The sequence below is a fragment of the Lepus europaeus genome, chromosome 18, assembly GCF_033115175.1.
Source record: "Lepus europaeus isolate LE1 chromosome 18, mLepTim1.pri, whole genome shotgun sequence".
Classification (NCBI taxonomy): domain Eukaryota; kingdom Metazoa; phylum Chordata; class Mammalia; order Lagomorpha; family Leporidae; genus Lepus; species Lepus europaeus.
Window position 1 is genome coordinate 32,319,530 of NC_084844.1, and position 70,106 is coordinate 32,389,635.

The 70,106-nt window shown below is 50.3% G+C and overlaps 1 protein-coding gene across 3 annotated transcripts; it reads left to right on the forward strand.

The window, feature by feature from the left end:
• Window positions 1–3,026: 3,026 nt before the first annotated feature.
• On the forward strand, window positions 3,027–59,911 carry AKAP1 (A-kinase anchoring protein 1). 3 transcript variants are annotated; one of them, XM_062175385.1, is made up of 12 exons: window positions 3,027–3,119; window positions 20,293–21,952; window positions 24,447–24,580; window positions 26,044–26,170; window positions 26,985–27,112; window positions 29,719–29,896; window positions 31,450–31,600; window positions 32,022–32,089; window positions 34,111–34,184; window positions 34,350–34,412; window positions 59,676–59,747; window positions 59,850–59,911. In XM_062175385.1, exons 2-11 carry the CDS (start codon window positions 20,317–20,319, stop codon window positions 59,712–59,714), a joined length of 2,598 nt encoding a protein of 865 aa, XP_062031369.1. In that variant the 5' UTR covers window positions 3,027–3,119; window positions 20,293–20,316; the 3' UTR covers window positions 59,715–59,747; window positions 59,850–59,911. The 3 variants fall into 3 exon arrangements, with proteins under 3 accessions (XP_062031369.1, XP_062031367.1, XP_062031368.1); XM_062175384.1 differs by lacking the exons at window positions 59,676–59,747; window positions 59,850–59,911 and adding exons at window positions 4,975–5,100; window positions 34,910–36,033 and having other exon boundaries at window positions 3,062–3,119; XM_062175383.1 differs by lacking the exons at window positions 59,676–59,747; window positions 59,850–59,911 and adding an exon at window positions 34,910–36,033.
• The last annotated feature ends 10,195 nt before the right edge of the window (window positions 59,912–70,106 follow it).

Genomic DNA, 70,106 nt, shown 5'->3' on the forward strand with positions numbered 1-70,106 from the left:
CGTTCAAAGGCAGAAAAAAGAAATAAAGAGGAGAACCAAGGTGCTTCAAACAAAGGTACTGGGCATCCTTAACAATTTCAGTGGCAGTGTGGATAAACATGATTGGTTGGTTTCCAAATATTCCACTTTCATTAGAGGCAAAAAACGGTATTGGCCTTAGTTAACTGGAATAATTGATATGTGTATTGTAAATGCATTTATTATTCACAAATTTGTGAACAAAGGCAAGAAAGAGCTCATACATTTGTTGGATTTCAAAAGAGACATCTGCTTGGTTTACCTAAAATGATGCAATGAAAAACCATCAAGAGAAGAAAACATGAATACTCCTGGACCCATGACTGTCCAAGGTGATAGCAGATCTGACACGAGAGGCCACAGTATTCGCAAACGCTAAGAACAATGTCAAAACAAGTTACGCCACGCTAAACCAACAATGTATTGTCAAACCTTTTGTTCAAAGTGTTCTGCCCCTTTCCATCAAAAATAACTGCTGAACAAGTAATGAAAATTACTTCGTTGTACATATTGTGTATGTGCACTATTCCCCCATGTCCTATTTATAGGACAGTTTATCTATGTTAAAAATCCTATATTGTGCCAGTGTCCTATTTATAGGACAATCTGTATTTTCATTCTTAATAATATAAAAGCTCTAGAATATGATTTCCAACTTATTTTTAATGTACCTGTGTCAACGTCATTGAAATATTCACAGAATTAAAAACTTGTGACATAATGGGTTAATGGCTTCCCATTCATTCACTAAACACATTTTTACAGAGCATCCTCTTATGTGCCAGACCCTCAATATCCCTGCCCTCATAAAATAAATTAAGTATAAAAGAGATAATGATATTGCCTATGAAGACAAAGAAAGGGTGAGGGCTGGAGTGTGTGTGTGTGCGCGCGCGTGTGTGTGGTTATAATTTTAGAAAATTCAGGGAAGGCTTCCCTGAGACTTAAAAACACGAGGGAGTGGGGCCGGCACCGTGGCACAGTAGGTTAATCCTCCACCTGTGGCGTCAGCAGCCCATATGGGTGCCGGTTCTAGTCCCAGCTGCTCCTCTTCCGATCCAGCTCTCTGCTATGGCCTGGGAAGGCAGTAGAAGATGGCCCAAGTCCTTGGGCCCCTGAACCCATGTAAGAGACCGGAAGAAGCTCTTGGTTCCTGGCTCCAGATCCAGATCAGTGCAGCTCTGGCCATTGTGGCCATTTGGGAAGTGAACCATTGGACAGAAGACCTTTCTCTCTGTCTCTCTCTCACTGTCTGTAACTCTACCTCTCAAATAAATAAATAAAATCTTTAAAAAAAAAAAAGAAGAAGAAAACATGAGGGAGTAAGCTCTGTGGACTGTTCCAGCAAGTGTGAAGGCCCTGAGGTGGAATCATGACTGGCTTTGGAGGCAGAGGGCAGACATTAGAATCCAAGCCCTCCTAGGCCGGCGCCGCGGCTCACTAGGCTAATCCTCCGCCTTGCGGCGCCGGCACACCGGGTTCTAGTCCCGGTCGGGGCACCGGTCCTGTCCCGGTTGCCCCTCTTCCAGGCCAGCTCTCTGCTGTGGCCAGGGAGTGCAGTGGAGGATGGCCCAAGTCCTTGGGCCCTGCACCCCATGGGAGACCAGGAGAAGCACCTGGCTCCTGCCATCGGATCAGCGCGGTGCGCCGGCCGCAGTGCGCTACTGCGGCGGCCATTGGAGGGTGAACCAACGGCAAAAGGAAGACCTTTCTCTCTGTCTCTCTCTCACTGTCCACTCTGCCTGTCAAAAAAAAAAAAAAAAAAGAATCCAAGCCCTCCTATGGTTTATAAGGTGGACCAGGCTCCACCTACTACATAAAAAGAAATCCAAAAATGAAAGAAAACCAAACCACTACAAAAACAACACTGTGTCTGTAATCCTCTTTCCTGGCACGAACCCCTCGCTGTAACCCATCCACACTGATCTTCCAGTTCACCAGGAGCTGTTTCTTGCATTTGCCTGTGCTGTGCCTGTCAGCAACAGTCCCTCAACTCTATCCACCGTCTTCTGTGAGTACACCAAGCAACTGGCATTCATACATCTGAATTCATATTAACACTCCAGAGGTGTTATGCTACTTCTAGAGATACCATTGAGGCTGTCATTTCAATTTGCATTTGCTCACTACGGAAGAGCAGCATCTCCCCAAGGAACGGTTAGCTCTTAGCAAGATCTCTTTTCTAAATGTCGCCCAACGGAAGGCTCACTTAAAGTCCCTTTGTCCTAAAGACAAGAGCCCTGCTGGTCAGGCAGGACTCCGCCCTATTCCCTGGTCTGAGGCGAATTCTTTGCCCAATTTCCCGGTGGGGCCAGTGACTCATGGTGGCTATCTCGTGGTAGGAATCTTTCCAAAACCCAAATCCATTTGGAGGAAAGTATTTCACTTCGACATCGTCAAATTGCGAAAATCGGCAAGAAAGTTGCATTAGAGTGGTACCCTGAAGCAGTTATTATTGAGCAATTACGAATAGCTACCTAATCACGCATTACCGAAGCAAAGGGAGCCCGGGCCCCCTCCGTCTTCCCGGTGAGGGGAGGTCTCCGTGCCCCAAGGCTGGAGGCGGCCTAGCCCACCCCTCGAAAGAGAGCGAGCCGGAGCGCGACGAGCCACCCTGCGGTAAAGCAGCACCGCCTCGAGCTTCCGCGGGTTCTAAGCGCCCCAGAACCGGCCCCTCTTCGCGTTCCGCCGGGATTACGGCTCCTCTCGCGAGAGCACCAGCGAGAACCAGCTCCGGGCGGCGGCGGGAGGTTCGCCGAGCGCGCCAGACCGCGCCCCCTCTGGCGCAGCTGGGAGACGCGCGGAGAGGCCCGGGCGCGAGCGGCCGGCGGCGCGCACGCGCAGGTGAGCGAGCGGGCCTGGCGGGAGCGAGGGCGCGGGGGCACGAGGGCGAGGGGCGGGGCTTGCGTCGCGCCGCGGGCACGTCGCTGCGCGTCCTCAGTATTTAATGTCTCTGTGTTCCACCGGCCTGGGCGAGCACGTGGGGGAGCGGCCCGAGCGGAGCGCTGAGGGGCTGCGCCGCGGGGGCGAGACGGGGGAGGGGGGGCCTCAGGGCAGCGGCGGTGCGAGGACTCTGCACCCCGACGGTGACCGAGGGACTGGTAAGTTAGGGCCGCCTGAGGCTGCCGGCCCGGGGCCCCCCCTGCCACAGTGCTGAAGGGGACGCCGTCGGGGTGAAGGGGGAGCCCGGCGTCAGGTGCAGGGTGCCACGCGCGCTCCGGACGCCACCTGCGGTCAGGCAGGCCCTTCTTCCCCTCGCCCGCCACCCGCGCGGGGCTGCCTGCCCGCGGGCTCCTGCTGACAGATGGCGTGTGCACGGCTCGGGGCGGCGCTCTGGGCCGCTCGGTCTGTCCTGCGCGCGTCCCCGACCTCGCGGGCAGGGGCCCGAGCAGGCGACGTCCGAGGCGCCCCTCTGCGCCCTAACTTTCCCCGAGCGTGCACAGCCGGCGGTGAGGCAGAGGCGGGCGCGTCCCACCCAAGGTCGCCCGGCCCCACACGCGTTTACTTTTCAAAGGTCGTGTGTACCCAGTCCGAGAGCTGCGGGAGGCGGCGGCGGGGCGGGCCGTGGGCAGGGCCTCGGAAGGGCGGGCTGGTCCCCGAGCCCCGCGGGGACCCCGTGCCCGCCCTGGGGGACAGGACTGAAATGGGTCGCTTCTGGAGCCTCGCCCGGCCCGTGCGCCACCCCCGGCCGCCTCTGAGTGGGCGCCCCCGCAGGCCGGGCGGTGGCGGCTGCGGCGAGCCAGGTCCCCAGGGCAAGTGCTGACCCGGCGGCGGGACGGCTGTGATCGGAGCCGAGTTCCGGGCTGAGGGGCCGCCAGAACCGAGGGCCCGGGTGTCCCTCGAAGGGGGCTGGCACTTGCGGCCCCTTTGAGCGTGTCCAGAGAGGTGGAGGCTGCCCGGCCCCGAGTGCCGGCCGACTTGGCGCCCGCGTCACCCGTCCCGCCCCGCGCGCCGGCTCAGCGCTCGGGACCGGCCATGCACTCTTCAGGGGCCGTGGGCTAAGATGTGCGTGGGGAGGCCGTGGGCCGGACGCCTGTTTTTCGGGCGGGCTTTCGGGTGTTGAACTGTTCTGTGCCCTAGGTGACGGTACTTGCGAAGGGACCCAGGGCCGGGTGGTGGGCGGTGCAGGCCCGGCCCTGGGCCACAGGTGGGCGATCCGGGATCTTGCTCTCCCGGGGGGATGCCCAGGGCGGCAGGCGCCTTCTTGCCCCTCGGCCACCGTTAACGCAAACCCGGTGGACTTCGCTCCAGGTGCGCGCAGAGGCCTCTTAGGCCGGGTAGGGCGTATGCCAGGGCAATTAGTGAGGAGAAACTGGCTGCCTCCCCCCTCCTGAAGTGCGGGCTGCTTGGCGTTTAAATTGATCTCCTGCAGTGAAACCTCGGCCGCTGGACCTGGGGCCACTCTGTTATGTGTTAGTTGGTTTGCTGCCTCGCCTCCCCCATCTCGCAAACCGCACAATTACTGAGCAAGGAACTCCCTTCACAGAAAGCTATTAATTCTGGCAACGAATAATCTTACGTGCTCGTGTAACTGCTGAATCCTTCCCAAATTAGTGCCTTTAAAAAAAAGACACTTCGACTTTATTTAGAAGGCAAAGCTTGGACTCTGAACACCGCCCATGCGCTTTGCTCTTAAAGGTATAGAGAGCACCTTTTAAATGGAGGGGGAAGCCTGGCTTGATCGTTTATCGGATTCCTCTGTTCTTGATGTTCTGGTAGGTCACCTGCTGACTATTTAAGACCCTGAAGTGGTTATGTTTTGGGAGCTTTTTGATTAGAGTTGAACATTTCCTCTCTCATTTTTAACTAGTTCTGTGGGTTCAGGATGATAGTTCCTGGTGTCTTGTCAGGAAATAGAGCTAGGTTGGAGAAGGTCCTTGGGATCCTATGGGTTTGCAACCCACTGAAGCTTCAGTCGCTGGGTGGAATAGCCTCTGTTATCATGTGTCTTGTCAGGTGCTGGCAACGAATCCGGGCCAGGGAGCCAGGTCTGATGGATTTATGACTAAGTGAAGGCCCTTGTAGGAATAGCCCTCCCATCCATGAGGCTGTTTCTAGGCACTTGGTCACTGCAGGGTGGAGGTGAGTGTCTTGTGAATGTCCTACCTGATGACCCAAATTCTTGGACTTTGGGTCTATGCTGGGTCATAGCCATGTTTGTGGGGGAAGGCTAGTTTTAGCCTCCACAGGCTCCCTTTCCTTGTTCTCAAGACTAAATAATTGAGTTCATATTTGTGAGGCTTGAGACTGCCTGATACTTGATAGGTGCTTAAGCATTGTCCCCTTCCCTCACTCCTCAAAGGAGTCCTGAGACTGATTTCAAGTTTCACTTGAATAACTTGAGTGCCTTGATTTTTTTTTTTTTTTAAGTCTTATTTATTTGAAAGACAGGGCAACAAAGAAAGGGAAAGAGATCTCCATCTGTTGGTTCACTCCCCAAATGGTCCCAACAGCCAAGGCTGAGCTGTGCCATAGTAGGAGCCAGGAACTCCATTTGGGTCTCTCAATGTGAGAGACCCAGGAGTATTGGCAGGAAGCTGGAGTGGAAGTGGAGCAGCCGGATCTCAAGCTACCTCTCCCATATGGGGGTGGGGGTATACTCTGGAATGAGTTGCCAGCGTTGTAAGCAGTGGCTTAATCTGCTTGCACTGCAAGTGTCAGCCCCTGGATTTTAGTAAAAGTGCCCCTATCCCCCTTAGCCTCTGACCCAGAAAATTTGTTGGAAGAAAAAGGGAGAAATTGGTTTTACAGCACTGTGCCATTTAGCCCCCTGGCTCTGGCCTGCGGCAACATGACTTGGTAGTGAGGGTATTTCAGGGCTTTGAAGAAGCAGCGTATAGCCCCTGTACCTGGAGAGCTGGCCTGTCTTCCTCCCACTCAGCTCCTTCCTAATCTTCCCTTGGAGTCTAGAGTGATTTGGCTTCTCTACTGATCTGTTTGCCTGTTGTAGGGAGGTCTACAGTTCCTAGTATGAGTTAATATCTTTGGCTTGTTCTGAGTGTTCCTCTGCTGTTGGGGAGGTGGTAGAGCCCCCTTGTCTCACTGAAATCATTTCATCCACTTTGAGAGTTGCTAATCTCTATAGTGGACTGTGTTTTAGGCCTAAGCCTTGCTTCCTAGAGCAAGTTCTGTTTCTCCCACATTCCTTCCTGGGGTAATAGCTCACACTGGTTTCATTTCCGTGAACGTTTAACCTCAAATACCCACTGTGTATGGCACCTTACTGAGTGAACCTGCTAGCCTTGGTGCCTAATCTTAAACCTGAGCCACATAGAAGCATGGTCAGTGAGCAGATCTGGAGTAGGACACTGCCTGACTGGAGAAGTAGCTGGTGAAGGCTGAAGTTTAGAGGATGTGTCTTCCCTGACTGTTAACCGTGTGTGCTAGGGTGAGTTACAAGCAAACACCTTGTTAATCCTTTAATCCTCGTACCTCTGAGTACAACTGAGGGTGAAACTGTAGGTCACCACGGATTGTTTCAGGCACACTAATTGAGAGGTAGAGAATCTAACAAGTATGGGTTTGAACTTAACCTAGCTCCTCTGCAGGGTTTTTGTAAGAACGATTAAGGACTATTAGATCCTCAGGCTTTTCCCCTAATCTTTCTGCTGCCTCCTAAGCAGCAGAAGGGTGTGTGTGTTTTCATTCAGCATATTGAGGACTTACTCTTCAGTCATAGGCAGCTTTCAAGGTGTCTTTAACTCTGCTTTCCTCCTACCGAGTGGTGGCGCACCATCTTCATCCTGTCTGGGTCCTGGCCATCTGGACATTCGCAGGGCTTGATTTGATGGTTCGCAGCTGTCAGTAGTAAACATTTTGCTGCTCATCCTTTAGAGCTGGCTGACTGTGTTCACTTAGCAGCATGTCACTGAGGCCCATTTGCACTTGGGAACAAAGCAGGGCCCTCAGGGGAAGTCTGAAAGGAAAGGTATGTGCAGCTCAGGCTGGCAAGGCTTGTGTTACCATCCAGCTGAGGTGGCAAGAGCCCTGGACTCCGCAGCTCTCAAGGCTGTGATTTCAAGCAGATCCCTTGGCCTTGCTTCAACTGTCTCTGGTTGGTGGGTGAGGAAACTGAGACCCTGGGTGGGTAAGAAGATTGCAAGACACAGTGAGGCTGACCTAGCTGTGGACCTGGATCCCTCTCACCCCTAACACTTCCCCCTGTGCTTAGAGAGTTTTATTTACTGCCCCGTTATCACTCCATCCCCATCCACGAAAGTCAACTGGGTTTATGCAAAATTAAGACCATTTATCCCACACACTGAATCTGTTAAGAGTTTTGAGTTGTTTTGGCTTCATGGCAACCCTGTAAGGGAGGGATGTTTGTCCCATTTTAGAGGACATTTTCATTTTACAGGGAACTGCAGTTCATGTTCCTGTTCTTTAACTCTTCTGCTTTCCAGAGGTGTATTTTATCATCAGATTAGGTGCACTTTTGAAATGCACAAGTGACAGCCCACAGCAGATTAAAAGCCTCACAGACTAGGGAGCTTGACAGTGCCTTGAGGCCTGAGAAATTGCCCTGGAGACTGAACTGGTTGAAAAGACAAACTTGAAGTCACTCATTCCCCAGCTAATAATAACATGGCCTGTCAGACCTCACAAGCAGGTCACGAGGCCATCTCTGTCCCTCAACAGGCTGTCACCCAAGACTAGTTCAGTCCCTGTTGGAGGAAGCAGCATGATCTGTTCACGTACAGTCCCTGCCCTTTCTTCTCCAGCCTTGGCCTGGCTATGCCTTTGTGAGGTCCAGGCAGCAACAGATATAAAGAGCAAATCAGTCTCCTTGTGCCTGCTTCCTGTCCTTCCAGAGAGAAGGGATCAGGAGTCAGCCTCACCTCCATGAGCTGCCTTGGAAGAAAACCAGTGCTTGGATGAGCCTTGTGCTGTCTCTGGAGAAGGTGGTGCTGAGAATAACCTCCCTGCTTTGTCCTTTGCCTTTGCTGCAGCTCAGAGGCCAAGCATGTGCTCGTGCTATTTTTAGCAGATGGCAGCCTTCAGGAGGGCCAAGTGCATGTGGCTGCCATGTATGGGACGGGCCCTGGTGCCTGCTGAAGCTACTGCTGCCTCCTCAGGGAAGGAGGAGGATAAAGCCACCTCAGAGACTGTCATGGTGTGTGGAAGGAGAAGCTGGGGCTGCCGTTTGTATTCTGGATCTGTGGTAGGGGCCAATCCCTGCCTCCTAGGCCAGGTGGGCACATGACAGAGGTAGCCCAGTGGGCTGGGAAACTAAGGGTCAGGGCTGCTGCCCCAGGGAGTGGAATGAGGACCCCTTTTGGGCCAGCAGCCAATTTCTCAGGAAACCACGTAACCCCATGTTTCATGTGAAGTTGCCCAACATAAAGGCTGACCGCTGAATGGACACCAAGAACTCAAGCTATGGGTTGACTGGCAGTCTGATTACTGACGTCCTCTGGCTTAAACTGAGATACAAACACAAGAGGAGGCAAAACCACAGCTGCATGTTGGAATTCTTTGCCAGGAAGCCATTGAGGCTGAAGAAGGCTGAGAAAGTTTGATGAACAAGTTTGCCTGATGTCGGCTCTGTCCTTTCCTTCTCTGCCGACAGAACTTGGAACTGCCAACTCCAGCCCATCTATCTGTTTCTGATTAAGAAAGCTTCAAGCCATATAAGGCCCTCTGTTGCCTATGGTGTATGTTGGCTGGAGAGCAAGGTTGTTTTCGCAAAGTCTGATTCAAAGAATTGGCAAGAGCATGCGTGAGTGTGTGTGTGTGTGTGTGTGTGTCCCTGCCTCCTGGGCTGGACTGCCTTGCTGGAAAAGACTCATTTAAGGATGAGGGGGTGAGGGTAGGTCCAGCAATGGCTGCCAAGTGTGAATGTAAACAAACCTGTGGAGTATACTGTCATATTCCCAGCCTCCCAGGCTTTCTGCTTCTGGAATAGACTAGGGAAGCAGCTTCTGTTTGAAGTAGAAACCAAGCCCCTTAACTCTTTGGGCAGTGGGACTCCCCTCTGGAGGACGTCCGGTGAACCTAGTTCTCCCTGGGTTTTTGCAATCCTGATCTACCGTGAGCACTGCTTCTGCCTGTGATGCCATGAGTCTGCTGCAGTGCTCCGACCTCATTTTGGCCTCCCCTTCTTGCTGTCTCTTGAGTCGGCCAAGCATGGTCCTGCCGTAAGACTTTGGCACATGTGTTCTACACTCCCCCCTAGACCTGGAGCTTTCTCCTCCTCCCCTCCAGATCATGGCACAGCTCCTCACTGCCTGGCTCTGGTGCCATCTCTTCTGAGAGCATTCCCTCACCATCCTATCTCAGGCTTCCTTCCCAAACACTCTGCCCAGCCTTTCTCATCTCAGCACACACAGAAAAGGCCTGTTTCTCAGCCCTCGTTACTCTACTTCTGCATGCACAGGAGCACACTTAATTCATCACAGGCAGGTGACACCTTAGGACTTGTCTCCCAAATAGTTGAGAAGTTGCAGGTCAATTTCATTAAGTTGCTGGATCTTTGCAGTCTCTTATCTGCAGTTTGACTCCTTGCCCTCCACCATTGCTTCCCACAGTACATGGTTGTTTTTTTTGTTTGTTTGTTTTGTTTTTTTTTTTACAAGATTTTTTTTTGGACAGGCAGAGTGGACAGTGAGAGAGACAGAAAGGTCTTCCTTTTGCCGTTGGTTCACCCTCCAATGGCCGCTGCAGCCGGCGTGCTGCGGCCGGCGCACCGCGCTGATCCCAAGGCAGGAGCCAGGTGCTTCCCCTGGTCTCCCATGGGGTGCAGGGCCCAAGCACTTGGGCCATCCTCCACTACACTCCCGAGCCATAGCAGAGAGCTGGCCTGGAAGAGGGGCAACCGGGACAGAATCCGGTGCCCCGACCGGGACTAGAACCCGGTGTGCCGGCGCCGCAAGGCGGAGGATTAGCCTATTGAGCCACGGCGCCGGCTCAGTACATGGTTTTTAAAATCTTTATTCAGTGACCAGCTGGAGGGTCGTGCTACCTGACACTGTCTTGCTCTCTGTAAGATGAGGAGACCATGGTCTTGGTTTCCAAAGGGTCTATCAATATACATATTGTTTTTGGTGATTGCTATTGCATCAGCAGCACAGTTGGGAGTATCTGATGTAAAGTTGTCTTTGATTATTAAGGGAAAATAAAGCACTATCAGTTTTTAAATAGATAAACTGATACTAATGCATATTATTATGTTGGTTAACAAAAAACACACAAAACTGGATGGGAATAGAGCATCAATTGCTACTTGGTATTGCTTAAGAATTAATTTTCAAAGATTTATTTATTTGAAAGAGGGAGAGACGGAGCTCTTCCATCTCCTGGTTCACTCCCTCAGATGGCTGCAATAATCAGAACTGAGCCAAACCAAAGCCAGGAGCTTCATGCAGGTCTCTCATGTGGGTGGCAGGGCCCCAACACTTGGGCCATCTTCCTCTGCTTTTCCCAGGCCACTAGCCTGGAGCTGGATCAGAAGTAGAGCAGCCAGGACAAGAACCAGCACCCATATGGAATGCCAGCATCCCAGGCTGTAGCTTTAACTTTTACGCCACAATGCTGGCCCCCTACATTGTCGTCGTCTTCGTCGTCTTCTTTTTTTGTTAAATATTTTATTTATTTGAGAGGTAGAGTTACAGAGAGAGGAAGAGACAAAGGTCTTGCATCCACTGGTTTACTCCCCAAATGACCACAGATGCTGGAGCTGAGCTGATCTGAAGCCAGGAGCTGGAGCCTCTTTTAGGCTTCCCTCGTGGGTGCAGGGGCCCAAGGACTTGGGCCATCTTCTGCTTTCCCAGGCCATGGCAGAGCTTGATTGGAAGAGGAGCAGCCACAACTTGAATGTAAGGGTTGCTGCTGCTGCACATGGAGGCTTAGCAGTGTTGGCCCTCTACTTCTGATTTTGGGCAAGGTTTGAGAGGAGAGACTTCAGCCCTGAGTACACTGCTTTCCCCATACTGTTCCTTTCAGCCACGGCTGTCCTCAGTCCTTCTAGCTGCTCTCCCTGCCACTCACATCTGTTTCTAAATAGTCTGCTTTATCTTTAAAATAATATTAGGGGCTGCCATTGTGGTGTAGTAGATAAAGCCACCACCTGCGATGCTTGCATTCCATGTAGGCACCAGTTCAAGTCCCAGCTGCTTCACTCCTGATCCAGCTCCCAGCAAATGGCCTAGGAAAGCAATGGAGGATGACTGAGTCATTGTTCTCTGTCACCCAAGTGGGAGACCTGGAAGAAGTTCCTGGCTTTGGCCTGGCCCAGTTCTGGCTGTTGTGGTCATTTGGGCATTTGAGGAGTGAACCAATGAATAGAAGATCTCTCTCCTTTTCTCTCTCTAACTCTGCCTTTCAAATAAATGAATAAATCTTTTTTTAAGATTTTTTTTTTTTAAATTTATTTGAAAGAGTTAGAAAAGGAGAGACGAGAGGTCTTCCACCTGTTGGTTCACTCTCCAGATGGCCGCAAATGGCCGGAGCTGCACTGATCTGGAGCCAGGAGCTTCCTCCGGGTCTCTCACACAGGTGCAGGGGCCCAAGGACCTGGGCCATCTTCCACTGTTATCCCAGGCCACTGCAGAGAGCTGGATCGGAAGAGGAGCAGCCAGTCTAGAACCGGCGCCCATTTGGGATGCCGGGCTTCAGGCCAGAGCATTAACCCTCTGTGTCGAAGCACCGGCCCCATCAAATAAATAAATAAATCTTAAAAAGAAATATTAGCTGATCTGTTTTCCTACTAAGGGAACTGGAGACTTTGCTCATTCCTATACTTTTTCCTTTCTTCATCTTCCCAGGGTAGAGGTAATATGAATTTTGGTCAAGTTGTTATTTAGAGTTTGAGAGCACATTATTATAATATAAGCATTGCTTATGCCTGCAAAGTTCTTAGTTTTCCATGTTTCTTTTCATGTCTTTTTTTTTTTTTGACAGGCTGAGTTAGACAGTGAGAGAGACACATTTGGTTCACCCCCCAAATGGCCGCTTCAGCCAGTGCTGCGCCAATCCGAAGCCAGGAGCCAGGTGCCTCCTCCTGGTCTCCCATGTGGGTGCAGGGCCCAAGCACCTGGGCCATCCTCCACTGCCTTCCCGGGCCACAGCAGAGTTGGACAGGAAGAGGAGCAACCGGGACAGAATCCGGTGCCCCAACCGGGACTAGAATCTGGGGTGCCGGTGCCGCAGGCGGAGGATTAGCCTAGTGAGCCATGGCGCCGGCCAGAGCTCCTGGTTCTGGTCTCTGTTTTCCATCTTGGGTAGAGAAGGCCTCACTGAGTAGGTCTTCCCCACATACATTGGGTTAAGCCTCCGCTTGCCTTAGGTAAAGTGGACTGAGAAAGTGTCATGACTTTTTGATAGCTGCTCTACCTGGAAGGGTTGGAGCTCCACCAGGGCCTTGCTGGCTGCCCACTGTAGCTCACCTACTACTCTGTGAGGCTCTCACAATGGAGGGTGTGGAGAGGTCTTGGGTAGGACCTCACAGTCCTACTGTGAGCTAATATGGAATCTTCAGGATGCCCTCTTGAGTCACCACTCAGGCCCCCAACACCAGGGCTGGGCTGAGGACAACATACCTGAAGCATGGCTCCAGCGCTCTGATTCCTGGCTCCAGCCATGCTGCTGAGGGCAAGTGGCCCAAGCTTACCATCGCCCTCCACCCTCAGTGGCCAGGCTGAGCACTGCCCAGCAAGGTAGGCATTGGTCATGGCACCATTTATCTAATCCTCATATTGCTGGGGTCTTCTAGGCAGACCCTCTGGAAATGCCTGATACTGTTCAATAGGGAGCTGCCAACTGTGGATAGTGATTTAGATTTAGATTAACAGTGAAGTTAGAAGTTGAGTTCCTTCATCACACTTTTCACATTTTGCTGCTCAGTGACTTACCCCCCGTGACTGTGACTAAGTGACTGCCAATATTGGACAGTAGTTACCTCTTAGGAATCCCCAGGCCTTTGCCTCTGGTGACCTGTTCTACTATAGCCATGTCGCAAGATTCCCATTGACTTGGCTGGAGAGGTTAAACTTCTTTTGTATGGGTCCTTACTGGCTCACTGGCTCTACTCTGCCTCTCCTTTTCTTTCCCAACAGCACTAGAACCTTAATTTGAGCCATTTCCACTCCCCACCATTTGTACCCTGTGGAAACTCTGGCCCTCTTGAAAGGAGCCTTTCTGGCCTCTCTGCCTGCTTCTCAGCTTGGCTTCTTGTGATGCAGAAGTGAGTGTGAATGAGTGAGACTAGTTCTTCCTCAGGACGGTGAGCTTCCAGTAGCAACTTACACTTGTTTGAATTCAAGTGTGAGTACGGATAAGGAATATCGCAGACAAATCATATGCAAACCAAGAGGCACTCTTGAGGTGTGATCTTCTCCTCCAGATGCCTGTGAGGGAGTCACCTTGGCCTGGCCTGCAGCCAGAGTCCCTGCTTTTGGGGATTCCCTGCAAGGGGAAGAGTCCCTTGGCAAAAACTTGCTGTGCGGAGCACTGGGGAGGTGGAGCATCCCGGACAGGTGTCTTCTGGTTAGTGAACCCCAGGGATGATTTTTGGCAGTGTAGACACTGGCATATTGGAAGAAATATTCAAATTCCAATTTGGAGAATGTGTAAATGTCCATTCAGAACACACTGTGAATGTGGCTGCACTATCCAGACCCAAGTCCAGAGTGGACTTGTTGGACTCTTGGCTCAAAGCTGGTTTGTGTTTTTTTTCAATTGATTTTCCCGTCACTTATGCAGCTTTTTTCGTACTGCTGCCAAATGGGCTTAGTCAACACTGTGCTGTTCCCAGAGATGTTTTCTTGTTCAGAAGGCTGTAGACCACAGTCACAGCTTCATCAGCTCTGATGGGAATGGGGCCCCTGCTTCTCAAAGGGCTGTGCAAGAAGCTACAGACATGCTTCCAGAGGAAGAAGAGCTCCTACTGCAACCTGGAGTAAGCATTGAAGACTCAGCCTTGTGGCTGGGGCACGTGCCTGCCTTCAGCTCTGTGTGACCGTTTGGCACCCTGCCAACGTGCATTTATTCCTGGGCAAATGGACGAGCTAAAAATAAGCAGGTGGAGTTTCATTCCAACAGAATCAAAATAAAAGTCGTGCCTAGCACCCGAGGGCAGGGTGCTGCAGCATCCTCCTGGGAGGCTTTTTCCTCACTGCAGGCAGACCTGCCTCAAGTGTCCTGGCCTCAGGGGAGGGGGTGGCCTCAGTTAGCTTGTGAATGTGTAGGCTTTTGGACCTACAGGGCTCAATGCCACTTAAAAATTTTTTTCTTAAGTTTTTAAGCTTTTTATTCAGTAAGAGAAATGCGCAGGAGAATGAAGGCTTTATTTAGGGGGGAGAAAGAGAGGTCTAGAAGCTAAGTTGGGTCCATACCAAGCAGAGAGCAGGCCGGGTGCCATGTGGAGCAAGCATGCAGGCAGGAAATCAGAGAGCATGTTGGGCCACCTGCCCATGGGCCACAGGGGCAACAAAGGCAGTAAGGGGAGGGCCCACCGTGGTCCAGGCTTTTAGTTTACTCCCAAAGAGGGAGTGGTTACATAGTCTGATTGGCAGGTGGGCACAGGATCAGGTAGGGGCATGAGATCACACAGGGGGCATGGTCTTACAGCTCACAAATCTAATTGATTTTATCCTACCTGCCTGCATGCATCATTTCCCCCTCAGGGGATTCCAGACCTTAATCTTAAGCGATGCTGAAGGGCATAGAAGCATCATATCTTCTATAGCTGCTTCCTGCTTATGAGGGGCATAGCACAGGCTCTGCCTGTGCCACTTAAACTTTGAGAGGATCAGGTTAAAAAAACAAAAACCCAGGCAAGAGAGCCCTGAGTCTATGCTCAGGGAAGCAAGGAAGGTAGCAGAAACCCTTCTAAGCCTGAAGTTGTGTATGGGTGTGAAGAAGGTTTGTGTGTAGATTTAGAAAAAACCATCCCACACTACCTCTTATAGGCTTATCAGACCATGTAAGTCAGGGGAAATGATATCTTACCAGTCCCTAAGAAGTCTGCCTGATTGGCTCATGGGTGAGGAAGTGAGCGGTGTTTTTAAATTATTTATTTGAAAGGCAGACAGAGATCGATTGATTGTCCTCATTCCCTGGTTCACTCTGCAAATGCCTGCCACAGTCAGGAGCCAGGAACTCAATCCAGGTCTCCCACATGAGTGGCAGGGACTCAAGGATCACCTGGTCCCCCCCCCCCCCCCCAGGAATGCATTAGTAGGAAGCTGGAATTAGGAGTAGAACAGGAACTCCAGTATGGGATGTGGACGTTTCAAGTGTTGTCTTAACTGTACACTGTGGGCCTGCCTGGCCCCTAGCTGTTTTCTTCATTGCTGGAAAGCAGGGGTTGGTGGAAAGTCATCAACCACTCACCTCAGGAGCTTGGTGGGCACCCTCAGTGAGACCCAGTTAGGCTCAGTGAGTTGCAGCCAAGGCCTGAGGTGGAGCAGCTGCTGATTCCAGGGGATTCTTCACAGAGGGGATGGTTCATATCTGTAACCACAGTCGTCTGGTAGCAGGGGAAATATAAACCCAATTTTCCTCTCAACTCTGGGGATCTCAGGCCTGGGTTCTGGAGTGGTGGTGGAGGCCTCTGGTAGGCAGTTTCTGTTCCTGGAAGCAGTCACAGAGAGAAGGGCTTTGTCCTGAGCACTCACAGCGTGGCAACAGTAACACCTGGTTCCTCAGTAGCAGGTCTCTGGCTGTAGTCCAGAGTGGGTGGTGGGGGGTGGGCAGTGGCTGGCACTGTGAATCCAAGTGAGAAATTCAGGATCCCGTGGATGTGGAGTATTCAGCCCTAGAGCAGCTGACTTGGAAATGTTGCAGACACTGCTTCCTGAGCAGTAATTCTCCACTGCAGAGCTCCAGCTGACTGTCGGGGGCTAGTGATGGTGGGGTTGGGACTTAGCGCCTGAGTCTCCAGGGACCAAGCAGAACTGGTAGGCGTGGCTGGGTAAGTACAGTGATGTCCTTATCATTGAGCTACAGGGCATCAGACAGGGGTACTGCTGCCTGCATTCTGTGTGAGCCGGGACTGCAACCAGCAGCTAGAGTGGGGAGTACTTGGTGGGCTGGGTACTGGGTTGCTGTGGGACTCACCTGGGTTGCAGACCAAAGCAGACTGGAATGTGGGTTTCATTTTTGGGTCCCTTCCTGGGTGAGTGTAACCAGCTTCTGGCATGTTGGGATGCTGAGTGGGTTAATTAGCAACTGCTGGAGAGGCGGGCCCCCTGGGACCAATGTTTAGTTCCAAAGGGGCGGCACTTCTTCCAGCTTATGGTGTCACAGACAGCAATCCCTCCCTCACACACACATCAGTGTGAGTCTGTGGCCTGGGCCCCTGGTGTGTAAAATGGGAAGACTGCTTTCTGTGGGGTGCTGGATAGGATTCTTCTTTCTTCCTTCCCTGGCACATTTCATCTTTTTCCTGAGATCAGAGATCTGCTAGAATGCAGGGGAAATCACAGCTGTAAATCCTGCTGTAAAGGGAGTGCCTGGTTAACCTGGATTTCACAGGTGAAAACCTTGGTGTAGACTCCAGCTGCACCTCCTGTTAGCATGTGCTGGTTAGGTAGGAACTGATCTGACAGCCGTGGATGTGCTGCCTGTCCTAACCACCTTCTTCCTCTTTCTCTTCTCAGATTCTTTTCACTCTTTTATATGACATTGAACATGAAGCCAGTACAAAGCGAATCTCCTGAAATTTGCTATTTTTTAAGGAAAAAAAAAAGATTTATTTGAAAGGCAGAATGTCAGAGAAAGAGGGAGAGGAGACAAAAAGATCTTCCTCCCACTGATTCACTCCAAATTGCCACAATGGCTGGGCTGGTCTAGTCCAAAGCAAGGACCCAGAAACTGTCCAGGTCTCCCATGTTGGTGGCAGGGGCCTAACTACCCAGGCTATCTTTTGCTGCTTTCTCATGCACATTAACAGGGAGTTGGATCAGAAGTTGGGATTGAACTGGCACTCTGACATGGGATGCCATCATCTCAAGCAGTGGTTTTAACCATTGCATGAGATTCTCAGAACTCTACCCACATTAGAATCACCTGGGTTTAAAAAAACCCTTTTACCCGGGTTTCCCCCTCAGGGTGCCCTGTTGGCCTTAAGCTACTGGAAACTTCCCACATGATGATAATGTAAAGCCAAGTTGGGGCCCGCGCCGTTGCTCAATAGGCTAATCCTCCGCCTTGCGGCACCGGCATACCGGGTTCTAGTCCCAGTCGGGGCACCGGATTCTGTCCCGGTTGCCCCTCTTCCAGGCCAGCTCTCTGCTATGGCCCGGGAGTGCAGTGGAGGATGGCCCAAGTGCTTGGGCCCTGCACCCCATGGGAGACCAGGAGAAGCACCTGGCTCCTGGCTTCAGATCAGCACGGTGCGCCGGCCGCGGCGGCCATTGGAGGACAAAGGAAGACCTTTCTCTCTGTCTCTCTCTCTCTCACTGTCCACTCTGCCTGTCAAAAAAAAAAAAAAAAAAAAAAAACCAAGTTGGAGAACCATGTTAGAAAAATTAGAACTCTTCACAGCTGTAGAGCCTTCTGTATTGGGAGTTTAGAGGTGCCAAGGAGGGGCCTGCACTGTGTTGCAGCGGGTTAACACCCTGGCCTGAAGCTCCGGCATCCCATATGGGCACTGGTTCTAGTCCCAGCTGCTCCTCTTTTGATCCAACTCTCTGCTATGGCCTAGGAAAGCAGTAGAAGATGGCTCAAGTCCTTGGGTCCCTGCACATGCATAGGAGACCCTGAAGAAGCTCCTGGCTTTGGATTGGCACAGCTCCAGCTGTTGCGGCCATCTGGTGGTGAGCCAGTGGATGGTAGACCCCTCTCTCTCTGTCTGTACCTCTCTCTGTAACTCTTTCAAATAAATAAAATAAATCTTTTTAAAAAATGCCAAGGAACCTATTAAAAACTCTTAGCACTGTTAAATGAGTACAGCCAGTTTCTAAGATATGAGGCCAGTGTGTGGAAGTTTCCCCTCTTCCACAATTGGATGGTTTGGTTATGCTGTTTGTTCCCAGTTTTTCTATGGGGTTATAAGGATATAGAATCACATGCGTGATTTCTAGCTTCAGTTTTCTATGTCATGGTGCTTTTTCCCTGACAGTACATTGAGTTGGCTTCTTTCTCTATCGTTGGTATGCGCACAAACTCAATGTCAGCGACTCTCCTGACAGGTTAATCTTGGTTTTATTTCACATGATTTCCCAGTGGGCATTATTATGTAGAACTCAGCCTATGCTGAGGTGTGTGGTGTTTTGTTTTAAGATTCTAGGTGTGGGATTTCTGGGTCACAGGGTATGGTCATAAAGTTTTAAACAACATTATTAAAGCTCTCCAAAAAGATAATGTGAACTTTATTGGCCCATACAATGCCTCTTCCTCACAGATCTACCTATTTGTGGGTTCTAGATTTAATGTGGACTAAAATTTGAGTTTCTGTACCTTGGTTTCACAACTTTGAGTAGTCCTAACCTTTAGATAGGAATACCTGTGGAACCAGGTGGATACAAAAGCAAGGCATCTAGCAAAAGTGGGTTGTGTGAGTTGGATACATTGTCACTTTCTGCCTGGAGAGGTTGCTACAAAGTTAACCCTTGACATTGCTTAGCTCTGCCCTGTACTTTAAAGCTCATTGCCTCATCTTCAAATATTAGCAAGAACATTTGTCTTTAAAGAAGGAGGAACTTAGGCCCTCCTACCCCCATCACTGTGGGAGCAGAGTGCCTCTAGCATTGCTTCACAGACTGTTATGTGCCTATGAGTTCCCTGGGGGAGGGCTTGTTAAAATGCAGACCTGGTCCTGTTTGCTGTAACTCGTGTCTAGCAGGTTCCTGGTCATGTTCAGCACTGTTGTGGATGGCACTGTTCTGGAGTGGCAATTCCCAGTCTATTCTGCAGGACAATAGAACCGTGTGGGGAGCTGGTGAAAGAACTGAAGCCCTCCTGTTGCTGGAGAACCAGTAAAAGCTGTTAGAGCGTTTGCATTTACAATCTCTCCAACAACACTCCAACCCAAATAAGGTGTGATTCACCATATCAGCTGGAAGATTTTTGGTTTTAGGAAGACATAATTTTTGTCCGGCGCCGTGGCTCAACAGGCTAATCCTCCGCCTAGCGGCGCTGGCACACCAGGTCCTAGTCCTGGTCGGGGCACCGGATTCTGTCCCTGTTGCCCCTCTTCCAGGCCAGCTCTCTGCTGTGGCCCGGGAGTGCAGAGGAGGATGGCCCAAGTGCTTGGGCCCTGCACCCCATGGGAGACCAGGAAAAGCACCTGGCTCCTGCTTTGGGATCAGCGCGGTGTGCCGTCCGTGGCAGCCATTGGAGGGTGAACCAACGGCAAAGGAAGACCTTTCTCTCTGTCTCTCTCTCTCACTGTCCACTCTGCCTGTCAAAAATTTAAAAAAAAAAAAAAGGAAGACATAATTTTTGCAAACTAATCTAAAATCTGCTGGTCAGGGAGGTACTAGATATAAATTAAACTATTCCATGCCTTTAATGAGAGCTAACCCTGCTTTGCAGAGCACTTAATGTACATATCTCAGCTTATCCTTAGGGCAGCCATTAAGAGTTGGGTCCCCCGTGTCCCTCTCTTACGGAAGAAGAAAACTGAGTTTCCCATCACCTTTACACATCTGTGCCTTCCTGAGCCCTTTCCATTTCTCCTTGCTTGGTCTGTGTTCTCTTACATAATATACTGTTACCCTGTCCTGGAGTCACCTTCTGGAAACAGTTTGGTATGTGCTTTGCATATCTGTACTGGTTCTGCTGTCTACAGGATAAACCCACACTACGCTGGAGTCCTAGGACACCCTCATCAGCTCTGATAAACATGAGTTCTGCCCATCTCACGTGGATCTTACCGTGACTGTGTGTGTGGTGTTGGTCCCTCACCTTCTGGCCACCTATTGCTGTGTAACGGACCAGTTTCATTGACTTGTGATTTTTTGGAGACCTGTTGTGGGAATTTAGAGAACTAAGCCACACTAAACCTAACCAGTCCTTTTGGAGAGACATAGGGAGAAACTGGCATTGTGAAGTGGTGAAGGGAGGGGTTTGGGCTGAAGAAGAGAGTGTTCAGTTTGTTTCAAAGGAGTGTGTGTGAATGAAAGCAGAGTAGGGGTGCATTTCCTGGCCACTCACCCCAGAGGATCACCAGAGGGTGTGAGTGGGTGCAAGAGCAGACCTCCCTGACTTGGGCCAGAGATGGAGAGAACAAGATAGCTGGGCTTCACCTGTTGGCTTGCACATGCAGTCATGAGTATCCTCTTACTTGGCTCCTGTAACATCCCTTCTCCCCCTCTCCCCTGCTCTTCCCAGGTTTAATTATCTCCAGCCTCCAGGATGGCAATCCAGTTGCGCTCACTCTTCCCCTTGGCATTGCCTGGGATGCTGGCACTCCTCGGCTGGTGGTGGTTTTTCTCTCGTAAAAAAGAGCAAGTCAGCAGCCATGATAGGCAGGCAGAGGCTGGTGCTGTGGAGCTGAGGGCTGACCCTGCCATCCAGGAGCCGCTCCCCATGGAAGAGGCCTGTCCCAGAGTTGTGTCCACATCCCCCAGTGTCACTCTGCCGCCAGAAAAGGAACTGACTAAACCTTCTGTGGAGCCCCCAGCCTTGCTGCGGACGCACCCAACCAGGCGTCGATCAGAGTCCTCGGGCAGCCTTCCGAATGCCACAGATGCCAGATCTCAGCCAGGAACCTGCAAAGGTGACAGTGCAAAGGTGGAACTCGCCCTAATGGGTGATGAGGCCAAATCAATTCCTCCAGAGTGTCCTCTTCCATCCCCAAAGGGTGTACAGTTCCCCCATGAAGCAGCTGAGGTGTGTAAACGAGAGTCCATTCTCAGCAAGGCACCTGGGAAGGGCTGGCCTGACCAATCTATGGCCTCCACAGAAAAGCATGGTCCTGGGGAGAGGGCCAGAGAAACAGGTGGGACTGAAGGGACCGGTGATGCAGTGCTGGGGGAAAATGTTCTGGAAGAAGGTCTGTTGTCTCACGAGCATGTCTCAGAGCTGGAGAGCTGCAAGGGCCCCAGCCTGTCCCCCTTAGGAGGAGGCAGGGAGAAGGGGAAGAGCAGCCTGCCCCAGGCGGTTGTGCCCCTGCAAAAGGAAGAGTGCGCAATAGGGAAGTTGTTAAGTAGCTTCATGGAGTCAGCTCCCATGGAGCTGGCCAAGGATGATGAGATGCCAACATCCCGGGTCAGAGGTGGCAAAGTCTGGGACAGAGACCTCATGGGAGAACTGGGCAAAGAGGAGACTGAGGATAAAACTGAGAAGATTGAGCAGGCTGCCTTCCAGATAATCTCCCAAGTGATCTTGGAAGCAACTGAAGAGGTGCTGGCCACCACGGTGGGCAAGATTGCAGATCGCATTTATCAGGCCTCGGCCACTCAGCTCCAGGGGCAAAAGGAGGAGGGCTGTGCTCCTGTCAGCCAGAAAACTGTCCTAGGGCAAGAGGCTGCAGAGCCCACCCTGGCCACAGTGGAGGCAGCTGCCGAACCATCAGACACTGCGTTGCCCTTGCCAGGCCTGCCAGCTGAAGACTTGCCAACCCCAAAGACCTATGTGAGCTGCCTGAGCAGCCCTCTGTCCAGCCCCAGCAAGGATGGCAAGCCAAAGAACTCTGCACACCACATCTCCCTGGCCCCCTGCCCAGCACTGGCTGCCTCCCTGGGAGGGGTGCAGGATGATGCCTGCATCCTGGTGGAAGATACCGTGTGTGACACCTGCATGTCGGATGATGGCCAGGGCTGTTCAGTGGCTTCAGTGACTTCTTCGGGGCAGTGCTCAGAGTCTGTCAGCACTTCTGGGCTCGGAGACTCTTGCACAGAGACCACCTCCAGCCCCAGGGACAAAGCCATCACCCCACCGCTGCCAGAAAGTACTGTGCCCTTCAGCAATGGGGTGCTGAAGGGGGAGTTGTCAGACTTGGGGGCTGAGGATGGATGGACCATGGATGCAGAAGCAGATCATTCGGGAGGTAGGAGGGTCTTGGGTGATCACTTAGAGGATCGGGGGTCTCCCTTTGTTTGTTAGGGAACGGCTGCTGGTCCACCTCTCTCTTCTGCCACTTCTACATAAGGTAAGGGCACTCTTCTACCCTGAATCCCAGCCAGCCTGCAGAGTCAGGCACTGCAGAGCACTGGCGGGTAACTGAGGAGTTAGCTGCCCTGTGACCCCCAAAGCCATGGGAACTATCACTTGGTAGTTCACCAGTGACCCTCTCCAGGCGTTGGCCTATCAGAAGGAATCCACTCAAGGTTGTGTTCATTGATCCACCTTACTGTGCCTCTAGTACGCACTGACCTCTATTGAAGAGGCCTGCTTAGGGTCATTCCCCCTGAGCACCAAGGATAGGTGTGTGCTTTGTTACAGTTGTTCTCCTTTTAATCATGTGCTTGTTCCCATGTCTTCACCCACTTTCCTCCTCCAGAAGCTCATTCAGGGTAAGTGCCCAGAGAAGGCTTGGGGTACTTGTGGGAGGCTCAAGTTTTTCTGAGTGATTGCTGGTACTATTCCTTTGCAGAGAGAGCCTCTGCCATTTTCTGCGCAGCTGGGAAAGTGGGGGCACCTTGGTAATGAAGCGTCTGCTAGGTTTTTCGGGTGCTGACTCCAGTGTAGACAGTTCATTCAGAGAGCTCACAGACAGATCAGCAGCTGTGACCCTGCTTTGCAGCCACCCTGGAGTGTTCTGATTTCTCGGGAAAGGCCAGGGTGACCCTACAGAGCTCTTGGACTTGTTGGTCTTGGATCCTTCTCTCCCACTTCAACAAAGAAGGTTGGAGATCTATCTTGGGAGTTTTATTACTTTTGACAGCACTTGGAGTGTACTCCATGGTACATTTTGTCACCTATAAGAAGCTACAGATTAAGATGTTGTTTTATCTAAAAGAAAAAACTGCCAATCATGATTATAGAAGACCAATACTGTAAGATGCATCCTAACGTCAGGGATGTTTTCAAAAAAATTGCATCTTAAAATGGGTAGAGAAAACTTTAAGGAATAAAGGTGTTTTCCTTTGTCTGCTGCCCCTCAGCGTTATCAACAAGTCCTTAGCCTTGCATCCTGACTCTAGAGTGACTGTAGAAGCAACTCAGATGGCTTGAAGGCTGCCGAGTTTAGTCTTTGCCGAAGGGAAGGCTGTAACTGAGGCTAAATGACGGGCTAGGGAGGCTTAGGAGTGGTCAATCAGAGCCTGGTAATGGCATCCACTGAGCTGAGCCCCAGGCTAATGCCCCACATGCATTCTCACAGTAGCCCTGCTCTGTGCAGGAGGACCAGAGAGGGATGCAAGATTTGCTTGGCCAAGTTGGAAACTGACCTTTGAATGCAGCCTGCTGAAGTGCTGGTGTGGTTCAGAGCCTCTCCTGGGTACCTGCAGAGCGGCTGGTCTTGGCTAGGCCTGTCCTGTTGGACAGTCTGGAGCTGTATAGGAGCAGAGCCCTAGCCTGCTCTGCATCTGGCAGGCTTGCCATGCTGCCTTGTTGTTCAAGGGGTAGCTTTCCCCGCATGGGCTGTCCTGAGCTCCAGGTGTTGAGAGATCACTTGGAATCTGACTCTAGCTGGGAGCAGAATCTCCTAAGCCTTAGTCCTCTACATCCAGATCCTGCATGGATTGTTTGGCAGAGGATTAGGCCTAGAGTTTGGGAAAACCATGTGGAAAAGAAACTAATTAACAGATGCTCAGGAGTGATTTGTTTCTGGTGATTGAGCTGTCCGTATTTAAGTCAGAGCTGCTTCTCTTGGGGGGCAGGGTGTCTCTGGACCCCTGCTGTGGTCCCTTAGGCAATCTCTTGAACAAAAAGGAACAAAGGTTGGTGCTTCCCACTGTCTTTTTGGGAGTGAACTTTAGTGCTGCCTTTGGCCTTTTGACCAGGGGGTATCAGAGCAAACCTCAAAGAGTATTCAGATTTGCACAATTCGGGCCTAAGACAAGGGCAAGAAAGCCCACTCTCCCTCATTTACATCTGGCTGGCAACTGAGCAGAGCCTTGGGCAGGGATAAGCATGGGGCCCTGAGGCCACTGAGGACTCTTATTTTGCTCTGCTTGGCATTTGGGAGCCCGATGTCCCTGGGTTTGAGGGGCTGGGAAAATTAAAAGTGTTGTAAGAATGGGCCAACTTTTGGGACAGTGCTGACCTCTGAACCACTCCCTCCTTGTCCTTTGGCCTCCCCTCCATGGGTCTGGAGGCCGCTTCTTCCCAGTTCACCACTTGTGTCTGCTCCAGCAGCTGTGGCTAGGCGTGGCTGCCAACTGAGCAAGTGGGACTGTAAGACACAAGCTAAAATTAGGTGCCTGGACACCCCCAGTCCTCTTTCACTGGGGTGGTTCTGAGCCTTCTAGACTGAGTTGACAGTCACCTGCCAAGTTTTGTGGGGTGGGGGCTCTGGGCTTGAGAATTCCGGGAGGTTCTGAGGCATTGGCTGCTCTGAGCTGGGCTGTGCGTGTGCGTGTGCTGCTTCCTTCGCGCAGGTTCTGACGGGAACAGCATGGATTCAGCTGATAGCTGCTGCAGCCTCCAGAAGACTGACAGTTCGCACAACGCCCAGGCAGGCTGCAACCCTAACAAAGTTGACCTCATCGTCTGGGAGATCGAGGTGCCAAAGGTAAGGGTGCAGCATCCCTGTAGGCTGAGTTGGGACAGACTCAGCTCCCGGGCCCAGGGCCACCAGACTTTGGAGGAGGTGGCGGCAGGGCCTGAGGGAGCCAGAGGTGAAGGGAGAGGGAACACTGCACTTTGCCCAGGATCAGGGAGCAGCCTGCTGGAGCCCCTTACTCTTGTACCCCTGAGATTTGCAGCCTGCTCTCTCCCCTGGGACCCTGTGAGTTCTGGGACTCAGATGTGTTTGGAAACACATACTAGCAAAGATCCAGGCTGAGGACATGGGACCCCAACCCCTTCACTGTGCTCTGGCCAATCTCCAGTGCAAAGTGTGTTATAGTGCAGCAAAGCATAAATCCATATTTTAAAGGGCTTGAAAAGTGTAGAAATATATGAAGAAAATAAGAACCGGCTCTAATCCCACCCCCTGAGAGAGACTATGAAGACTTTTATTTCTTTCTTGTCTTGCACCCTGTGGTTTTTAAACAAAACTGAGATTATGTTGCTTTAATTAATACTTTTAAATATTTAACAATTTAATTTTCCAGTTATTCTTTGAAAATCTAATTTTAACTGCATTATTCATTGTGTGAATGTCAATTTGCTTCACTAGTCCCCAATTCCAGAGCTCTTAAATGGTTGCTAGCTTCTTGCCTTTCTAAAGGTACAACTTACTACTTTGGTTTGATGTTTATCTCTGGGGCTCAGGAGTAGTTGGCAGCCTGCATTCTGGGGCACTTGTCTCCTGGGTCAGGATGACTGTTTGGACCTAGGGCTGCCATCTCTCTTGGTGGTTTCCTCCTCTGCTGACCCCGTTAGCAACCCTGCCCTCTTCTCTCCCAGCGCTTACCAAGGGCACAAGGAGACTCCTTTGGGTGAGGAGGGAATGGTGTCCTTAGGAGCTCTGCTGAGGTGGGGTCATTGGGGGTTCTTTGGGAGCTTGTCTTACATCATGGCTAAGTTTGGCTGCTGCTGGCTGTCTTGCCCTGTAGCTCACTGGGTGCTTGTGCGTGCCTCTGGCTGTGAAGGTCCCAGCCTGATATCCGAGGGCAGTGGGGGCCCAAGGGTGCCTCTTCAACTGAGCCCCTGTATCTTTGGACCTGACTAGGCTCGGAGGAGGGCTAGAAGGAATCACACTCAACCCTTGTGATGTTAAAACTCTCAGTGTGGATTTTGGAGAAGAGACCCTGCCTTGCAACTTTTTGGGTCTGGGCCATGTTTTTAGGGGTGAAGTGAGAACTGCTTTGTTGAAGTGCTGATCAGCTTTTTGACCTTGGGTAGGTTCTGTGGCCTCTCAGGGCTTGTGTCTTCACTGGTAAAATATTTATAAAGTTATATTTCTAAATTCTGACACGTGAACAGTTAACATGTTTGAGCTTGACCTCCTGTAAAGCAAAAGCAGGTCTCTAGGAGTAAAGGGAATTGGTTAACCCTCTCATCTCTCATCTCTTTCTCTCTTTCTGGAAGCACTTAGTTGGTCGACTAATTGGCAAGCAGGGACGTTATGTGAGTTTCCTGAAGCAAACATCTGGTGCCAAAATCTATATCTCCACCCTGCCTTACACCCAGAACATCCAGATCTGCCACATAGAAGGTCAGTGGTAGCTGCTGCCCTGTTAGTGTTCATACCTGGAATGTAAGTAAATGGAAATGTTGCAGTCCCAACTACTCTCCTTTTGGAATCTGAGTCCCTAAATAGAAACCCCTGCTCCTCATCCCAGGTCAAAGGACCCCTGGTGTTTTCTCTCAGCCCCTTCCCCAGTTCAGGGGCTTCAGTGACTTAGGTCCTTTCCCACCAGATCTCTAGTTGATGAGGGCCAGGCCTTTTTCTGTTTGCCAGCCTCCAGTTGCATTCAAAGCAGGACCAAAACAGCAGAGGTGTATCTTTTTTTTTTTTTTTAATAAAGTCAAGGATATGTTAGACAGTGTGAGAGAGAGAGAGAGAGCGAGAGAGAGAAAGGGCTTCCTTCCCTTAGTTCACCCCCCAAATGGCTGCTACGGCCAGCGTGCTGCACCGATCCGAAGCCAGGAACCAGGCGCTTCCTCCTGGTCTCCCATGCAGGTGCAGGGCCCAAGCACTTGGGCCATCCTCCACTGCCCTCTCGGGCCACAGCAGAGAGCTGGACTGGAAGAAGAGCAACCAGGACAGAATCTGGTGCCCCAACCGGGACTAGAACCCCGGGTGCCGGTGCCACAGGCGGAGAATTAGCCAAGTGAGCCGTGGCGCCGGCCAAGTGGTGTATCATTTGAGATGTGAATGAGTTTGGGGGCCTTTCTTCCTTAAAGATGCCCTTGAGTTCAGAAGAAGTCCTGTGGAACAGAGTGGGGGGAATATGTGCGCCTTTGTTTCTGCTGTGATTTTCCTCTTACCTGCAGTGGTCGTGTGTCCCACCTCCACCTCCATCTAGGTTCTCAGCATCATGTTGACAAAGCATTGAACTTGATTGGAAAGAAGTTCAAGGAACTGAACCTCACCAATATCTACGCTCCCCCATTGCCTTCTCTTGCACTACCTTCTCTACCAGTGACATCTTGGGTAAGCATCTCCTGGGTGGGCAGAACTTTGCCTGCCCCTTCTCTCTACAGAACTCCATATAAGAAACTCCCCAGTTGGAGCCCAGAAGGCCCAGGGTAAAATTACTTCCTCTGCTCAATCCATGTTCTCTTGGTAGGGGGCCAAGTGCTGACAGGAAGCCAGAGGCCTCTTGATCTCTATGTAGGAGGACCACTCTGCCCTGGCACTGCCACCTGGACACCTTGTGGGTCATGTAGGCATTAGCCTAGAAAGGGTCATGGTTCAACCAGGAGACTGGTCTGAAGCTCCTTGAAGATGGTATTTTATCATTGCCCACCACCTGAGGCCTGGGTTGCACCTGCTGTGGATTTGGATGGGGCTGCGCTAAGTTCTTTGTTTCTTTCTCCTAGCTGAGTGTAGTAGTAGCCCTGGTTCTTCCCTCTCCCCAGCTAATTAGATTATATTTCATAAATATGAGGATATTTCAAATAGTTCATGGGAAAATGGAAGTAAAAATGAGTTTAGGGATGAGTGTTGTGCAGCTATTAAGCTTCTTTGGAGATCTGCCTCCTGAGTTGTGTTTTTGTTTTTGTTTAAAGATTTTTATTTATTTGAGAGGCAGAGTTCAGAGAGGGAAAGACAGAAAGGCTTCCTTCCATTGGTTTACTCCCCAAATGGCCGCAACAGCTGGAGTTGTGCTGATCCGAAGCCAGGAGCCAGGTGCTTCTTCCCGGTCTCCCAAGCGGGTGCAGGGGCCCAAGCACTTGGGCCATCTTCCACTGCCCTCTCAGGCCACAGCCAAGAGCTGGATTGCAAGAAGAGCAGCTGGGACTAGAACCGGCACCCATATGGGATGTTGGCACCTCAGGCAGAGGGTTAACCCCCACTGCACCACAGCACCGGCCCCCTAGAGTATCAGAGTTTGAGTTTTATCTTCACTTTGGGGTCAGCTTTGTTGCAGTGTGCACCGTGAGAGGCAGCAGGTGATGGCTTAAGTATTTGTTTCCATGCCACCCACAAGGGTGTCACAGATAGTTTGGCTCCAGGCTTTGTACTGGCACAGCCCTGGCTGTTTTGGGAATTTGGAGAAAGAACCAGTTGATGGAAAATCTCTCTCACTGCTATTGCTCTGCCTTTCAAATAAATGGGAAAAAAATTTTTTAAGTTTGGTACAAAAATGTTTAAATCTACACAGGTAAGGGATCTCCAAACATTTGTGGAAATTGCTAATTGAAAGAGAACTAAATACGGACTTCAGACTTTTTTTTGCATTAAATAATCATTTTACTTTGTGTTGCTAAGAACCTTTTGAAGCACCCTCAGAGTTCTCCCACAGGTCCAGATGCTGGGTCGCTCTATAGAGTTGACCTGGGGGTTTGGCAGGAACAGGGGCCTGCATCTTGAGGGCCCCTGCGTGCTGGTGCTGCGGGATGTTTGGGGTCTGTCATATCATCTGGTCTCAGTCCAGCCCCTCACACTGAGAAGTGCAGCGTTCTATGGTTCTATGGGCCAAAGATCGTTTCCTGCAGTTCTCTAAAATGGGCTGGGCCTGCTGCTCCAAGAAGACCTCCCCTGGGTTTGGTATAGGCTGAGAGACATATCAGTTCTGTCTTCCCCTAGGAAGACCCTTGTGCTGTAGGGAAGGGGTAGGGAACCCTTTTTGCTTTCTGGGAGTATTTGCTCCATGCTTTATTCTCAAGTTACAGTTTTGTTTCCAGGAGGCCTGGCTCAAACCTTCATATTAAGTAAGGAAGGATTTTGTGTAGTCTTCCTTCCCTTCCTGCTCCCTCACTGTGGAGGTCATCTGGAGACACGCACTTCCAGAGCCTTGAACTGACAGAGAAGCATGGCGGCCAGGACTCTGCTGGGAGCTTCTCTTCTTGTAGACACTGGCCGGAAGGTAGAACAGCCTCTCTGTTGGCCCAAGCACTCCACATGTTGTCTGAGGCTGGGCATGGGGAAAACTGCTGTTGAGGAATAAGGCTTTTAGAGACCATGTGGGGGTTCCTCCAGGGCCTTTGATATAGGGTGTGGTTGCTGAGTCCCAAAGTGACAGTGAGTTGCGGAATGTCTGGAATGTAGGGAAGAAGAGGTGACACGAAGCTGCAGAAAGAACAACTAGGACTCAGACCCTGCTACATACTTGAAAGTGGACCTGTCTTTAGGAATGCAGACTAGAGACTGTCAGGCCCTGAGCTTCCAGGGTCAGCTGCTGGTCCTGAGGGGCCTGGGCTGTCTGCCTCTTATCCCCCAGCACCTCGTTCTCATCATTGCTTCATTCTGTTTACCTCCCTGAGTCTTAGAGACTCATCAAGGAAGTGGGAGGGAGAGGAACCTCTGGCAGAAAGACTCTATGAGACCTGTGTGAGACCCAATACCACATTCACAGTGGGCTATTGGATGCTCAGAACCTCCCTGCACTGCCTTGGGGTGACACTCCTCCTAAAGGCCACTCTTGGTATTGCAGGACAGTGGGCCTCTGGCTAACTAGCTCATGGTGGCTGCCATCTGGGTGCTGTGTTGTTTTGAGTTGCTCTACCTTTTAAGGATGTGCCAATTCAGAGACTTGTCCTGGGGCCTCGGGGCTTAAAGGATGTCACAGTGCCTGCTGCCCCTCCCCTCTACAGCTCATGCTGCCTGATGGCATCACTGTGGAGGTCATCGTGGTCAACCAGGTCAACGCGGGGCACCTGTTTGTGCAGCAGCACACACACCCCACTTTCCATGCACTGCGCAGTCTGGACCAGCAGATGTACCTCTGCTACTCTCAGCCTGGGATCCCTACCTTGCCCACCCCGGTGGAAAGTAAGTGCTGTCCTGGGGCCTGGCGGGCGAGTCTCAGGCTCTGGCCAGGCCATGGGGGAATCCTTGAGGGCTGCATGTCTTGTCCTTGTTCTTGGTGAGGAGGAAGTTATTCTGAGATCCTTCGTGGGCAGGGCATCCCTGAATTCTTGCCAATGCTATGGAGTGGTGCTGGGCTGAGTTTCCTCCACCTAGCTAATGGCCAGCAGGCCAAGCTGCTGTTTCCATTGGTTGAACAATGTTTTGATGCATGGATTCAAATCTCAGTCTTGCCACTTACAATCTGTTAAATGGGGCAGTAACTACTTGTTCTGGGAATTAAGGTTGGCCACTCTATGTGTTATACAAAAAACACTTGATGCAGCCGGCGCCGCGGCTCAATATGCTAATCCTCTGCCTTGCGGCGCCGGCACACCAGGTTCTAGTCCCGGTCGGGGCACCGATCCTATCCCGGTTGCCCCTCTTCCAGGCCAGCTCTCTGCTGTGGCCAGGGAGTGCAGTGGAGGATGGCCCAAGTGCTTGGGCCCTGCACCCCGTGGGAGACCAGGAGAAGCACCTGGCTCCTGCCATCGGTTCAGCGCGGTGCGCCGGCCGCAGCGTGCCAACTGCGGCAGCCATTGGAGGGTGAACCAACGGCAAAAAGGAAGACCTTTCTCTCTGTCTCTCTCTCTCACTGTCCACTCTGCCTGTCAAAAAAAACAAAAAAACACTTGATGCATATACCAGTTTCTTTAAAAGATCCTCAGCCCAACAAGCCTGGTGGTAGCTTGGGTCATGTCCATTTAGCATGTGAGGACACTAAGCCTCTACAATCCAGTGACTTGCCCAGGTGACATTGGAGCAGGATCTTATCTATAGCATTTTTTGTGGTTTTTCCCTTTTGGAAGCATAAGGATTTAGTTTTCATTAGAAAACTTAAAATTGGTTCAACTTAGCAGTAAAGACTGAACCGGAGTCCAAGAGGCATCTGTATTAAGGGCTCCCTTGATGGGGTAGGACCCAGTGTAGCCAGCCCCATGTCCCAGATCCTCATCCCTGATGACCCAGAGCAGTTGCAAGGGCTGCACTGGGGACTCTTACCCATGGTTTGCCCCAGGGTGGAGGGGTGTGGCCCTTTGACACACAGCCTTGTGCTCTGAGCACCGTCCTGAGGCAAAGACTAGAAGACCTGGCTGTCACTGGCCTGAGAGTCCCTTGAGTCTCTCCATTGAGATCTATACTCAGGAATGTAAGTCAGGGTCTGGCACCTGAGTTCTGTATTTCCTTGGTTTGTTCTGGCTAATCTGTGTCCCGTTTCAGAGCAATGGGTCTAGACTGAAATGCTTTTCCAGCTACACACACAGCTAGGCACACAGCTAGGCTGAGTTCCTATGTCTAGTTCTTCCCTTGGATCATCTTGGCTGTGGGGAGACTTTGTTGGAGTTACATTGCCATTCCTGCCCCTCCCCATGGAGTGCAAGCCTCTGAATAAGAACTTAGGGAGGTGGTCAGCAGTGGTCAGGGCAGCCCAGCCCTGGGCCAAGTGAGTCCATACCCACCTTCCTCCTGCCCTGCAGTAACCGTCATCTGTGCGGCCCCGGGCCTGGATGGGGCCTGGTGGCGAGCCCAGGTGGTAGCCTCCTACGAGGAGACCAATGAAGTCGAGATTCGCTACGTGGACTATGGTGGCTATAAGAGAGTGAAAGTGGACGTGCTCCGGCAAATCAGGTGAGTGCAGACTCCCCAGTCAGGCACGTGCCCTGCTTGTTGGAGGATCTGTGGCTTGGGACACACTCATCCTGCTGCCCTACTACTTTAGCAGAACTCTTAAAAAACAAACTCCATTTCTTGCCTCAGCCAAGGTGGGCTAGATGGTCTGTCCCATGGGAGAATCCCCCAGGTATACATTAAAAGTGAGGTGGGATCTAATTCGGGAGTTTAATACAGGAAGTCCTGGGAGGCCAGGGTTGCTTAGGGCTGGCTGCCTGCACCAAGGTATCCAGTGTGCTGTGGACTGCCATGTCATGTGCAACCTCCACTGGGTGACATTGCAGGTGTCACTGTGCTAACAAAAGGTAAATGAACACTGGCTTAGTGTGGAGTCGGCCTTCAGGTCTGTGTTAATCCCATTGCTTTCTTGCCTGTCCAGGTCTGACTTCGTGACCCTGCCATTCCAGGGAGCAGAAGTCCTTCTGGACAGCGTGATGCCCCTGTCAGGTAAAAGTTGGGGCTTCTGGCCTGGGGGTGGGCCATGGGAATAGGGCTTTTTAAGAGCCCTCCTCCTTTCCCAGACGGCTTGTGCAAACACAAGTTGCTGTCACTGTCAGAGTTTCTAATGAAATAGGCCTGGCTGGAGGCCTGAAAGCTTGAGTGAGGACGATGCTGCTGATTCATCCCTGGGGTCCACTGCTCTTGGCAAAGACCCTTCCCAGGACACTGTCAGGACCCAAAGTTGTAGGTTTGCCATTGAGGGCAGACGCTGAGGCCGGCAGCGCTGCTCAGCTGGTGACACTCCTTGGTGGCACTGTGGTGACTGTATTTTCTAGGGTCTTAGAACATTGCCTAAGGGAAGAGGCCTAGCAAAGAGATCTTAGGCAAATAACTTGGCCCTGATTTTCCCCTCCAGAAAATGGGGATGGCCCCCATTTTTCAGGGTGGCTTTAAGAATTACATAAAACTGGCCAGCGCCGCGGCTCACTAGGCTAATCCTCCGCCTTGCGGCGCCGGCACACCGGGTTCTAGTCCCGGTCGGGGCGCCGGTTCTGTCCCGGCTGCCCCTCTTCCAGGCCAGCTCTCTGCTGTGGCCAGGGAGTGCAGTGGAGGATGGCCCAAGTCCTTGGGCCCTGCACCCCATGGGAGACCAGGAGAAGCACCTGGCTCCTGCCATCGGAACAGCGTGGTGCGCCGGCCGCAGCGCCTACCGCGGCGGCCATTGGAGGGTGAACCAACGGCAAAAGGAAGACCTTTCTCTCTGTCTCTCTCTCTCACTGTCCACTCTGCCTGTCAAAAAAAAAAAAAAAAAAAAAGAAAGAAAAAAAAAAAGAATTACATAAAACTAAGACAGGTGAGTAGTAGGTGGTCCCATGGCTATTTGTGGCTAAGCATTTCATATTTGTAGGTAATGGTTGGCTCAGTCCGTCCTTGCTCCCCAGCTGTGCCCTCTCTGGTCTTGTTCTTCTCTAAAGCAGTAAGACGTGCTGTTAGACATGCTACAGCCCACCTGGAGTGGCTGCAGGCAGAGCACGGGGCAGCACTTCGTTTCCTTTCTTGCTTTGCCCAGCCGCCCTCCGCATTTCTATCCACTTGGATAGTCCGCCTAACGCAGCTGAAATGCTCCTTCTTTCTTTCTTTAATATTTATTTTATTTATTTGAAAGACAGAGTTAGAGGTAGAGACAGAGAGGTCTTCCATCCGCTAGTTCACTCCCCAGATGGCCACAACGGCTGGAGCTGCGCCAATCCGAAGCTAGGAGCCAGGAGCTTTCTCTGGATCTCCCACGTGGGTGCAGGAGGAGCCCAAGGACTTGGGCCATCCTCTACTGCTTTCCCAGGCCATAGCAGAGAGCTGGACCGGAGGAGGAGCAGCCGGGACTAGAACTAGCACCCATATGGGATGCCGGCGCTTCAGGCCAGGGCTTTAACCTGCTGTGCCACAGCGCCAGCCCGCTCCTTCCTTCTTAAGACCTTCATAAATACCACCTGTCTCCCATACTCACTGCCTCTTGCCTTGGGTGTGTTCTCATACATAGTTCTTATAATCCAGCCAGGCAAAGTGCTGCTTCAGTGCCTGCCTTTTGTAGAGTGACTGCCCTGTCCATATCCAGCCGGCTGCCTGGCTTTGAATTCTGCCCTTGCCACCCTCAGAGCTGGTTGGCCTGTGGCAGTCACCTTTTGCCTCAGTGCAGTGTCTTCTCTTAGGTCTCACTGATTTGGTGGAAGGACACGTACAGGATACGCAGCACAGTTGGCACTCACATGAGTGCTGCTGGTGCTGATGTTTCCATCGAAGGTGGTTTCTGTCTTTGGAGGGGAGCTGGTGGCAGGGACCCCATGTTTTTCCAAATGAGGTCATATGGAGGCCTAGACTGTGTACCTTATGTGATGGTTCTTGCAAGTGCAGTTCTTGATTCTCATGCACATCTGGAACATTCTACATGGGATATACCTGCAGTGACTGTGTAAGTGACAAGTGTCTTTAAGGTGGGAGTCTAAATGCTGCTTTTCCTTCTCCTTCCAAAGATGATGACCATTTTTCACCTGAAGCAGATGCAGCTATGAGCGAGATGACAGGAAATACAGCACTGCTGGCTCAGGTTTGTGGTGGGAGGTGGGACAGGGGCTCTCTGAGGAGTCTCTCACCTCACTTAATAGTGTCTGGGCTTCTTGCGAGCTAACCTTTCAAGTTCCTTTCTTTCTGTGTCTTGGGGATGGGCCGAGCAGCAGGATAAGGATATAAGTGTGTTGTCCTCCCCTTGTAGGTGACAAGTTACAGTCCAACTGGCCTTCCGCTGATCCAGCTCTGGAGCGTGGCTGGAGATGAGGTAAGTTCTGCCTTTGGTTTCCATTTGAGTCTCTGGCCAGCAGCAGTGGACTGATTTGGAGCTGGTCCTGGTGGTGCTTCCTCCTGAACTCATAAGAGGATATAACTGGAGACCAGCACTTCCCCAAGGGAGACTTTGGGTGCCATGATGGGGGATAGTAGGGTGGAGTGGACAGAGGCCAGGGGTATCACCAAGGTCCTCCAGTGCCCACAACGGCCCCTATCCGTGGTGCTGAGGTGAGAAACCCTGCTCCAGACCTTTGGGGACCTTCTGTCTGTTGGGTTTCCTTCTCCTTCGTTTGTGCTATCAAAGCCCAGATTCCTTCAGCATATTAAAAGCCTGTCCTTTTGCCAAAGTGGCCACTACAGCATTTCAGTCAATGCCACTATCCTCCCATCCTCCACATGCCATTCCTGTCATCTGGGATGTGGAAGGGAGGGCCCATGGCCCCAGGGTGCTGTGATGAGCAAAGCTCTCAAGGGAACTTTCTTTTCTAGGTGGTGTTGATAAACCGGTCGCTGGTGGAGCGAGGCCTTGCTCAGTGGGTGGACAGCTACTACGCAAACCTTTGACCCTGGGCCCCTACAGCCCTCTCTTGAGTCTTTTTTGCACTGTTAAATTGGGCTTGGCCGTCAAGGCAAAGGTTTAACATCAGAATAATAATTCTTGTCCTCCAGAAAGTCCTTTCTCCCTCCCCTCCTATAGTCCTGTTGGGAAGATGTTTAGTCTCTGAGAAGAAAGGGTGGAAGTGTGGGTGCTGTGCGAAGCCATGGAGTGATGTGTAATAAGCCAGTTGCCTTAGCCTGGCTGTAAGCTGTTTGGGGGAAAAACAAACAAACAAACGAAAAAAAAAAAAAAAAAAAAACAAGGGAGAAAAGTCATCTTATCCAAGTTGTTGGCCCACCCTGACTCCCACCCCTATTCCATTACCCCTCTGCTGCTTCCCCTCTTCTTCCCCACCACAAGCCAGACAGGCCACAGCAGGCTGGCCAAGGCTTTGTGTGTTGCTTGCTTGATAGGATTTCTTCTACTTCTCAATCTTTCTTCAGGGAGCAAGAAATGAACTGACGGTTGGGTATCAATTACTTGTACAGCTCACATAAATTAATTGATGGCATCACCAGTTTTTATACACTTTTTCTAGGGCACTAGGTACCCAGACTTTTTAAAATACAGTCGTCAGTGTGAAGCGTCAGTCATGGCTCCAGCCTTGATCACTGAGGGGTGGGCAACCAATATCTTGCCAAGCCTGATTGTCATTTATAACCATTTTCTATTTGTGCAAACTCTGTAAATATGTTTAAAAAAGTGTAATATTTTGTACGCGATACACTGGAGAACAAAGGGAACACAAGACTTTCCCATATGGTGTCATCTGGAAGTGCAAGTTAATTCTGTGGGGTGCAGCTGCCCATCCTGGCTCCTCCAGCCAGGGCTGCCCTGGCTTCCTGCACACTGGAGGGGGTGACTGTAGTGGGGACAGACAGTCCTCTGGGGATTTCTTGCTGTATAAACTTGTTAAAAAAAAAAAAAAAGATTCATTGATAACATTGCAGTGTGGTGTGTTCAATTCTTTTTAGACTGGCAGTGTTGTGAAAATAAATGACTTGAATAACTTAAACTTACATAAATCTTGAATTGTATAAACCATAGCTTGAGTCTTTTTTTTTTTTTTTGGTAATGAAAAAGAGCTGGGGAGTAACAAGGGTGGTTATGAGTGTGGTGGGTTGGGGGTTCAACCATGGGCCTCCCACAATCTATAGAAAGAAGAGCTGAGTTCTTTGCAGACCGTTTGGCTTCTGCCTAGCTTTTCCCTCTTGCCGGTGGGCAGCCCAGTTCCTCTGGCTTCCCCTACTGCATGTCTAAATAGCTAAACTTAAGTTTAAAGCCCTGGTTTCAGGGCGGGCGTTGTGGCCTTGTAATGTCAGTATCCCATTATCAGAGTGCCTGGTTTGAGTCCCAGCTGCTCCATACTCTGATTCAGCTTCCTGCTAATGTGCCTGGGAGGCAGAAGATGATGCACACGTACTTGAGTTTCCGCCAAGTGGGAGATTCAAGTAGAGGTCCTGGCCCCTGGCTTTGGCCTGGCCCAGTCCCAGCTGTTGTGGGTATTTGGGGAGTGAACCAGCAGTTGGATGATTCTCTCTCTGCCTTTCAAATAATCTTTAAATAAAAAAATCACTGGTTTTCAAATTCAACTGTGCATTCTTAATGGATCTATGAAATTATTTAACCTGATAAGAATGATATAAAAATACATACGTCCAAGTGATGCCCCTCTGAAAGGTGCTATGGCCCTGGGTACACCCGCAGTTGGTCCACGTGCTAAAAATTTTGTCCCCCTCCCCTTCTGTACTTCTAGTCCTAAGAGGCGGCAGGGGTGGCGCATGTCACCAAGCCTGGATGCAGGGAGTTCCAGCCACAGGGTTCCCCTGTGCATCGTCTTCCTGACATGGGGCAAATTCTGTAAAGGAAGGGTGGGTTAGGTGAACCCTGATGTGCTGCCAGGCTCGACTGCTGTCTCATGTGCTCTGCAAATACAGCCCTTCCTTCCTGCTAATTCCCCTTAATGAGGCTGACCTGTATTTCTACAAAGCAAATGCTCTAGGCTGTTTCTTGCTGGGAATAGGTGCAGCTGGCGTCTGGTGGGGACAGAGGCATTTGAGAGGCCCTGATACCCTGGGCAGGGAAGGTGGGTGCCTCTCTGCTGGAGGGAGGGTAGGGTTCTGGCCTTGCCCCTGCCTCCCTGGCTTGGGGACAGGCAGGAGCTCCAACTGCTCCCACTAATGTCTTTCCTCATACTGCCTACAGAGCCTCATGTAAGGGCAAACCCTGAGCCTATATGAATTACTTGGGCACGCACAGCATGTGCCTCTTCCCCCTGTCTCACGGAATGCTGGTAACTGCGAGTGAGACAAAGGCTCAGAGGTAGCAGAGGCAGGGCTTGAACCTGGGCCTCTGGGCTCCAGACTCCGTGTACTGCTTTGCACACAATGCCTCTGCTTCTCTTTATAGCTGTGTGGACTAAGCACCCCTGTACTGGCAGGAGGGCGCCCTGCAGGAGACAGTGTCCATAAGCCTTGAAGGAAGAGAAGGTATAGGAAAGTTGTGCGGAGGGTGAGAGGGCAAGGGCATTGCCAGGCCTGCAGGCAGTCTGCCGCTGAGATGGGGCCAGGACTGTAGGTCTTGTTCGTGGGCACTTGGAAAATGAGATTGTCAGGAGGCTGGCTGTGTGCAGATGTATTAACAGAAGGCCTGCCTTCTTGCAGGCATAATCCACGATTCCAGAGATTCGTGGGGATAACTGTTGAGAAGGAATCTTCCAGGGTCTCCCAGACTCACTTCCTCTGCTGTGTTACTTATGTTTTCTACCAGAGAGTTGATCCCTCCTAACTCTACATAGTGATAACAGCATAGGCCAAGGGTCATAGTCTAGGCCTGTTAAAGTTTTATTGGGGCCAGCATTGTGGTGGAGCAAGTTAAGCTGCCTCCTGTGATGCCGCCATCCCATATGGGTGCCAGTTCCCTTCTAATGTGCCTATCTAGGAAAGCAGTGGAAGATGGCCCAAATGCTTGGACCCCTGCACCCACGTGGGAGACCTTGATGAAGCTCCTGGCTTTAGCCTGGCCCAGTCCTGGCTGTTGCAGCCTTCTGGGGAGTGAACCAGTAGATGGAGGACTCTGTTTCTCTCTCTCTCTCTCTGTCTCTCCCTCTCACTCTCACTCTTGACTTTAAATTAATCTTAGAAAAACCTTTTTAAAAAATATATTTTAAAACAGCCATGACCACTTGTTCACACGTTGTCTATAGTTCCATTTTGTACAGCAACCGCAGGTCTGAGTGCCTGCAAATGAGCCCCTGAGCCCTGCAAGCCCCCAGTGCTGGTCTTTTACAGACAACCCCTACGGTAAGTATCCTGTGCTGGTTCACCACCTATGTTTTTAAAAATTTTCATTTTATTTTAAAGGCAGAGCTCTTCCATCCACTTGTTTACTCCCCAAATGCCTGGAACAGCCAGGGCTGGGCCAAAGCAAAACCAGGACCCCAGACCTCCATCCAGGTCTTCAACATGGGTGGAAAGGACCCAAGCATTTGAGCCATCACTTGATGCCAGCAGGAAGCTGGATCGAAAGCAGAGGAGCTGGGACTTGGACCTGTCACTCAGATGTGGGTTCAGGTGTCTAAAGTGGTGACTCAACACCTGCCTCCCCTGTGTGATCCAACTAAAAGGCAACCTTAGTATTTTCTGCTGCTTTTCCTCCATGAGTCCTTTAGGCTTTGAAAATTATCAAAGCCGGCGCCGTGGCTTAACAGGCTAATCCTCTGCCTTGCGGCGCCGGCACACCGGGTTCTAGTCCTGGTCGGGGCACTGGATTCTATCCCGGTTGCCCCTCTTCCAGGCCAGCTCTCTGCTATGGCCCGGGAAGGCAGTGGAGGATGGCCCAAGTGCTTGGGCCCTGCACCTGCATGGGAGACCAGGAGAAGCACCTGGCTCCTGGCTTCGGATCAGCGAGATGCGCCAGCCGCAGCGGCCATTGTGGGGTGAACCAACGGCAAAGGAAGACCTTTCTCTCTGTCTCTCTCACTATCCACTCTGCCTGTCAAAAAAACAAAACCAAAAATTATCGAGCTTCCGGTTCCCCACACCTCCCTGTAGTGGACAGCTCCACCCTGTAGCTCTCCCTCCTGGTAGAGCAGCCAGGCACAGAACTGTCTGCTTCCAGAGGGTGGCACATTACCTGGGATAGGCGTGGAAGCCTGCCGCAGTGGAGACAGCTGGGAGCAGGATCTCAGTTCTGCCCTGTTGAACTCTTAACTCTGTGTGAGTGACTTGCAGGTGGTTCACATGCAATTCGAAGTTGGTGCACTGATCCAGAGCAGTGGTGGCCAACTTGGCTGCACCTTTGCTGTGGTTTGGACAGGATCTGACTGCTGAACTCATGTGGGACTTTAAACCCCAAAGACATCAGTTAATGGTACTGACAGGGCAGACACTTCAAATACAGTGTTTAAGAGGTGGGCCGAGTGGGAGGTCCTTAGGTCACTGGGGGCGTGCCCTTGGAAGGTAGTGCTCAAGAGGGGGTTGGCCCAGCAGCTGCTCCACTTCCTGGCTCACCTGGGGATGCTTCCTCTGCACCAGTCCTGCTTCTTCCTCACCAGATTCTTACCAATGGGGCCACCCGAACTTGGACTGGAACTTCCGGAACTGTGAGCTAAATAAGCCTTATCCGTTGAGTTGGTCGCCTCAGGTATTTCAGTATTGTGATGAAAAGCTGATGGATACAATATCAGACTCGCTTTGAAAGCCACTGACACCCGAGACCTAGCCTCAGCTGTGCAGATTTTATTGGTTTGGGTTGCAGCCTGGGTATTGAGATAGATTTTTTAAAATTACTGCCTTTGGAACATGACACACAAGGGTACATTTCTAGAATTGTAGTTTTCCTTCACCCTTGTCTAGTCAGTATCCTCTAAGAGAACTATTATTCTTTTATGGCCGTGAGATTCGTTTTGCCTGTTCCGGAACTTCATAGTGACGAGATCGTCCGGTCCTTACCCTTGCATCTTGCTGCTCCCACCCACCTCTCTGTGTGAGATGGCCCGAGTCTCCCCTGTGCTCTGTTGGATGAGATGCTCTTATGGACAGACTATGGTCCACGTGCCCACAACTGGCTCATGTTCTCGGCTTCCCCTCTTAGCCTGCGGTGCACCCAGTGCTGTGACTCACGCTTGTGTATTCATTTCCCTCGGGCACACACCTCTATGGAGAAGTCTGGATCCTGGAGTGGGCAGCTGTGGTCGCTTCCTGCTGCTGCTTTGTGAGCTTCCCCGGGAGCCTTTGGGTCAATCCGTCATGTGTTTCCATTGCTGCCACCAGCCCAAGCCCGCCAGACCTGTGGGTCTAGTCCTCCCCCAGACCTTCTGTTGAGGGCTTACATCTCCTCCTCATCCCTGTTAATCGGTTGCATTTGCCCTGGCCAGAGCCTTCAGTGCTGGGCTGCAGGCTGGCTCAGGCTCCTGATACCGCTCTTCTTCTGTGCCCTCTGGGTTGTGCTGAGCAATCTAGTGGCAGGGGTTGTGGACGACTCACAGCCTCCTCTGTATCTTGAGCTTACTAACACAGGCTGATAGGCTGAAATGGCATAAGGCATGGGAAGTCCTTAGCACAGGCCCTGGAGCTTAGAAAGCACTCAGTACATGACACCTAAATGCAGGGACTAGAACACAATCATTGTCACACAAAAGACTGCTACGTCTGGAGCTGCGCCTTCCGATATGGTAGCTATTGGCCATGTAGGACCAGTGAGCCCTTGAAATGTGACTTGTCCGAGTTTGAGTGTGTTGTAAAATATGCACTTAGAAGGAAAATATGATGACCTGCTGAAGTATTTTGGACATTGTGGGTTAAATAAAAGATAATTCATTATACATTTTTTTCTTTTAAAATTTTTATTTTCATTTTATTTGAAAGGCAGAGAGAGAGAGAGCAGAGAGAGGAGAGAGGCAGAGAGATCTTCCATCTACTGGTTCACACCAGCCAGGATTGGGCCAGGCCAAAGCCAGGAACCTGGATTTTCATCTGGGCCCAAGCACTTGAGCCATCATCCGTTGTCTCCCTGGGTGCACAGTAGCAGGAGGTTGAATTGGAAGCAGAGTAGCCAGGACTTGAACCAGTGTGGGGAACCGCAGGCTGGCCACCTGTGGGAACCTCATCTACATGGTTTGCAGCAATCGGTCGACCATAAGTCCTACGAAAACAGCCAGGTGAAACAGATGAAACAGAATGGACTTTGCATAAACTAGGAAGAACCAGGTGAAACAGATGAACTTTCAACCTGAGGCTATACGCGCCCTTTCATCTGATTGGACGATATCAGCATAAAGGGACATTGGGATCTGGGCGGGCCGCGGCCCTTCCTCTTCTTTTCTCCTCTCCCCGCTTTCCTTCTGCCCCCACAAATAAAAGTTCCTTGAGAACCGATGAACAGTGACCGTGTCGCGACTACGTTGGACCCTCACTGGCGAGGGTCCGACAAACCAGCACTTCAATAAGGGATCCATGTCTGTCTTTACCTTTGAGAGTGGCTAGTGGACATGCTCTGATCACACATGTGGTTTCTTGTTTCTGTTGGACAGAGGGGATTATACCCTGTCAGTGCTTTTGAAATTAGGAAGCTCAAACCATTTGCTTCAGCCCTTCCCCGGGTATCCTTGTTAAAGATGCAGGTTGCTGGGGTACACGTTTGACTTAGCAGTTTTGCTACCCATCTCAGATCTTTTTGGAGTGCCTGCATTTGAGTCCCAGCTCCAGTTCTTGAGTCCAGCTTCCTGTTAACACAGGCCCTGGGAGACAGCAGGTTCTGGCTCCCTATGGGTGACCAGGATTGTGTTCCCAGCTCCTGACTTCAGACTGCCCCAGCCCCAGCTGTTGTAATATTTGGGAAGTGAACCAGTGGACAGGAGTTCTGTCTCTGCCTCTTTAATAATAAGGAAATGAAATGAAATGCTAATCTGGATCCTACCCCAGTCTCTCAGAATCAGAAACTCTGAGGAACAGTCCTGGGGATCTGCATTTTCAATAAATCTCCTACCCCCACTGAGCTAAGCTGAAGCCCTCATAAGTTTGGGAACCACTGCACTTGGAGCGATCTGTCCTTTCTCCTAGGCAGATGTGCTGGCACTGTTCTCAACTGACTGGGCTGCTAGGAAATGTTCAGAACCAAGTTTTGGATTAAATGAGGGTTGAAGTAATGCACTGCCTGAGTGGGTGTTTTGCTGTCACTAATGCCTTAGAGTTATCCAGCCTTAGTTTTGAAGTGTCTGTAGGACAAGAACCAAGGTCTGTCTGTGCAGTTGAAACTTTCTGGCTCCCAGAACCCATGTCCTCTATTGACAGATCTGCTACTGCAAAACTCTGGGCAGGACACAGTCTATAATGATGCCTGTCCGCCTGTGGTTGTTCAAAGGATGGAATGAGGTCTTTTTAACTTTAATAAAAACGTCTCATGATAAGGTGAACGCCCTGTGAAGTTCATGGTGTGCGGCACAGGTGGCTGCCACTATCATTGAGGACCACTAGATGGCGCCACAGCACCAACTACTGGAAACATGCCTGCCACTTCCTCCCCACCACCAGGCATCTGAGAACTGTGGTTCTCCAAACCTGTTAGAACTTGTCAGAAATGCGAATTCTCAAACCCTGCTGCAGATCTACTGAATCAGAAACCATTTTAGCACCCCGTGCAGATGCTTGTGATGCACATTTAATGTTTGAGAATCACCATCCTAGAATCAGAGAGGAGCTTGTTGGAGGGGGCAGGGGGTAGGGAGATGCAGGGGTGGGGTGGGGTGAAGGTCATAGGGGCTCATCTAAATCAGTGAGCAGTTAAGGCATCGCAACTGGACGGTGATTTTGTGTTTTTCTGTTTAAATATCCTGTGATATCGGCTGGAGAAGGGCCACTAGGGGACCCGCACTTAGCTGAAAGCGCTTGGCTGGCTGAGTTCCTCAGGGGCTGTGGCTGTTTCTCTCTGCCTGTTCTGAAATTTCTCCCACCCACCCACCACTGTGCTAATGGACTGGAATCTCACAACCTCCCAAGACATCTAGGAAAATGGAAGTCAGAAGTCAGAAAGAAGCTTGAGAGTGGGTGGAAAAATCACTAGTGAATTAAAACCTCATTTCTATCTTTCCAGTCCCATCTGTATCCTAAGGGGAGGCCAATGCCAGAATGAATTCATCTCTCTCTCTCCCCTCTCTCTCCTCTCTTTTTTGACACTGACAAAAATTCCTTTTGCAGGTGACTCCTGAGGCTTCCAAGGGGGCAATGTATCATGCAAATAATTTTTTTCGGCTGTGACGTGTACAGTTTAGTTTGATTTATTTTTTATGTCAGACACAAAATGGAAAGTTAGCACTTTAAAAATGAGTGTGGCTGGCTGAATAAATAAATAATCCGCTCTTGGCCAGAGTCTGCCAGTGCCTCCTTAATTGCTCATTGATTCTTTAATTCTCTGCACTTTAACATCTGTGGAAATTAAGAGGCCACAGAGCATGTGATGTCTTGATGTCTTTTGTTAAACAAATTAAGGAAACAGGGGTTTGTAAGGTGGGGTGCTTCCTGAGGCCTTGCCCTGCAGACTGGAGATGGGAGGCGAAGTTTCCGAGGACCCAAGCTGGGTGCCCTGGGTGGTTTCCTCTGGCACCAGGTACCGTTTTCACCTCGCTTCTGCAGCCGTGAGTGATCATGATGCACTCCAGGGCTGAGAACACAGAACTCCAAAAGCTGCAGACACCCCCTTCCCTCCCCACCCTGTCCTGCATCTCCATTGGATCCTGTCCAGAGGTGACCTGGCGAGACCCCCTCTCTGGAAGAAGCAGGTGCCTGTTTGGGTCCTCATGGATTGGCCCTGTGTAGACTTGGTTAAAGGTCCTGGGAGCCTCATCCATGTCAGGCAGGTTGGGGGGCACTGGCCATTCTCACTGGTGGCAGCAGAGGCCCCGGGGCCTGCCAGGGATCTTTCCAAACTCTCCAATTCCCCTGCACCCTCAGCACCACTTCTAGCTCCCTCTCTGCATGCCCCTGCTCAGGCTGTCACCTGTCTCCTCCTCCTCCCACCAACACACCCCTCCTCTTTTAAATGTTTATTATTTTAATTGACTTGAAAGGCAGAGAGACAGAGACAAACAGAGAGCTTCCATCTGCTGGTTCACGCTCCAGATGCTCACACATGGGTCAGGGCGAAGCCAGGAACTCCATCCAGGTCTCCCATGTGGGTGGCAGTGGTCCAAGCACTTGAGCCATCCCCTGCTACCTCCCAGGGTGCAACAGTAGGCAGCAGGATTAGAAGCAGAGCAGTAGGGACTCAACCCAAGCATTCTGGTATGGGACATGGGTGTCCCAAGGGGTGGCTTAGCTCCTTGAACCACAACTCCCGCCCCCACACACTCCTCTTTAAGGCTCCTCCCTGTGGTTCTGTCCTTTAGGAAGAATTTTTGAGCCCTCACATCAGGTTCCCCGCTGGTGTGGGAAGGTGGCCCTGTGGTGACCAAGAGCAGGCTGAGTGCCCTATTGTCAGGATCATCAGTTCCTAGAGCAGGGTCTGAGTCTCTTCTCCTGTTAACTCCTACCTGGAAAACAGAACGCAGACACGAGAGGCCCCCAAAATATTGGGTGGAACACATTAACATTTGAGTGCATTTGCCCGCAGGCGGATACTACAGGTAGATCCCCAGTTGACAGAAGACAAAATGCTGAGATGTGTTTCAGCATCTCACACCCCTTTGTCTGGAAGCCCTTCTTTATATCTCCCTGCAAGCCTGCCACAGTTTTTCCACGTAAGGTCTGATGAGGTTAAATGAGACCATATGCAGAACACTGGGTAGGTGGCTCATGCCGTGGGAGTAACCCTCCTGTCTCAGTGACTGGTAGGAGACGTGGCACAGGTAATGCCACCTTAGCCTCTGGTGGGGCCAGGTTTTGTGCAGCGGCAGAGGTGGGTGGTGGTGTGGAAAAAAGCCTTGCTCCTGTTGGGCCTCAGACCCTTGAAGGAGGAGGCAGGGCCTGAATCCTGAGGGCCTGGGCATATGGGCCAGGGGACGGGAGAGGGGACCCCATGGGGTAGCCTGGAAGCTCTGGCCATGCATCTCTGGCCACACATATGTCGCTCGGGGGAAGCTCGCCGACCTGCAAAGGCAGTTCCACACGGCTGGCAACTCTGGGCTGGCCGTGCTGGTTAGGAGCTGTGTGAGCTTGGGGACGTTACTTAGCCCTCTCTGAGCCTCAGTTTGCTCATCGGTAGTAATAGTGCCACCTGAAACGACTGTAGGAATTAAACATGAAGCCCCTGGCATCCTGGAGGCATTGGATAGATTTATCATTTACGCTCCTCAGCCGCTGCATAGGGCAGGCGTGCGGACATCTGTGGAATGCTTCTCTCTAGAGAAGAAATTGGTCATCTTTGTCAGCTTCCATGCGTCTTTCTGGGGTGGTGCCATCCTCTCTGAGTCTGGAAGGACCCCCAATTCCTCCACCCTGGAAACTCAGCTCCTGGTCCCAGCTGGACCCACTGTGAATGCGTTTGTGGATGTGATTCTGGCTGCAGGACCAAAGTGCCATTGGAACACCTGCTGCTGTTGCCCCTGCTCCCAGCAGCTGTCTCTTTCCTCGCCAGCCTGGCTGGAGGCAAGGCTGGGACCCTCCCAGGCGGACACAGTGATCTCTGCCTTGAGCACCCCTCATCGGCCCCTCTTCTCAGCCTGTTCTGCTTCCCACAGCATCCTCTTTACATTAGCATTCTCGCCCTCCTCCTTATCAAGTCAGCATCACGCCCGCCTGACCACGTCCCCACTTCTGTGTCTTCTTGCGACCGAGTGCGGCGGCCACCCCTCTCTCTGGCAATTATGATTCCTTCCCCAGCTCACGTCCAAAGTCTTTGTTCTTTTCCCTGAACGTTCAAGTTAATTTCTACTATTTATTCAGCCTTTGTACTGGCTGGCTTGCTACTTACTCAGGAAATGCAGCCCTCAGAGGCAGAGTGGGGACAGCAGAACAACAGTTTAGGACAGGAAGGAAAGATGCTTCACAGGAGGAGGCAGGGCCTGAATCCTGAGGGCCTGGGCACATGGGCCAGGGGATGGGAGAGGGGACACCATGAAGTAGCCTGGAAGCTCTCGGGCTCTGCTTTCAGGGTGAGCAAGTCGGTCTCGCTCCTTCCATGGGCAGTGTGTGCACAGGTACACAGGATCATGTACGCACGTGCAGGTGCAAACCTGTGTATGGAGGAGGCAGGAAAAAATCACGATTAGCAGCCATAGTTCTCTCTGTTCGCCTTTTGTTCTTCCGGGCTCCTGTGAGTGGGCAAGTGGAATTGCCCTGCTCTGAGAAGAGAAACATTTGAGGTAGAAGTGGAGAAAGGGGAGTAGAGGCAGGAAGTGAGGCTAGCGTGGTGAGGTGCCTCTAGGCTTTGTGAAGCACCTGTTCCTTGGGTATCAGCCTTGAGTTTGGTGTTGCTTGGGTTAGAAGACATTGTCTCCTTTGTGAACTAATGCCAGGGTGGGGATAAAGCCACGGCCAGGAGCTGCAGGGCTGAGAGCAGGACTCTGGGGAGCTGGAAGCCGAGAGCTTCAGTCCCCTGGGCGTTTGGAGAACTCCTGGGCAGAGCTTTGGGTGGTGGAATTAGGGAGTTGAACCAATGTTATCTCCTGGGGCCAGGGCTGACCTCTGGTATTCTCTGTGTAAACACATGTGCATACACACGCACACATACATGACAATATATTCATAGCACTTACAATGTTTAAAAGCAGGGGCAGGCATTTGACCTGGCGGTTAAGAAGCCAGTTGGGATGACTGGGTCCCCTATCGGAGTGCCTGGACTTGAGTCTCAGCTTTATCCCTGATTCCAGCTTCCTGCTAACGCAGACTCTGGGAGGTGGCTGGTGATGGCTCAGGTGACCGGGTTCCTGTTACCAGCATGAGAGGTATGGATTAGGTTCCTGCTCTCAGCTGTGGCCTTGGCCCAACCTGACCACTGCTGGAATTTAAGGAGTAATCCAGCAGATGGGAGGGAGCTCTGTCTGTCTCTCAAATGCATAAAAAATTCTTAAAGTATAAAAGGAAAATTATGTATGACATACCACATGAGGAATGCGCCAATATATAAGGTCTTATAGAAGAGGTAAAAAATACAGCACATTAAAATCATATATATATATATATATATATATATATATTACAGAGTAGACAGTGAGAGAGAGAGAGAGACAGAGAGAAAGGTCTTCCTTTTGCCGTTGGTTCACCCTCCAATGGCCACCGTGGCCGGTGCACTGTGGCCAGCGCACCACGCTGATCCGAGGGCAGGAGCCAGGTACTTATCCTGGTCTCCCATGGGGTGGAGGGCCCAAGCACTTGGGCCATCCTCCACTGCACTCCCGGGCCACAGCAGAGAGCTGGCCTGGAAGAGGGGCAACCGGGACAGAATCCGGCGCCCCGACTGGGACTAGAACCCGGTGTGCCGGCGCCGCAAGGCGGAGGATTAGCCTATTGAGCTGCGGCACCAGCCTCAAATATATTTATATAATATAAATATACGTTATCTTAAAGTATGAAATAACTTATGTATATTATATACAGGTAGAATATATAATTATGTTCTAACATATGATATAGAAAATAAATTATCTTGTGATAGAAAATAAGGTCATTTCTTTTCTCCCATTGTGACAATGGGGAAAAGTGGCTAACCATGGGTGTTTCTCAATGTTCTTGAATGTGTAAGTAGCTTACAATAGACCACACGTGTTTAAAGTGTACAACTTGCTAACTTTGGGCATGCATGCCTGTGGATTCATTACCACAGTCAAGACCGTGACCTCCCACCCTAAAAGTTCCCGAGGATCCCTTTGTGATCCCTCCTGTCCTTTACCAACTCCCTCCCATGTCCAGACAGCTGGTTATGGCACTGTGGGTCCACTTGCTTTTTATGGAGTTTTATATAAAAGGAATCATGCAGTGTGGAACCTCTGCCTGGTTTCTTTCATTCAGCCTGACGTGCTGTAGCAGGTTAAGCTACTACCGCCTGTGATGCTGGCATCCATATCAGGACACTGGTTAGAGTCCCGGCTGCTGAGCTTCCCATCCAGCTCCCTGCTAATGTACTTGGGAAGGCAGCAGAAGATGGTCCAAGTCCTTGGGCCTCTGCACCCACATGGGAGATCCAGAAGAAGCTCCTGACTCCTGGCTTTGGGCTCGATCAGCCCCAGCCATTGCAGCCATTTGTGGGGTAAACCAGTGGTTGGAAGACTAATTTCAGATTCCTTTTCTATCACTTAGCCTTTCAAATAAAGAAAATAAATCTTTTAAAAAAGATTTGAAAATTTATTTATTTGAAAGGCAGAGTGGCAGAGAGAGAAGGGGAGGGAGGGAGACAGAGTGAGAGAGAGGAAGAGATCTTTCATCTGCTGGTTCACTCCCCAAATGGCTGTAACAGTCAAAGTTGGGCCAAGCTGAAGCCAGGAGCCAGGAACTCCATCTGGGTCCTCAACATGGGGAGGGGGGCAGGGGCCCAAGTACTGGAGCCAGCACCTCTCAGGGGCATTAGCAGGGAGCTGGAGTGGAAATAGAGCAGCCAGGACTCAGACTGGCATCCAGGAGATGATGCAGGCCAGCACTCCTTCTCATGTGCTTTTTAAAATTTTTTTAAAGATTTATTTATTTATTTGAGAGGCAGAGTTACAGAGAGAGGGAGAGACAGAGAGAAAGGTCTTCCATCTGCTGGTTCACACCCAAATGGCCACAACAACCAGAGCTGAGCCAATCTGAAGCCAGGAGCTTCTTCCAGATCTCCCACATGGATACAGGGGCCCAAGCACTTGGGTCATCTTCCACTGCTTTCCCAGGCACATTATCAGGGAGCTGAATTGGAAGTAGAGCAGCCAGGACTTGAACCGGCATCCGTATGGGATGCTGGCATCACAGACTGCGGCTAAACCACTGTGCTACAACACTGGCCCCAGAGGCTGTTGTTCTTTAGGGAGCTGGTCGGACTCAAGGCTACAGGAGCCTTTGAGCCCAGCACCCAGGCCAACCCTACTCTACCAGTTTACTCCTAGTTTAGAGTGCCTGTAGACTCCATCCAGGCAAACTCTGGGCCTCCCAGGGTGTGCACGTGGTCATCCTAGTGTGAAAGCTCGTGCTACGATTGCTCGGTATCTGCTGCTAACATAAAGCCTCAGGGCTGCCCCACGAGACTCCCAGGTATTTCTGGGAAGCTCTTCTCAATGCAATCTCTCCTAGCCTCCAACTGGCCTCTCCCTCCCCCTCAATCTAGAGCCACACTGGCCCCTCACTGCTTCCCAAGCACAAGGGTGCATGCCGGCCTCAGGACCCTTGCACTTACAGTCCCCTCTGCCTAGAATGCTTCCCCCACCCCCCACCCCCAGACCACTGCTCCTACATTTCCTTTAGGCTTTGGCTCAGAAGTCATCTTCTCAGGTCAGATGCCGTTTGGGACACTTGCATCCTGGGTCAGAGTCCCAGCCCTGTCTCATTCCAGCTTCCTGCTAAATGTGCACCCTGGGAGGCACCTCAGGTACCTGGATTCCTGTCAGTCACGTGCAAGTTCCAGACTGATTTCCAGGCTCCTGGCTGTGGCCGGACCCAGCCCTGGCTGGTGCTGGCATTTGAGGAGTGAACCAGTGGATAGAAAATCTCACTTTCTCTGCCTGTCTGCTTTCCAAGCAAAAATAAGTAAACAAATTAATACAATTGTTAAAAGCCATTTTTTCAGAGAAGCCTGCCTTGGGCACCTCATCCAAAGTTTCACTTCCTGCCACTCTTTCCTTCCCCCTTCTCTGCTGATTTTTCTCCTAGGCATGAGCCTCTTTCTACCACCCCATATTGTTCACTGCTCTTCTGTCTTCCCTTCTGGAATGTGAGCCCCGGGAGGGCAGAAATTCACCTGCTTTATCACCATTTCCTGCTCCTAGAGTGCCTGGCACACAGTAGGTGCTTAAATATTTCGTGAAAGAACAGATGGGTAAATGAACACCTGGTTCATGTCTATGCATGAAAAGGGCATCCGCGCTCTGGAGGATGAATGGCCAAAGGCGATTTGAACTTGAAAAGACCTGCAATTTCCAGACAGGGGACTGACATGCTTAGCTCCCTTGTGTATGCCTGTTGGACTCTACCCTGTGCAGGTGCCCAGAGTCCCAAGGGGCTGTCAGAGTTACACTGACACCTTACTGCACCTTAAGAAATAGATCTTCCAGTGGTTTGTAAACATTTTTTAAAAAACAGTACATCTCTCTTTTTTTTCACCCAAAGAAATCTTCCTTGAATTTCATTATACAAAACAGATAAAATTAATATTTTATTTTTATTAATATAGACAACATTAATATTAATGCTGTATTAATATTTTATCTGAGATAAAACCACATGCTTACAGTGATAGAATTTACTTATTAAATGAAGACATTAAGATTGATGAAGATACAAATTTGACTGAATGCAAGGTGGTTTCTTGGATTGGATCCTGGATTAGAAAAAGGACGTTCATGGGAAAGTTAGTGAAATCAGAACCAAATGTGGTGCTTAATTAATAGTCATGGACCCGTGTTGGTTTCTTAGTTTTGACAAATGACAGTCTTTGCACCAAAAGAAACTTGTCTTTTCATTCTATTTTCTGCCAACTTTTTGAAGTATCCTCATTATTTAATGAATTATTATATTATTAAAATGAAATTGGGTGAAGAGTACTCAGAAACTGATAGTACTATCTTTGCAAGTTTTCTGTGAATAGCAAATTATCCCCAAAGGAAAAGTTGACTATAGAACTTTCATTGCATTAGTAAATAAAATTTAGTGATGGTGGAGGACATAACCAATGGTCATTTTTACAACACACAAATTATGGCTCTTTTGCTTTGGCCACACAAGCTGGAGAAAAGCTGTCCTCTCTCAGTGGAGAAAGCGGCAACAGTCTCAGGGCGTCTCCAGTTAAACTGAGAAGAAAGAAGAGACTCATTTTGGGTTTCCCAGGAGGACAGGGGAAGTGGCCACTGCACACTAGCGCAGGCTCATCTCCAGTGGGTTAACGTGTCATACAGAACCTGTAAGAGTGTGTGTATGGTTTTCTGAGGTTTTAAGACACTTATGATATTTTTGCAAGAAAGCGTTTGAATCAAACCTTTGCAGAACCCGCGAAGCATCTCTGAGGTTTGCCAAACACAGTTGGAAAACCGTGGGTCTGATACAAGTCACCATGCCAGCTGAGTCTGGAGAAGGATAGGGACTCTGAATGACCCATGGCAAGGCGAGGATGAGCCCAGGTGGTGCCTTCCAGATGTGAGGGTAGTTCCCACAGGTGGCTGTCTTCCCAGTGCTGGGTGGGAGGCCAGGGAATGCTTCAGTCTTCTGTTTTCCTCTTGTTGGCCATGCAGCTCTTTCCATTTTTCAGAGTTTCACTGAAGTGTCTTGAGTGTATCTCCTTGTTTACAGGCCTGGGCTAACACCCTGAGCCTGCAGGTGCTGGGCTGGCAGGTGTGCATGTACCCTCAGCTTCACCAGTGACTGCCGGTTTCTCTCCAAGGGCTTGGTAGAATCAACTCCTCCCTCTGAAGTGAGCATGGCTTCCCAGGGCTCCTCATCCTCCCCAGGACTGGGACTCTCAGGATGGAAGGGAACCTTGATGGTCTTGGGACCAGGGTTCCAGCCCTGGGTTTACCCTTAGTCACCATGTGACATGGGATGAACGTGTGTCTCCTCATCTGTGGCATGAGGAGGCAGGTCTAGCTCAGAGGTTCGTAATTTGAGTGTTTCCAGTCAAAACTAAAATTTTCAAACCTCCTTCATAGTAGATAATGTGCTTGTAGTATTTGTTGACTGAGAAAATACTATGTGATCTTAGGCGACTACAAATTCTGCAGTAATTTACATTTTGTCAAACACTATAACTTGTGATACACTTGGAAGTGGCCATACATGTGCCTGTGATCAACAAATTCACTTAGGTTGGTCACAATGTGTGTTACACACACAGATGCATGCTCCATCCCCCACACTGGGTCACAGCTCCTTGTCCACCCTGCAAAGTCACACCTCAAGGTTGGAAATGACAGCCCTTGAGAATGTCAATGAGGGGGGAAGACAGCTCTGTGGTTTCAGAAAGCCCTGGATTTGAATCCTGCTTTTGCCACTTGGTAGCTAATGACCTTGGGCAAGTTGCTTTACTTCCCTGGATCCTTGGGTTCTCTTCTGCCTGCACACATGCACTGGGCCCTGTTGTAAGTGGCTTACATATATCAACACAATGTGCCTAGAACTGTTCCTGGCACTTAAATGTTCTCTAAATGTTAGCTCAATTAATCCCCCCAATAATCCTACAGGAGAGTGGTCATTCATTTGTTTATTCAATCAATACTTATTGAACAGGACCCTGTTCCAGGCATTGATTGGACACCAACTGGGCGTATATCAGTGGACAGAAGAATCAAAACCGACTTCCTGCAGGAAGTACAACGTTATCTGCATTTTACATGTGAGGATGCTCTGAGATTTTAAGTGCCTTCTCCAAATGCACAGTGGAGAAAGAGAAAAAGCATCCTGGTTGCTTTGGCTAAAGATAAAGACACTTCCCTCCCTGGCATCTGGAAGGGCCCCTTCCCACACCTCTTCCATCCCTATGAGTCCAGCAGCCCCTGCTCTGGTCTTGTGACCCTGCTCGTGACCCCCGAACCAAAGAGAAGTTGTCAATTCCATTCCATAGAGTTTGGGGAGCAGAGAACATGCAATCCCAGGAAATGGAAGCCATAAGAGGTGAGGCTTGGGAGTCGTTGGCTGCCGTGTTTTCTTTCATTTGGATGAGGTCAAGCCGGAGGGGAGAGAGGACAGAGCCAAGGCCCAGAGAGCAGCCGAGCCGTGAGAGGACATAGAGGCCCTCTGTGCTCCTCTCTGTGGTTACGGCCACGCTGAGACCAAGCCCCATCCTCTCCTTGAGTTCCCAGAGATGCCCGGCCTCCTGACAGCAAGCTCCTCCTTTTGTTTAAACTTGCAACCCAAGGAATCCTAGATCGTACATGCAAGCACTCCAAGAACAGCGGCTCTGAGGGTCTCTGATTCCTGCCACACCCCAGACTTGTCTTTTTGGCATCAGAGCTGAGAGCATCCTGTTCTTAGATAACTTTGCAATGGATTTCCTACCTTCTGAGCATGTGGCTGCAACCCAACTGTTCATAAATCAGACGGGAGCGTTCTGCATGGGAAAGAGGCGCTGCCATACATCATTTTTGTTTTCCTCTTGGGGAGAGCAACTATGCTACAGCAATAACCTGCCACGTATATGTCTCAAGCCCTATTTATAGAGCCATGTGGATAAATATATATAAATAGGACCCTGGAATAAGAGATTAAGGGGTCTGCTCATCCATGGAAGACGTATGGGGCTTTTAGGACCTAATGGCGGCCTGATTCAGTAAGAAAAATGGGTCTCCAGTAGGATGTGGCCAAGAATCAGATGCGCCTTTGCCTGATGGAAAGCCCGCTGGGAGTAGGGGGAGCAGAGGGAGGGACCAGAGGCTCTGACAGAATGAGCAGGACAGGGCTGTACCAAGTCAGGAACCCTGAGCTGTCTTCCTAGTTCAGCCCCTCTTTGCTGTGTAACCCTGGGCAGATCACTCGCCTTTCTGAGCCTCAGTTCTTCATCTATAAATGGGGACTGTGGACTTGCTGACCTCTTAGGCCCTTCCTTTATAGGACATTAAAATGACTCTGATTCTATGGCCACTGTCCTCAGGGCGGGGAAGGTTGAGGGGCCTCACTGAGCTTGTCCATCACTGGTGCTGCTCAAGGGTCTCCTGCCTTCTGGAGGCTTCCTGCTGAAGGGATCTGCAGTCAGATCCACAGGTCCTGGGGCAGCCTAAACCACAGCAGGGGTCGGCACGGTGGCGTAGCAGGTAAAGCTGCCACCTGCAGTGCTGGCATCCCACATGGGCGCTGGTTCAAATCCCAGCTGCTCCACTTCCTGTTCAGCTCTCTGCTGTGGCCTGGGAAAGCAGTAGAAGATGTCCCAAATCCTTGGGCTCTGCACCTGTGTGGGAGACCCGGAAGAAGCTCCTGGCTCCTGGCTTCTGATCGGCGCAGCTCCGGCCATTGCAGCCAAATGAGGAATGAACCAGCGGATGGAAGACCTCTCTCTGCCTCTGCCTCACTGTAACTCTGCCTTTCAATTCTTTAAAAAAAAAAATAAATAAATAACCACAACAGCTGTGACTACGATTTCTCCCTTTCTGTGTGGCTGTCACTGGGCACTTTATGTTCCTGATCTGCAGCTAACACTTATTGAGTACTTACTAGATGTCAGCCATGTGTCTGTCTTTCTCTCTCTCTCTCTCTCTCTCTCTCTCTCTCTCTCTCTAAGTTATTTATGTATTTTAAAGGCAGGGAGAGGGAAAGAGAGACCTGCCATCTGCTAGTTCACTCTCCAAATGGCCGCAACAACCAGGGGTGGGCCAGGCCAAAGCCAGGAGCCTGGAGCTCCAACTGGGTCTCCCATGTGGGTAGCAGGGGCCCAAACACTTGGGCCACCTTCTGCTGCTTTCCCAGGCACATTAGCAGGGTACCAAGTTGAAAGTGGAGCTCCCAGGATTTGAACAAACACTTTGATATGGGATACGGGCATCACAAGTGGCAGCTTAACCCACTGCACCACGACACTAGCCCCACATATAACGTTTTTACTTCATCTTCACAACCCCAGGAGGTGGGTACCATCATTGTGCCTATTTAGAGATAATGAAACAGAAGCACAAAGAAGCCAGCTGTGTCCCAGGCCACCCACCTATAGTGGTGGTGCAAGGTCACCCCGGGAGTCTGGCCCCAGCGTCTGGACTCCTGATCCCCACGACCCCATTCGTAAGAGCAGAAACCGAGGCTGCTGGAGGTTAGCTGGTGCGCCATCAGTCGGGATCCTTGGAGTTCTCAGGGCTGGCAGTTTTGTGGGAAGGGGTATAGAGAAAAAGTTCTCCTTCCTGCTTCTGTTTCTTTCCAAGTCAAGTGTTTTTTTTTTTTTAAACAAAAGTCTATTTACCGAGAAGACTTACAGCACCCAAGATAACCACACGGTAGCCATGCTTCAGTGAACTCCCAAATCAAAGATGGACGGGATAACGTGTTCCTGCTGCTCTTGGCTTTCGCGGCTCTGCGGCTCGCGCTGTGTTCCCTCCGCGGGCTGAGACCAGGCGTTTGTAGCCTGATGAGGACACGTTTCTCCCGGGGTGTCATATGCAGCTGGGCTGAGACCTGGTGCTATGGAGGGGACATTTGCTATTTTGGAAGAGTTAATCCTAAAGCTTGTCTCTCTGGCTCCTGCCTGTACAAAAGGCGTTTCTGAGGCAGGGCCTGGCAAGACTGCTGCCTCCGTAATCCGCCCGCAATCATCTTAACGCCAATCACCCAGAACTTCACTGAGCACTTGTGATGGGCCAGGCCCGGGGCTGCAGGCTGCGTGGCTTCTCTCAGGCCTGTGAGAGCGGGAATGGCTGCTGCCCCCATGGTACAGAGGGGACACTGAAGCATGGAGGCCAGCAGCTTGGCCAGAATGCCCTTGCTTAGCAAGGACTGGACCTCGAGCCCTGCAGACCCCAGGCTCAAGGCTGTGACCGCCATGCTTTGCCCTCCATGGGACTGGCTGTCGTGTGGTGGGGGTAGTGAGAAGGCGGGGGCCCTGTACAACAATTATTAAGGCTTTAAGACAGGGTCCACAGAGTATTCATCAGGGAGGGGGTTCCATGTGGCTGCATGGGACACATGCCCAGGAAGTGGCCTCTGACCACTGTGGGCACCCCCAGGTCTTCTCCAGGGCTGTGTTCTCATGGAAGGACAAAGCCGCCATGGCCTGGCAGTGTATCTCAGAATACTCTGACAGCAATGAAAAGGACCAGCCCTGCTAGGCTTCAGAAAGCCAAGGCACCTGCAGGTTCCTTCCAGGTGGGAGGTGGAGAGAGCCCACCCTCCTGCCTCCTTACTGCCCCCCACTGCTGGCACCTGGCCAAACCCAGCCATCTCCAGGCTGAGCCTTGGGAGTCCTTAGCGCACTGCCGTCTCCTGTCTGTCTCCACTCAGCCTGTGGCTGAGTCTGTGCTCTTGATGGTGCCTCTCAGAGGTCCAGAGAGGGCCAGGCTGTGCCTGTAAGCTCTGGTTCATACAACAATGAAGAAATGTCAGAATGGATCGAAAATGTGGCAGTATGTTTCAGATGTCTACATGTTTAAAATTAAGGCCATTAGCACAGAAACCAACATCATGTAATTATAAATGTGCATTTCCCAAGACACTGAATATATTCATTCCTGGGACACACAGTGACAATTATATATTTTTTTCATTTGTATTGAGGTGTAACACATGGCAGAGTGTGTGAGAAATAGACAAATGTTGGGATTCACTTGGATGGTTTCTACACATGTCTACACCCCGTAACCAACAGCAGGTCAGGGTTTCACAGCACCCACCTCACATCCCTGACACCAGTACCCCCATGGGGTAACCACCATGATAACTTCTAACACCATTGCTTGGTCTTGCCAGTTCTTAAATTTCATATAAAAGGAATCATACAGGCTGTATTCTGTCTCTCTCTCTTTTTTAAATTTATTTGACAGGTAGAGTTACAGACAGAGAGAGAGAGAGAGAGAGAGAGAGACAGAGAGAAAGGTCTTCCTTCCATTGGTTCACTTCCCAAATGGCCCCTACAGCTGGCACTGTGTCGATCCGAAGCCAGGAGCCGGGTGCTTCTTCCTGGTCTCCCATGCGGGTGCAGGGGCCCAAGCACTTGGGCCATCCTCCACTGCCCTCCCAGGCCACAGCAGAGAGCTGGACTGGAAGGAGAGCAACCTGGACTAGAAACTGGCACCCATATGGGATGCCAGTGCCACAGGCAGAGGATTAACCAAGTGAGCCACGGCGCCGGCCTGCAGCTGTATCCTCTTATGCCTAGTTTCTGTTGCTGAGCACAGCGCCTGTGAAATCACCCATGTTTTTGCCTGGAGCTGTGTTTTCTTGCTGTTGTGTGGCATCCCATTGTGTGGACACACACGATGTATTTGCCCATTCTTGCTGAGATGGGCATCTGGGTTGTTTCCCGTCTGGGCTGTTATGAAGGAAGCACCAAGGACGTTCTTGTGTGTGCAGTTTTTTGGCAGATTTCTCTTGACCAGAGCATGCATGTGTTCAGCTTTGAAGGTTCTGCCAAGCAGTTTTCTGAAATAGTTGTACCATTTGTCACGCCCACGGTAGCCTCCTGAGGGTATGTGACCTACATTTGAAGTCGTGGGGTCAATGGCTTCTTTTAGTCCTTTCTGTGCCACTCTGTGAATGTGGCATCTTGGAGTGATGCCAGAGTTTAAGAGGATGTTGTTGGGGGCTGGGCCGTGCCCGAGTGGCCCCTGGGATAAGAAAGCCCCAGAGAGGCACTGCTGGCTCTCGGGAGCTGCCCACCCCAGCCCCTGCCTCATCCTCCCCCAGGTGCCCAGGCTGTGTGTGTGTCAGGGGTTGCTGCCCCCAGCCCTGCCATTCTGTAGCGAGGTCAAGAGCTGGAGAGGAGAAAAGAGGGCAAACCCATGTGACCACTGCTCACTGTGGGGTCTTGGGGAGGCCTTCATGTCCCACAACAGCTTTCTCTTTTTTTTTTTTTTTTTCCTGATGGGCAGAGTTAAACAGTGAGAGAGACAGAGAGAAAGGTTTTCCTTCCTTCCGCTGGTTCACCCTCCAAGTGCCGCTATGGCTGGCGCACTGCGCCGATCTGAAGGCAGGAGCCAGGCGCTTCTCCTGGTCTCCCATGCGGGTGCAGGGCCCAAGCACTTGGGCCGTCCTCCACTGCCCTCCCGGGCCACAGCAGAGAGCTGGCCTGGAAGAGGAGCAACCGGGACAGAATCCGGCTCCCCAACCGGGTGCGGGTGCCTCAGGTGGAGGATTAGCCAAGTGAGCCGCAGCGCCGGCCCACAACAGCTTTCAGTGGGTGCTTTCTGTGCAGCTCCCAGGTGCACTTGCCATGTCCTGTGATCCATTGCCCTATGTCAGGTGCCTCGTTCACATTCACTCTCTCGTCTTCCCAACTGCTGCACGCACAAAAGAAAACAAGAGCAGAGGAAGGGGGAGCTCACGCAGCTTCCCGGGGCTGGGAGGTGCTGCACCGGTGAGCCACACTCTGCCGGGTCCCATGGGGTCTCAACAAGCAGAGACCTCTGTTACTGGAAGTGATATGCCTGTGCAATGTGTGCATGTGTGTGCCTAGATACAGGTACGTGTGTGTGTGTGTGTGTGTGAATGACACCTCCAGCCACAGGCATTGCTGGTTGGAAACTAAGCACAAGGAGATGTTTATTAGTTGAAGTGCCTTGTTTAAAAACACAAAAAAAAGCCTAAAAGGAGATGTAGGGTGAGACATTGGCAGGTACGGCCTTATCTTTTTTGGGTCAGTCGATACATTTTTGAGGCTGGGTCTTGCTTAAAGCAGGAGCTACATGGACCTGTCCCCCTGCCATCCCTGGTTCATGTGCGCATGGCAAGAAGCTCAGTGTGCCATCTTGGTTTGCAGGGACCCTAAGTGGACAAGGCCCCCGACTCTGGCTCTCTGCTATCCTTGGGTGGAGGTCGGAGGTGTCCACAGCCCGCAGGATTCAGGGTTTGTTCTCTCCCTGCCCCCACTCCAGCCTCCGTATAGATGTATATCCATGGAGGGCCAATCATTCCTGCCAGGTCTATTGGCTTCAGCATCTGTGAGGCCAAAGTAGATAGTTACTAATGTGATAGAAAGTGATGCTTTCCAGTTCCAAAAGTAATTTTAAAATACTTGTTTATTTATTTCTAAGGCAGAATGACTGAGAGAGGAAGAGAGCTTCCATTTGCTGGTTCACTCCCCAAATGGTTATAGCAGGCAGTGCTGGGCCAGGCTGAAGCCAGGATCCTGGAGCTCCATCCAGGTTTCCCATGTAGGTTGCAGGGGCCCAAGTACTTGAGCCATCTTCTGCTGCTTCCCAGACACATTAGCTGGATCAGAAACAGAGTAGCCAGGACTTGAACTGGCTATGGGATACAGGCGTTCCAAGCAGTGGCTCAACCCACTGAGTCACAACGCCAGGCCCAAGTCTGCATTTTTAATAGGAGGTTCAAGGTGAGCTCAATGAGAAGGTGATCTTTGAGCAAAACCATGGCAGAGCTGAGGAGGTCACCCTGGGCTCCTGGGGGAAGCATGAGCCAGGTGACCTGGGGCATGCATGGCTGATGAGCTTGGGGCTGGGAAGAAGGTGGCCATGGTGATGCCACTTTCCACGTGTCCCCGAGCCTCCAGTCCTCACCCCCCTTCTCCTTTATCCCAACTCATGGTGGCTGCCTGGGGAGGCAATGTGGGACAGGCCTCCAGTGAAGGAACAGGACAAACGAGGGGATGTTTCTCCCAAAGGCAACCACGCCCTCACAGAGAAGACCTGGGGACCCAGGGTTCTGCTGTTCCTCTTTGGATTGGGTTACCTAACATGCTGCTTCTTGCAGAACAGATCCTGCCTCGTCAGGGACCTGAGGCTCCCTGGCCACGGTCCTTCACGCGGCACTCTGACTTGGCGGGTGGCAGCCCCTGAGGGCAGATCAGGGACACTTTGATTAGGTTTCAAGGATGCGTCGAGCTCCACAAATGAACACAGGAAGCTGCAGGACTCACTCTACCCCGGGGGCAACAAGTCTGAAGGTTTCCTCAAAATTTCAGGCCAAAGTCACCCAGCATGAAGTCCCAGAAGAAACATAGGCACAGTGACAGAAGGGACTCGCCCTTCTCTTGGTAAGTGTTGCTGCCTCGGGGGCCTTGGTTGACCCACACCCTGGGAGGGCTCCCGGGCTCCTGTTTGTCTCTCTTCATTTATGACTGTGTTCCTCTTCCCAGCGCTGGGCAGGGTCTGTACCTCACTCCAACGAGGGATGACGAGGACTTGGGCTCTACTAGAGGTACAGGTTGGACAGCTGGGGTCCAGGATTTATGTGGTGGATGTTGGGGAAGCTGAATGGATGGTGAGTTCCAGGTCAGCCAACATGTAACTGAGTGTCAGTTCTGTGTCAGATCTCACAGTGAGTGTGCTATGTGTGTTGCTGCTTGCCTCAGGTCTTGGAGTTCTTTAGGTGGTGGATTTGGGATGAACACCCAAGCCTAGCTTGAATACATGACCTCATGTGGTTCTCAGGCTTTCGCATGTGTCTCAATCACCAGGAACACTTGTGTTTTAAAGATTATTTATTTATTTAAGAGAGAGAGAGCATGCTCCCATCTGCTGGTTTATTCCCCAAGTACCTGCAGTGGCCCAGGTTGGCCCAGGACACAACTGGGAGCCAGGAACTCAATCCAGAGTCCCAACGACTTGAGCCAATCACCTGCTGCCTCCCAGGGTGTTCATTAACAGGCAGCTGGAATCCCGATCAGAGAGCCAGGACTTGACTGGCTCTGATGTAGAATGTGGGCACCCAACCAGCATCTCAAAGGCTAGTCCAAATTCCTGCCCCTGGAACATTGGTTCCTGCCTTTCCCCAACCCCTCAAAAGTTCTGGTTCAGTAGGTCTGGGTTGGGAACCAAGTTCCCAGGTGATGCTGATGCTATTGACTCAAGGTCCACACTTCGGGGAGCATTGCATTCCAATAAGCCCATAGCTCTCAGACCTGGCAGCTCATTGGAATCACTTGAGCTCTTAAAAACTTCAGATCCCAGGTGTTTCTCCTCTCTGAAAGTCTGACTGAATTGGTCTGCACTGGTGCCTGGACACTGAAATTCTTTGGAAGCCTCCTGGGTGTTTCTACTGTGCAGTCAGGAGTGAGGACCACTGCCCTGGAGCGCATCAGTAGGGAATATAGGCGTTGTAGCAGGCTCCCCAAGGAAAATAACGTTCCCTTTTCCCTAATATGCAGAAACATAATGACTTCTGCTTTCAAGCTCAAAATCCCTGGCATTACGAGCCAATCTGCTCAGCCCCAGCTAGATGCTAATTGAGTTTCCTCTTTGGGCTGGCTGGCCGTTCTGTGTAGCTTTTCCAGCGACCTGAGTGTGGGCTGATTGGGGCCAACCAGTTGGTGGGAAATGACAAGATGGAAATCCTTTGAGGAACTGATGACAGGTCTACCTTGCAAGTGAGTGTTTTTCTTACAAATAATAATCTGTGGTGATTTCACTTAAGTTTGCAGCAGCATGTTTTATGAGCAAGGTCCTTGCATAATTATGCAACGGAAATGTATTTGAAATTGCTTAAATGGTTACATATAGGTAGGCTTTGCTCGAGCATTTGATGTACTTTTAAAAAGTCCACATTCAGTTGGATTGCCTTTGAAACGTGATTTTGAAATTGGAGTTTGGTGTTCCCAGCTCATTGCTGAGAAAGAGAGTGCACTGTAAAACCCAAAAGCAATAGTGCTTTTTAGAAGGCTGGCATTAATTGCTTCTAAGGATGATTAAGTTTTACGTGGTGATTCATGGTTTAGGAAATAAGCAAGGGAGGTGGTGTTGTGGCACAGTGGGGTTAAGCCACCACTTGCAATGCCAACATCCCATATTGGAGCAGTGGTTCAAGTCCCAGGCACTCTGCTTCCAATCCAGCTCTCTGTTCATGCATCTGGGGAGGCAGGGAAAGATGGCCCTAGTGTTTGGGCCCTTGCCACCTAGGGAATAGTGGATGGAAGATCTTGCTCTCTGTCGCTGCTTCTCACTCTCTCATTCTGCCTTTCAAATAAACAAATTATCTTTTTTTTTAAAAGGGAGATAAATAGGGAGACTTGTGGCTATTGCCTTAAAATACAAGAAAAGTATAGAAACACAAAAATCCTCAACCCAAACAAGGAAAGCCAAATCTCTCAGTTCATTGGCTCTCAGAAAGTTTTTTTTTTTTTTAAGATTTATTTATTTATTTGAAAGAGTTACACAGAGAGAGGAGAGGCAGAGAGAGAGAGAGAGAGAGGACTTTCATCCAATGGTTCACTCCCCAGATGGCTGCAACGGCCGGAGCTGTGCCGATCTGAAGCCAGGAGCCAGGAACTTCTTCTGGGTCTCTCTTCTGAGTGCAGGGGCCCAAGGACTTGGGCCATCTTTTACTGCTTTCCTGGGCCACAGCAGAGAGCTGAACAGGAAGTGGAGCAACCGGGTCTTGAACCAGCACCCATATGGGATGCCAGAGCTTCAGGCCAGGGCGTTAACCCACTGTGCCACAGCGCCGGCCCCTGTGGGTTTTTTTTTTTTTTTTTTTTATGGTGGCAATGTTGAGAAGATAAAGGAGGAGGAAGAGAAAATGGAATCGTGGAAATAGAAGTTTGGACTTGGAGCTGGGGAAGGCATCTGACCAGGGCTCAAGTCCAATGCCTACAGACATCTAAATGAGCAAGGGTCCAGCATGTGTCCCATCCCATGGGCTGGGGACAGCTGATTATTTCATCAATGAGGGTGTGCCTGATGCTGCCAAACCACCTGAGTTTTCAAGAGAAGACAGAACTCGAGATGTTAACATAAACTTTCCCATTTAAAAGTGCTTGCTCAAATAAAATAAACACTGTGTGGGCCAGAGTTCTGTCGGCTATTTGGATGACATAAATTATCTCATCCAACCTGGTTATTTTACAAAGGAGGAAATGCACCCTAAAAGGCTTCTCAATTTAAATAAATGCAATTAATTCAGAACCCCTTAGCCTGCAAGGTGTGCACAGCTAGGGTGGGGACAGAGGCAGGAAATAGGGTGGGCTGCAGTGGTCCCCAGGAGGCTGAGAATGGAGAAAGGGTGGTCTTGTCCAACCTGGGCATGGGGAAGGACTTCCCTCCAGAGGAAATGTCTCTGCTGGGTCTTGACAGAGAGATAGGGGTTGGCTGATTAGAACAGCAATGCTTCAGCAAAGAGCCAGGGACTTGAGTCGCCGGAGAACTGCACGGAGCTCTAAGGCTAAACCCAGGTACAAAGCTGCAAGGTCGCAGGCTGAACCTGAAAGAGACACTGATATGGCTGTAACTGTAACCCACGCCCAAGACATAATTTCACTGTGGTGCTAGGAAAAGATGAGTTAAGAGTCTGAGAATCTGTGAGTGGGGCTTAGCCAAGCCTGGGGAGGAGGGTGACATGTCAGGTGATGAAGTACAGTTCTGGCTGTTGGGTTTTTCCTACTTGCTCTGAAGTGAGCATTCCAAGCTCTGTCATCATCAGTGCTGAGCGGCTGCCTGATTCCTCCACGGAAATGGCCCTTCTGATGCACCAGCTCTCGGTGTTCCGAGTGGATGGAGCTGCACATCTCAGCAATCAACGTGATTTCCCTTTGGTAACCTTGGCACTCACTGCACCTGACCGAGATGTTTTCTTCTTCAGGACAGGAGGAAGAAGTGGCGATTCGGATGGATTGTTTTTCTGGACTAGCATGCGTTTGGGGGCAGTTTTTTTTGTTTTGTTTTGTTTTGTTTTTCCTGTTTCTATCACTACTCTGAGGGACCACTAGATTTGGACAGGAAGAAAGATTATCCCATTTTCTCCCAAGGTCAATTGTTGACAGTTATCTCTGTGGCTTATCAAAGTATAAAAAATTTTATTGGTTTATTTTCATTTTATTTGGGGCAGGGGAGGGAGAGAGAGGGAGACTGGACTTGCCATATGCACACAACAGCCAGGGCCAGACCAGGCTGAAGTCAGGAGTCCATAATTCCAACTGGGTCTCCCACACGAGTGACAGGGACTACAGTACTTGGGCCATTGCCCGCTGCCACCCAGCGTGCAGAGTAGCAGGAAGCTGGATTAGAAGCAGAGCAGCTGGGACTTGAACCAGGCTCTCTAAAATGGGATGCAGCTGTCCCAAGTGGTGACTGTCCTGCTGTGAGCCCCATGCCGCCGTTATCTAAGTTCTTTTTTTTTTTTTTTTTTTTGACAGGCAGAGTGGACAGTGAGAGAGAGAGACAGAGAGGAAGGTCTTCCTTTTTCCATGGGTTCACCCCCGAAATGGCCACTGTGGCCGGTGTACCGCGCTGATCCGAAGCCAGGAGCCAGGTGCTTCTCCTGGTCTCCCATGGGGTGCAGGGCCCAAGGACTTGGGCCATCCTCCACTGCACTCCTGGGCCACAGCAGAGAGCTGGACAGGAAGAGGAGCGACTGGGACAGAATCCTGTGCCCCAACTGGGACTAGAACCCAGTGTGCCGGTGCCACAGGCGGAGGATTAGCCCGGTGAGCCGCGGCGCCGGCCCATCTAAGTTCTGATGGCCTTGTTTTCAGAGTTGCCTTGGCAGTGATAGATTACTGGGACCCAGATTCTGAGCCTACCCTGTGAAGCTTTCAGTCTTGAGAAGAGACAGCTGTGGGTGATTGAAGTCATGACCAGGTCAAAAACAAGGGCTTGTGATCCACATGGCAAGGGAGGCGAGAAGAGTTGAATCCTCTGATTGTTGGGGAAAATGATTCCACTAGTAAACAACCACTTTTATTTATTTATTGGAAAGGCAGAGTTAGAGAGAGGCAGAGGCAGAGAGGGAGAGAGAGGTCTTCCATCTGCTGGTTCACTCCCCAAATGGCTGCAACGGCTGGAGTTGCGCCGATCGGAAGCCAGGATCCAGGAGATTCTTCAAGGTCTCCCATGCGGGTGCAGGAGCCCAAGCCCTTAGGCCATCCTCCCCTGATTTTCCAGGCTATAGCAGAGAGCTGGATAGGAAATGGAGCAGCCAGGACTCGAACCAGTGCCCATATGGGATGCTAGCACTGTAGGTGGCAGCTTTACTCGCTATGCCACAGCGCTGGCCCTCAAACAACCATTTTTTAAAAATCTCTCCTTAATTAAATAGAAGAAATTGAGGAAAAATTCACTGGACATAAAATTTACCGTTTTAACCACTTTCAAGTGGTTTTTAATATCAATGTCACTCAGACATCATCACTATCTGACTGGAAAAATTCCATCACCCCCTCCTCCCTAAAGAAATCTCATGCCCAATAAACAGCCATTTCTTATTTACCTTTCCCCTGGCCCCTGGCAAACATGTGTTTGTTTACCTTCTGTCTCTGTGGGTTAGGCTATTTTGGACATTTCATATAAATGAAATCATACCTTCTAGGATCTTTCCTGTTTGGCCTCTTCACGTGCCATGTTTTCAAGGTTCATCCATGTTGTTGTATGTACCAGTATTTCATTGCTTTTTATGGCTGAAAAATATTCCAGGGTAGGGAGATGGCACACTGGCTAATTCATTCAGCACTCCCTGGACATGTGGTTGTTTCTGCCTCTTAGGAATAGGTCTGCTATTGGACAGGTGTTTTCAGTCTTTCTGGTGTATACCTTGGGGTTCAATTTCTGGGTCCTATGATAATTCTGTGTTTAACTTTTTGAGGAACTGTCAGATTGTGTTACAGGACAGTGAACCATTTTACATTTCCATTAGCAAATGTACAAGCATCCCAATTCTTCTACACCCTCACCAGCACTTGCTATTATGTGTCTTTTTTACCACAGCTGTTCTAGTGTGCATGACGTAGCATCTCATCATAGTTTTGGTTTTCTTTTTCTCGATGCTGTGTACCTTATATCATGCCTGAGAGAGCTTGTGTGTGTTCTCCAGGGAAATGTCTATTCAAGTCCTTCGTTCATTTTTGGGGGGTGTTTGTTTTGTTGTTGAGTAGTAAGAAGTGTCTACAGATTCTGGATACTTTATGTTTTCTGACTCCTTCTCAGCCATATGATTCGAAAATGTATTCTCCCATTCTGTGGGTTGTCTTTTTAATTCCTTAATAGTGATTTTTAAAAAAGAGTTGTTTATTTATTTGAAAGAATTGCAGAGAGAGGAGAGAGAGAGAGACAAATCTTCCATCAACTGGTTCACTCCTCAGATGACCACAATGGCCAGGGCTGGGCTAGGCTGCTTCTCCAGTTCTCTCACGTGGATGGCAGGGACCCAAATGCCTGGGCCATCCTCCACCAGCTTTCCTAGGCACATTAACAGGGGCCTGGATCAGAAGTAGAGCAGCTGGAACTTGAACTGGCACCCACATGGGATTGCCAGCATTGCAGTTGGCAGCTTTACCTGCTACGCCTCAATGCCAGTCCCTTGAATTCATTTTAGTTTATGGTATGAGATGGAGATCCAAATTCATTTGTTTGTGTATGGATATCCAGTTGTATTGACAACATTTGTTGAAAAGACAATTTTTTTCACAATTGTATGATCATGGCACACACGTCAAAAAAATCAATTGAATAGCCGGCATTGTGGTATAGCAGATTAAGCCACCACCTGCAATGCCAGCATCCCATGTTGCCACCAGGTCATGCCGCAGCTGCTCTACTTCCAATCCAGCTAATGCATCTGGGAAAGTAGTGGAAGATGGCCCACACATCTGGGCTCTTGAATCCCCATGGGAGGAGATTTGGAAGAAATTCTGGGCTCCTGGCTTCAGTCTGGCCCAGCCCTTGTCTTTGTGGCATTTGAGGAGTAAACCAGCACATGGAAGATCTCTCTGTCTCTGTCTCTATCTCTATTTCCTTTCTGTAACTCTTTCAAATAAATAAATAAATCTTTAAAAAGAGCTGTGCTGCAGCTCACTTGGCTAATCCTCTGCCTGTGGCACTGGCACCCCGGGTTCTAGTCCCGGTTGTGGCGCCAGATTCTGTCCCGGTTCCTCCTCTTCCAGTCCAGCTCTCTGCTGTGGCCCGGGAAGGCAGTGGAAGATGGCCCAAGTGCTTGGGCTCTGCACCCTCAAGGGAGACCAGGAGGAAGCACCTGCTCCTGGCTTCAGATAGGTGCAGCACGCCAGCTGTAGCGGCCATTTGAGGGGTGAACCAACGGAAAAAGAAAAACCTTTCTCTCTGTCTCTCTCTCTCACTGTCTAACTCTGCCTGTAAAAAAAAAGAAAGAAAAAGAAAAAGAAACAACAGGCTCCTATTTAAACAAATCAAATGCCAATTCTATTCCATCGATATATATTTTTATCCTTAAGCCAATACCACACTGTTTGGATGACTATTGCTTTATAGTAAGGTTTGACATTGGAAAGTATGAGTCCTCCAATTTCTTTTTTTCAAAACTGTTTGGGCTAGAATCCCTTGAAGTTCCATATAACTTTTCAGATAAGTTTGTCCACGTCTGCAAGGGAGACAGTTGCAGAATTGATATAGATGGCCCTGAGGCCATAGACCAGTTTGGAGAATATTGTCATCTTCCAATCCATGAACACAAACTATCTTTCCAACTCTTTAGGTTTTCTTTGATTTATTTTAACAACATTTTGTACAGATCTTGTGCTTCCTTGGTGAAATGTGTTCCTAAGTGTTTTATTCTTCTTGGTGCTAATATGAATGGAAGAAAAATTTTTTTGTTGTTTCCTTTATTGGATCATTCATTACTAGGGTATAGAAATACTATTCATTTTTGGCTGGCTAACAGGCTAATCCTCCACCTTGTGGCACTGGCACACCAGGTTCTAGCCCCGATTGGGGCACCGGATTCTGTCCCGGTTGCCCCTCTTCCAGGCCAGCTCTCTGTTATGGCCCGGGAAGGCAGTGGAGGATGGCCCAAGTCCTTGGGCCCTGCACCTGCATGGGAGACGAGGAGAAGCACCTGGCTCCTGGCTTCGGATCAGTGCAATGAGCTGGCCGCAGTGGCCATTGGAGTGTGAACCAACGGCAAAAAGTAAGACCTTTCTCTCTGTCTCTCTCTCTCACTATCCACTCTGCCTGTCAAAAAAAAAAAAAAAAAAGAAATACTATTCATTTTTGTGAATTGATGCTGTAACCTGGCTGAACTCATGTACTAACTCTTGAGGTGTTTATTTATTTATTTTTTTAAGTATGTGACTTCTTTTTTTTTTTTTTTTAAAGATTTATTTATTTTTTACTTGAGAGTCAGAGTTACACAGAGAGAGGAAAGGCAGAGAGAGAGAGAGAGAGAGAGAGAGAGAAAGAGAGAGAGAGAGGTCTTCCATCTGTTGGTTCACTCCCTAATTGGCCACAACGTCCCAGAACTGCGCCGATCCGAAGCTAGGAGCCAGGAGCCAGGAGCCCCTTCCGGGTCTCCTATGCGGGTGCAGGGGCCCAAGGACTTGGGCCATCTTCCACTGCTATCTCAGGCCATAGCAGAGAGCTGGATCAGAAGTGGAGCAGCCAGGACTAGAACCGGTGCCCATATGGGAGGCCAGCGCTTCAGGCCAGGGCGTTAACCCACTGTGCCACAGCGCTGGCCCCAGTATGTGACTTCTTTAGAATTGTTTACATGAAAGGCCATTTTATCTATGAATAGAGATTGTTTTACCTGATTCTTTCCAATCTGGATGTCTTTTTCCCTCTTGCCTAATGGCCATGGCTAAAACTATTAGTATAGTTCTGAGCACAGATGGCAAGGGTGAACAGCCTTGTCCAGCTCCTCATCTTAGGGGAAGGCTTTTGGTCTTTCACTATTAAGTATTGTTATTGGAGGGTTTTTCATAGATAGCCTTATAAAGGTTGAGGATCATTCCCTTCTACTTCTAGTTGGTTGCGTGCTTTTATCATTCCAGGGTGTTGGATTTTTTTAAATTGATTTTTCTGTATGTATTGAGATAGTCATAGAACTTTTCCTTTATTCTATTAACATACATGAGCTGTTTATCTTCCTGACACTAAATATATGCTGTCTTTTCCAACACTTCTTGAATTCTTTGACACCAACTGTAGGACTAATAATTTGATTCAATTCTGATACTTACTATCCAAAGGTAGTTCAGACCCCACAAATTCGGGGCTCAGACACTTAAGACTGCCTGCACTTCAGAACCAGTCATCAGTGAGGTGCCCAGGCTACCCACACTAATGCCTAGCTGACTACCAATTTGGGGGTTCCTACACGCTCTCTCCTCACATCTGATAATTTAATAGAATGACTCACAGAACTCATAAAAGCACTTTATTTACCATTTCCAGTTTATTATAAAGGATCTGTCTTAGGAACAGCCAAGCGTAAGCCATCCATTGGGATAGGCCCATGATTAGCATTCAGTAAATATTGCATTAATGATACAACTGCTGCAGCCCTAAGGACAGCAGATTGGTATTGCTGATTGCTTTCAGTGTGCATGCGTGGGTGATTTTTGCTGTAATTTCTGTAGCATCAAAGGTGATTGCCCCCAGTCATTGCATTTCTCTATTTCAGTGGCCCTCCGACTCCTAGCAACCTCTTGACATGGCTGTCCAGGGGTTCCCATGGTTGAGCCTCCTCTGGAGTCAAACCAGAGTTGACAGCAATCCTATGATCCTGACGGCTTTAACATTAGGACAAGCTAAACCACACAAGAGACCTTTACCTTCCAAAGACCTGCTAATGTCAACTCCTAAGTGCATTGTGCATTAGAAAGCTATAAAGGGTTAATTCCAAGAAGCCATTCCTATTAATCTTGGCATCTGGATAAAAACTAAAATTGGGACCTCAATTACCTGATGGAGTCCCACGTAGACTTAGCCGGCAGTAATATTGATGAGGGCAGCAATCATTTCTCCCACTTGGAGACCCAATTGCAATCCCATCCTAAGCAATCTGTCCTTCAAGTGCATCAGGAAGTGGGTATTATTTTCTCTTTTGTTCTGCTGTAGAGAGAGTTTCTGGTTCCTGAATCTTTAACCCTCTGTGTGCCACAGCACAGCCCTACTTGAAGGGAGAAGGCAAATGATACCATTAACCTTTGCCTTTCTTTGAAAGTTTACTAAGTGCTATCTTCCCCACTCCATCCAGATCATTGCTCTGCTAGTCCACTGGGCCATGCACGCTCATCGGATGAGGCAACCAAGGTTCAGAGAGGCTAAGTCACTCACCTGTGTCCCCCAGCTGGTAAGCAGTTGAGATGGGGCTCAGGAACTTGACTTTCCAGTGTAGGTTATGCCTGGCCCTCTAATCTTTCAGGTTACAAAGGACTCCATAAAACAGATCCAGATGTTTTCAAAGGGCCACAGACACAAAAGGCCAACTTCTCTTAGACTCATGGTTTCCGGAGGGTGATGAACAGTCAAGTCTGATCGACAGACTGTGAAGCGAAGAGGGGCTAGAATGGGGACTTTGAGCAGAAGCGTGACACTGCTGTCCGAAGGGAACCTCCCAGCCTCTCCAGCAGCAGTTTGTGTTGCTGGTCTCCATTTATCCATAGCGCCCTTACTCTGACCTTTGTCACTTATCACCCTGCTGAGTTGATGGC

What these genes read in the sequence shown, in the direction of transcription:
- AKAP1 (XM_062175383.1), top strand. Translation starts at nt 20,317, where the DNA reads ATGGCAATCCAGTTGCGCTCACTCTTCCCCTTGGCATTGCCTGGGATG. An exon ending in CCAGATCTGCCACATAGAAG is followed by an intron (nt 26,171 to 26,984) that starts GTCAGTGGTAGC and finishes ACCTCCATCTAG; the next exon opens with GTTCTCAGCATCATGTTGAC. An exon ending in CTTGCCCACCCCGGTGGAAA is followed by an intron (nt 29,897 to 31,449) that starts GTAAGTGCTGTC and finishes CCTGCCCTGCAG; the next exon opens with TAACCGTCATCTGTGCGGCC.